Here is a 69,644-nt window from a genome sequence, read left to right as displayed (position 1 = left end):
TCTTAATTGAATAAGTTGGGGATTTGATTAAGAAACACAGGATGTATTATGTGATTGCTTTACAGTACTCGAAAGGAGTTGCAAAAGCTACTCCCTCTGTCGAGGGAGTTGGGACCTGTGGCAGGTATAGTCGAGGTGCGCGCAAGCTGGCCCGGACACCATGCTTATCAAAAAAAAAAAAAAAAAAAGATGGAAAGCTACTTCCTCTGCCCCAAAATAATTGTTACATTTAGCTTCTTGAGAGTCAATTTGACTAATCTTCGAAGCTAAATTAGATTAGATTAACTCAATATTTTAAAATTTAGATATTTGAAAACTGCGAAAATATTATAAGTTACAATTCTTTTAATATAAGTATGGTGGAAAAATAGTTATTAAAATGTTGGTCAAAGTTTCATATAGTTTGACTCTCGAGAACAAAACATGACAAGTATTTTGGGACGGGGGAGTAGTGAATTTGCCATAATCTCGTCAAAGACATGGCTTTTTTCTTTTCATCGATCCCAAATTTCTCTTGCATTCTACCTTCGGAGGGCATGAGAGCTCTCTTTAGTGCTGTTCATTTTTACATCTGGTAGTGGTTCAATGACCCAAAGTAAAACCATTTTAAACATTTTTGTTATTCTGATAGGCTTCAGTTTCACGCATCCAAGGGGATAGACGTTTGATTCATCTTTCTTCATAAGTTCAAGTAGAAATAGAAGATGCTAGTAAATGTTATAAAATTATGGATGTGAGATCATACAATATTATAGATGGTCACAAGTTTTCAAAAAAAAGATTATAGATGGTCACATCCTGCAGAATATGCAATTAAGGCTCATTGAGGACAAAAAGGAAGAAGATTTGAAATGTTCCTGTTGAAAACATAATTAAGTGAACAACGATGTTTCTTCTCTATCAATTTAAACTTTTAAATCAAGGAAAAGTTCTTGAGTTTGAGTCTTTCTTTTTTCCTTGATACCCGTGGTGTCCGAGCCAGCTTATGCGCACCTCGATTAATTCCACGTGGCACCTACTACCTCCCACCAGCACAAGTACCCGGTAACTCTGTCCGCCGAGGCTTGGATAGATGGGAAGACATCACCTAGTGTTCTTCCCACCAATAATAAAAAAGATTTTTCACGCCCTTACTTCATGAAAAAGTCAAGCTGAATGTAAGTGCCATGTTGAAAACATAATTTAGAAAATGAAAGTGTCATGTCTAACAAATTAAGTTTTTGGATAAAGCGGCCACATGCTTTAAGTGGGTATAAATAGAAGAAGAGTTTAGATTTAAATCGAGAGACTTAAATGAGTATGGAAGTCATGTCATATCTAAGCTCTATTTAACATTAACGACTGCGAGACAAATTACGGTAAGACTAAGGAATCAGGATTAGACCAGATTTGGGAAGTGCGCTTCTGCCTAGATTTGTGAGAAAATGAAAGAAAGAGGAGATGTCAATATATAAAACCCAACAGAAGAGAGAAGGCAATGATCGACCAACTTGAAGATTCGTAGCAAAGATTTGACCATAACAGCAAAATTTAGAATTCGAGTCATGGCCTAAGACAAGTACTTTATAATTGAGAGATTCTAGTACATGCATGTTCTCACTTTAAGTTCACAATGCAGGTTCAGCCTATGTACAATGGAGTGTCAACCAATACTGTTGATGTAGATTCTTCAGTTAAAGAAGAAATCCCAAGGTATGCTCTTTAGTTTAAGAATTAAAGTTTTTTTCCAGTATAACTTCTTTTTGTACATTACTTTTGCACCTTTGAATTTTCTCTGTTGTGCTTCCTCACGTCTATTACTTTTGTGTGCTTCCATATGGTTTTCTCTCTCCAGCATTCATCCTCCTCCAACATTTGGTTCAGCACCAAATCTTCAAGCCCTTGAAATTCAGGACAATAAACCTGTAAATGATGGAGAAAGTGATATCAATTCAACTTCGCGTACAACCAGGTCAAATTGCCTTAATTCTTGAGTTGGTGATGATAAGATTCATCATGCTCTTCATAGCTTTCATATAGAGTTTATTTCGTCTTCATAAAGGATTTCTAATTGACTTTTCTTTTCTAGCAGTATTCTTATGAGCAAATTGATTTTGTGCAGGCCAATGCACGAGATTACTTTTTCAACAATTGACAAGCCAAAAACGCTCACTCAGGTGCCTCATTCTTTTTGGAATCCTCCTCCCTTTTTGTTCATAAATACATCTCTTATCACCTCTTACATTCTCATAATCAAACACAAACACAAACTGTAGTTTCATGAATTTAATGTGTGCGGGGCTAGTGCGAATTTAACAGGAAATAAGGTTAAACCCCTTGAATTCCTGTTGTGGATTACAGGGGAGGGGTTAGCCAGTTAATACACCTACAGAATCGAATAGTCTCTGAAAAATATTGAGACAGTTTACCTGTACTGGAATCTGTATCTTTTATTTGCTTTCTGTCTAATGCATTTTAAGGTTATATCACTGCTTAAATTTTTCAGATCTGTGCTGTCTTGAAAAATATATAATTTCATTATTCTGCAGATGCTGCCATATTTTCAGAGTTCTGTTAAACATATTTATCTTATCATATTAACTTTGTTCTTATCTTGTTTGGTTACATTGACGTTCATCCTGGATTCCCAGTTGACCAATATAATTTCTGAGATTGGTCTGAACATTGAAGAGGCCCATGTTTTTTCAACTACTGATGGTTTCTCCTTGGACGTCTTTGTGGTTGATGGATGGCCATATGAGGTACATTACTAATGTTTCTCTCAAGATATAACGAAATGCTTGCTAGCAGTTTAGAAATCCTTTCTTATTTCTACAATTTTAATCTACTTATATGACTAACATACGTATTATTGATTCTGGCATTAGTTAAAAGATGAAAGTTTTGTGTTTGCAGGACTAAAGTAAGCTTTAATTCCCCTTTTCTTGTTAACATACGAAAGTTCTAAATTTTGCTCCTCATTGATCTACTAGATTGTTTGTTAGTTCTATGCTTGTTTCGTCGTCCTGTCCCAGTTTTTATGGCTTCCCTTCAATTTTGGACAACCTGAAATATTTGACACCATTCATTCCTGTACATCTTTCAAGAATTCAAACTCATTAAACTTCTCAAACTCTGAACTGTGATGTGATTTCTTTTTCTATCAAACATTTAAACCAACTTTGCAGTCATTACCTTAGTATATTCTTCTACCATTAGTAATACAATTTATGTCGAATAATATCTAAGATATGTCTGCAGTAGAATGTCGTTATAATAATGGGATGGTGAGAATGCATTTTAATGCTGATAACTTTCTCATTCTTGTCATATTTTTCTACTAGATATATTTTCACATACTAGGACGCTCAACTGTTAGTTGGTGAATTGAGGATGTAGTATCATATAAATATGAAAGTTTGGAAAATTAACCCCTCTGTCTTCCTATATTCACTAGATCCATGAAGTATATTTCTGCTTTTCTCTTTTGTGGCAATTTGCTTTTATACTTATTCATCTGGCTTGAAATTCTAGGAGACGGAGTTGCTTAAGAGTGAGGTGCAAAAGGAAACTATAAGGAGCAAGGTAGATATTCTTCTGACTGCTTAATGTGGACAAGAATGGGACTCAAAATTATCTTCTGTTAATACTAAATATAATTTACGTGGCTATGTTCTTTTGCAAAAAGTAACATGCTGATCTAGCTGTTTTTTCTTCACTATGTTGCTATGCAACTATAGAGAAATTGCTGAAATAGTTGGTTTCCATTGTGTCTCCTGCTGAATGGACAACCACATGATTACATTGAGTTGAATCTGTTGTACTCACCAAAAATTGTCCACTTAATTAGTGGGATCAGAAAATAAAAGAACTACTCAAAGTGAGATAACAAGAGATATTCAATGACTTCCTCAAACATGAGGGCTCGCCTTTGCTTGTCTGATGCATTCTGTGAGTAAGAAAACATACTTAACAACTGTGTTATATTCTAGACAAATTTGTAGAAGAGAGTTGTTTTTTCTACTGTAGTAATACTGTAAATGCTCTGTTGCTAACTCTCCCTGAATTAATTTCAGTTTTTCCAGCCACAGCTATAGCACAAGTAAGATTTAACGTCAACTGAAATTATGGTTCATATATGTATTGCATAACAGATTGTTAGAAGTCATGCAGATATCCTCTAACACCCTACTTCACATCGCATAAAAAGAAGTATGAATCGTCACTGTAAATTTTAAAGCTTGAAACTTAATTATTACTTGACAATTTGGGCTTGGACGCCTGACATAATTGTAGGTTGGTAGGATACTGATGTTAACACCAAATGACCAATAATAATATGAGGCTAACATGACTCCATCCAAATTACCCACTGGGTAAACTTTCTTTTATTTAAAACTTCTGTTCAGTTATATTAAATGGGCTTGTAAGAAAATAAATTCACCAAGAAGTACAGTAGTTAGTTTCTGTGACCAGCTCGACTTTTTCAGTAACTGGTACACGGTTGTCTCTTCAACTTTCTCCTGGTTGTTATGTGTAATATGCATGAGATTTTGGTTATAAAACGATAAAAGGAATCAAAACAACAAGCCTCAATCCAATCAAGTTAGGATCAGTTATATGAATAGCTAATCATACTTGATCGGAAAAAATTAATGAATAGCTAACCATGTTCCTATATTTAAGCTCATCTCAAACCAATATTGTTAAAAATAAAAATAAAAAGTACTAAAAGTTCACTTAGCATGTAAGTCTTTGACATGACTTAAAGACTCCCAAAGCATAGGACCTAAAGTAAATGTTAGTAACTGAGTAAAACATATTTCTAACTAAACCTACTAATTGTAGGTTCTAATTTGAACAAGTTTTCTTTTTATTTATTCTTCTAGATTTTGATTATCATCCTGGACAGATGGTCTCAATGCTTTGTCTTCTGGTAATGTTTTTCAGGAGCAACCACAGTTCCAGGCTGCAATGAATGAGCCAGGTCAAACATCTGAATCAGGTTCCGATAGTGTAAAAATACCTACTGATGGATCTGATGACTGGGAAATTGATATCCGTCTGCTGAAATTTGAAAACAAAGTTGCATCTGGGTCATTTGGAGATTTGTATGATCCGACGATCCACATCTTGATTTCTAGTTGAGTTTGTTGAGTCAGTGGATTTATACTGTCTTTTTCAGGTATAAAGGCACATACTGTAGCCAGGAAGTGGCTATAAAAGTTCTCAAGCCTGAACATTTGAATATGGATATGGTAAAAGAGTTCACCCAGGAGGTCTTTATAATGAGGTGTGTCGGTTGTACTATCATGGTTGAGAATCCCTTTCAGCATAACCTCACTGTTGTTCGAGTATATTGTATAGAATCTTTTCCATACTTAAAAGGCTATTTGAAGGATTGTTTTTTGCTCCTAACATAGTCGTACTCTGTTGAAAACATTTCTGCTGTGCCACTAGAGAATTTCTTACAATGTTTTTACTCCCTCTGCGTAATTTGAATGTCCTGTTTCCTTTCTACTTTATTGAGTTACTAGGTATTTCTTCTACAAGTGGATTTAAGCTATTTTATTTTCTTTCTTAGTGGCATTAGGCTATTCAGATGAGAAAAATGGGTCCTACATAATTCAAGGGACTGGGTTCTCCCAAACACACTCAAGAATAACAAATTTAAAATATTATGGATATATGTGCATGTGGATTTGAATTTATTATCAAGTTTGTGTTGTAATTCCATCAATTGTTTGAGATCGTCTTGCTCTGTTTTAGGAAAATTCGGCACAAAAATGTTGTTCAATTTATAGGGGCATGCACACGACCTCCGAACCTGTGCATCGTGACAGGTACATTTCAAGATTTTATATATCTAATTGAACTTCTATGTCTGTTAATAATTAGAACTGTTTGTTCTCTGTTGATTACTGTTACATAGTGTTCACCAGCAGATACATTGTTTGATTGTTTCATAAGCAGAGATGTGCTTTTATTCATTTTCCAAAATTTGAATTTTCTGCTCACGCTACTGCACTTGAATGGCAGTTTATTTTTATAAATTTTTGGTGTACGCCTATCCTTCTTCATCACGTTAATGACAAAGTGCATCTGATTATTTTATTGATCAGAGTTCATGTCCAGAGGAAGCATCTATACATTTTTGCACAAGCAAAGAGGTGCTTTTAAGCTTCCTACTCTCCTGAAGGTTGCAATTGATGTTTCTAAGGGAATGAGTTATCTGCACCAGAATAAAATAATTCATCGGGATCTGAAGACTGCCAATCTTCTGATGGATGAACATGGAGTAAGTCAGAGCTGTATTGCAACTGTTTCAAAAAGCTTATCCAGTAGTCGGAATGTTTTTTTTCTGGAGTCTAGGGAATTATTCGTCTGTTACTAAGCTGTCTTTAAGCTATCTTTAAACCGTAATCCATTCTCATGCAAAAATTTGGGTGCAATCAAACATGAAGGCAATTCAAGGTTAATATGCAATTAGCCTCGGAAAATACAGGGGAAAGTTGTGTCTTGCATTAGGCTAGGGGAGGTTAACTTAAGAATATATAATAACAATCAAGGAGATCTGTATGGCTTAGAAGTCCAAGTTTTTCACTGCTCAGAACCCTTTGCTATTTCTGTTCTGAAATGTCTGATTATGTGGATGATATATTCTGAAAACTATTTAAGTGAAAGAACCATATTTGTGATCAGACTGTAAAGCCAATTAAAAATGTCAAATAAAGATGATGGAAAATTTAATTTGCAGGGTCCACCTATTCATTGAATCCTATAAAAAGAAAATCAATGAGGAATAGTACCAGCATTAAAGCTTGATCAGTGGCAATTTAAGTTGGTTCATATTTCGAAAAATGTGAATGTGCAAAATAGCACACTGATTCTTGTTAATTTCTACATCACCAGTTTTTGCATTCCAAGGAAATCTATTGATGAACTATGCTTAAATCACCCAGCAACACCTACACTGCTGCTGGTCAGAGTTACCCCCCACGTTAATTGCTTTGTTTACAGAATGTTCACTCTGACTTTAAGATCCATCCTCTCCTTGACAGGTTGTTAAGGTTGGTGACTTTGGGGTCGCGAGAGTGCAGGTTCAAACTGGGGTGATGACTGCAGAAACTGGAACATATAGATGGATGGCTCCTGAGGTGCAGAAGATCTGAACTTAATTTTATACAGAACTTACTGCAACATCCTCAATCCAGTTGAAACTCATGATTCCAAATTCTTTGCTTTTCTTGCTGAAAAATATGCATGATTGCTCCACTAATTTTTTATTTATCCTCGTGCTTAGATTTTGTTGCCACAATAAAACAACTGCAATAGTTCCCTTCGAGTTGATTTGGGGCTAGTGCTTTGAGATACACCTCCGTCATCTTATGTGCTTTAAGCACGAGGAGATTTTAATATGTGTGATGCTCTCTTGACTTTTTGCCTTCATCCTTGTAATTGAATTTTGTTTCCACACTCAGTAAAGTGTGGTTGTCACCTTCATGCAGTGCTTGTGACTTGTGTTTTTTTGGTTCACCTTCCTGCATCTTGGACACTTTAAGCACAAGGAGCTTTCGATGACCTTCTACGGGGGTTACTTTGCTTAGGTTGTCATTGGTAATATGCATTGCAGGACTCGTTTACAGTTTATCATGCAGATACATTTGGATTCTGCAATATTAAGTATTAAAACTTCAACTTCTTGGTTTATTGGTTTTGACTTCTTTTACCTTTAATACTACAACATTCTCTTACGCTATCCCAGTCCAACATTCTAGCCCAGTTTTGCGCTTAACCGTCCTGCAGCATGCAAGTCTCACGCTTAAAATGGTTTTTATATGTTGAAGGTGATTGAACACAAACCGTATGACCACAAGGCCGATGTTTTCAGCTTTGGTATAGTGGTGTGGGAACTTCTGACTGGAGAAGTAAGTCTTTGCGTAGCAGCTATTTATGTTCATGTATTAGTTGCTTAACACCTCAACTAACTTTCATGTCTTGTGATGGGACAGATTCCATATGCGTACTTAACACCATTACAAGCAGCAATAGGTGTGGTGCAGCAGGTAGCATAACACTGTCATCTGTAGTACTAATGATATCTTCCCCAGATAAACTAACACCTCACATTTGGTCTGAGATGGTTATCAGGGTCTTCGGCCAACAATTCCTAAAAGCACTCATCCAAAGCTTGTTGAACTTCTTGAGAAATGCTGGCAGCAAGACCCAACTGAGAGACCTGATTTCTCGGAGATTTTGGATATTCTGCAGAAACTAACTAGGGAGGTTAGGCATCTGCATTATATAAACTTGATTTTATTAAAGTTTGTTCATTCCTTTGAACCTAGTTTTGTATGCTTAAAAAACAGGTTGGAGATGATGGGGAGGACAGACACAAGGACAAATCCATCAGTAGCTTTTTCTCGGGTCTTAGAAAGGGCAATCACTGAGATTTTACTAAAAGAGAGGAGGGTATTCGGCCTTCAGCTTTTGTCTCGGTGTACAGATTCTCAGATGACCAGACTCGATCCGATTAGTTTTTGTATCATGGTTTTATCCAATGTTGCTTGGTATTCTTTTACTATTCCTAATTTAGTCAGGGGTGCAAGCTGGTGAGGAAAGCTTTGGCAACTCTGTACAGAATACCTGTGAATTTCCGCAAGTTCTAATTGCTAGTCCTTTTTCTACTCTTTTTAATTAAGAACCTATATCTTTTTTAACTGGTTCTAGACCACTAGATCATTGCTTGCCGGAATTGATGTTTTTGAAGCTAACCGAGATGTCTATCAATGCCAGCTCAGATTACCGGGAATGTCCCAAAAGTATTGATTTTCATCCAAGACGTGTTTACACGTTCTAGTTCACAGTGTTTCTTAATGAGCTTTGTATTCGATTGACTCTAGGTATACAATCTGAAAAGAAATAATGATCAAAACAATAATTTTTTTGTACGAAGAGATGTAAAAGATTCAACTGTTAGCAAGACAAAAAGAGACAAGAATGGAAGAAAATTAGATCATCTTACAACCCCATGCGTACGTAGTATGTATGCTGTAGAAAAACATTTCATATCTTTCTGATAATCAACATATTCTTCAGAAGCTTCCCAAGCTCACTACTGTAAGACCTATATAAATTTAAAAACTCTATATGCAAGTGCAACACAGGAAACAGCAGAACTACACAGTTTTGTTCGTTGCAATTATCAAGTTCTAAGGATCACAAGATGTACAAGACTACAAGTCATGTTCAGGCACACATGAGTACGTACTCCCTCAATCCTATGATCTGATTGCCCTATTTACTTTCCGATGGTTAACATCTGACCAATTTTCAGATGCAACTCATCGAAAATTTGCACAGGACTTTTAACTTCCATATGCTGACAGTGTGAAATAATTTTTAGACTATCAGGTCACCTAAAAGGTCCTTTATCAACAGTCATTGCATTTGCTGAGGAGTTGCCTAGCTCGGACAGTTACTTGCAACCGCGCTAGGGCGTGCATGCAATGCAGAGCTATTCTTGCTTGTCTTCTCACACATGCCCCACGTACCACTGCTTGAAGCCTCACAAGGCTTTTCAGTGCCTTAAACGCCCGTCTTGCCTGGAAAAAAAAAATCATTTCCACGGTTAATCACAACGTTTATCTAATTAGCAAATATTGATGTCAAAATGAAAACTAAAGAAGATGGTTAATTAATAGTACAACTTACAAGATGACCCCTAAAGTGAGATTGGATAGTTAGAGCAGCCATATCCTCTTTAGAAATAAAATAGGTGCGGCCATTGTTGTTTATAGACTGTCTGGCACTGCTGGTCCTTGTGGTAATTGTGTTGTTATGAAGAACAGTGATAGTAGGAGATGACCTGAATAGTTTCTTTCGGACACTGCCAAACCAATTCTTCTTGGACATCCTCATGTTTGATAATGTTAGCTTCTAAATTTTGCTAGCCTTTGATTTTGCAAGAGCATATGAATGGACAGATTTTATGCGTGTTATACATTCTGGAAATAAGGAAGCGTGGCCAACATGTTTGTTAGGAAATAAGAGAATGGGACAATAGGCCTAAGAGAACGTGGCAAGATGAAATTGATTTTGTGTTAAACTTTAAAGTATTTCAAAGGACCATTCCAGCACCAGGGACCACTGATGCTGGGACATGGCTTGGAGTACTGGAATATCAATCAAAGTCAAAAGAAATAAAACATACAATTAAAAGGATTTAGGTTAGGTTACATACGTTGATGACATATAGAATTTTTTACACTATTAGTATAGATTAACATATGATACCAAATTAATCAGTATTTACAATGAGTTACCAGTTACGTGTATAATACACATTCAGCTGTAATTACATTATAAGCGATTTAATTTTATAAATATGCAATTTAATTTTATAAATATGCTTAACACCTTAAATATAATTTTGAAAGATTAAATTAGTACAGTAAGGTCCAGCTTATTCTGCATTTGCAAGCCTAACCATCCTTTATATTCAAACCAACGCTATTCGCTACTAGAAGTTAGGTGGTCACTTTTTATATCGACCTGCATTTGCTCTCTTCATTTTTTTTTAATTAAAATTAATCATTTCCGTCAGTATGTTATTCGTTAGGATTCCTTAATTTAAGAATTAGATTATTCAGTTTTCCTTGCGTGTTTTATTAGATCACCTAAGACATTTTGTACCTACCGTATTTAATCTATCGTTGTTTTCAAGCCAAAGCAAAGAAGTAAAATAAAGCTATACAAATAGTACAAGTGCATATATCAGTCTGTTCCAATTCTTTTTTTTTTTTTCCTTGAGAGTATTAATTTGACTAACTCTCGATGTTAAATCAGACACATACTAATTCTCTTTTCCAATTAGATATTCATCAATAAATACAAGAAAGAGTAGTGCAAGTTGCAAATTTTACATATCAAAATAAGGAAAAATGTATTAAGAGATCTAGTTACCGTTACCATTCTGAAAACAAACATGACAACAATTTTGAGAGAGCGCAAGTCAGCAGATGAGAACCCTTTCAGGCAATATTATTTATTCCAGCAGAATTAGGAGAACATTTACACATATTGCTTGCAATTTTTTTCAGCACTTCACATTTTTCCACATCGGATATCGCCTATAAATTACTGTACAAAAACTATTAGCAAGTTGCTTCTTAACTTCAGCCGCACTTGTCCACATTTTGATGTGATGAAAGGGCATTGACTTCATCAAGTGGACTACTGGTTACAGTTGTTAAGATGGTGTTACTGTGCTTATTATTAATTAATATACCCTTTTATGTGAGTGAACAAACGGCTATTAATGATTTACATTCAAGACTCAGTCGGAAGTCCATTCTCTGTCCAAGCAGCATATCCTCCAGCAATGTCAGTCACCCCAGTAAATCCCTGCAAAATATACTAAAAAGAATTAGTGGCGAACACAGAATTTTATGTCAGCAGTGTCGACTTATTGTCGCAATTAATTTGTATGTAAAGTTTGAGTCGGCATAAATTTATGCCGGCAGTGGCAACCTATTACCGCAACTCAATTTGTATGTAAGTTTAAGTCTAGGGCCACTATTTGTAAATAAGTTTGAGTCTGGGGAGCTCAATTTGTATATATGTTTGAGTTTGGGCGGTAGAGGTTCTAAAATTTTACTTCTTGTCCCAAAATACTTTGGATTAGTTTCAACTTCCAAGAGAGATCGATCTATTGCATACATACATATTGATTAGTAAAGAAAATACAAATTTTTAATATATATTAGTGAATTATCTCGGTAATGTCGATGCCATTGCATATACAAACTGATTTAATATTTCTCATTTCCTCTATATGTGTTCATGCAAATTAATTACTTTCAAGAACATGTAAAAGGGACTTACAGCAGCTAGAAGATCACTCGCAGCCATAAATGATCTCTTCCCCAGCTGGCAGCCCTGTATAATGAAAGTCAACCAAAGATATATATTAATAAGCAAAATCAAACTGACAAATCATTAACTCGTGAAATTGAAGCTTATTTAAATCATAGTATAGCTTTGTGGACTTACAACTATAATTTCATCATCCTTTCCAAAATGTTCTAACACTTCCTCCAAGAAGCTAGGGTTCTTTGTCATACCTGCACCAAACATGCAGAAGCTAAAGAATAGTAGCAGAGTGCTAAAAACTAATGATCGTGCTGAAGTTTGACCTTTTCGATTATTTCTACTTTCTGAGGAATTTTGAGGCAGTTCAGTCGACAAATTAGTTACTGTACTATATAACTTTCTGATAGAATGAATAAAGTTCAATGACGATAGTGAAATTCACGCATTGAAATAGTTGGTATGTTTGCAATCTTGAACATCAACTCTATGTACAGAAGCAAACTGATCGGACATATTCTTGATATAATGAAATATTTCCACGAGATCAGTGCAATTTTTTCTCATTTCTGGTGTTGGGAGTAGTATTTCTGAAAATAAGGGGAAGAAATTCCCAAATCCCCTAAAATAACCCGATTACATTTTTAAACCCGCACCATTTAAATTCGACCCAACTGCATAAAAAACCCATATGCGATCAACTTGTTCCAAGTCTTACATCTGGACTCACTAGGCACAGGAGCGGGTAACCCATATGGGTATTTTATTTAGTTACGTCGGATTTAAATAAAGCAGGTTTAAAAATAAAATCGGCTTACTTTGGGGATTTTCGTTAAAACAAAAGGTATATTTGAAAACTTTAATGACGGAAAGGGTATTTTTTATCCAAATTTGTAATGAAAGATATTTTTAGCTCTTTTCTCAAAACAGAGGGGTATTTTTGACCCTTTTCCAGAGAATAAAATACTTGCTACAATATTATTTTTATGAGTTGGTACAATTTTGGCAGTACGAAATGTTTGACCATGGAACGATGGAAGATTAAACATAGGCACCTCATCACTATTTTTGTAGCTATCATTAGCATGTGTCATCATTACGTAATACTTATGTAATAATTATCTACACTTGCCAAGCAGGATACATTTTACATGTAAACTTGAAGACACTCGGCAAGGAAAAACCAGGCGTAGACCATTTGAAATTTTGACATCTCATGACAATTATAAAAAATTCATGCATGGTTGCCACTTAGAAATAAAGAGGACACTTGTAAAAAATTATTTTGTAATACTATGGTATTGTCAACATCTGGTACTCAGAAAAAAGGGAGTATTAAATTACTAATAATCGAACCTGATCCAATTTTAAACATGTAAGGAACGTTTATGGCCCCGGCAGCATGCCCATCACTGAACTCTTCAGGGGTTCTGCACGAATTTAAGGTTAAAAAAGATTGAAACTTTGATAGTATAAATTAGTACTAATAGTTACTATCTAGAATAAAACCCAATTTGTTTTATCAAATACTTAGAAGTAAACTGCAAAAATTGGCAGTACCTGACATCTAGATAACGATGGCCAGCTTGAAGTAATTCAAGTGCAACTCGAACAGGAACTGAAGTAGGAACAGTGGAGGACTGCACTTTCTCTCCAACTGTTGCCATCCAGCTGAACAAATTGTTTGAAACCCCACTACTCCATCAGTCATTTTGAGGCCAAAATATAATAATAATAATAATAATAATAATAATAATAATAATAATAATAATAATAATAATAATAATAATAAAGTGTAATCAAGAACCCACCTAAAGCTTGGATTTCTATTGCTAGTTCCAAGGTTACGTCTTCTTTGTGGCTGAAATTGAGACCTAGCCACTGGTACCATTGATACTGATCCAGTGATCCTGCTGCTAGTAGGCATTCAAGTCATAAAAACAGTGTCAGATACGAGAAACAGGAAAACACCCATTGGAAAAAAAAAAATGAAAACTTGTAATGATTGAGGAATTAAATTATTAATACATATAAATACCTATTTGTCGAATTCTTGGGACCATGGCACTCAAGAAGTAAAAATGAGGTGGAGGGAAGGGAAAGAGTTGTCATGATTGCTTCTAATTTGCTGGCTCTGCAAGTTTTTCAATACAAGCTATGAACTTTGAGTTAGTACGTAGTATAGAAGTGAACAAAGTTGTGGTGGAAATTCAATAGAATGTGAATCAGCTCTTTCTTGGATTGTTATGTTGATGGTGAGAAATGAAAAGGAGGGGGATATTTAAGGGTGAAGACAAGGCATGGAGTAGACTAGTGGAAGCAACATGGGTCTTAAGTGTTTGGATAGATAAACACGTAAACGAAGAATATTATGGACTTTTCTGGATCATAATTTGCAGAACTGGGTTGAGATAATTCCGAAATGATGTGAGGATGACTTGGATATCCTGTGGTTTGGATAAGTCCCAAATGGACCCATTTTTTTCCAGTCCAATGCCACACTCTCCTTTTATCCACACGCACACTTTTCAATGCCCTTATTATTGCCCTTTCACCTTGTTACATTTTGTTATATTCATAGTGGAGGTTATATCTTTCTTTCTTTTTAATCCGTCGATATTAAAAGTTCACATATTCGATTAATTTAAAATTCGATCGTGCACTATCTAATCGGGGATGGCAGTATTTTTACTAGAAGTTTTTGCTTTATCAAACACGAGATATCTCTTATTAGAGGTGAACAAATTTCTTCCATCTCGCCACTCTTTAATAGTATGACTGTGGAATTAAAAAGATGAATAAAAGTTCATACCAAATTAATATGTGTGGTTTTATGAGAATTGCAGTTGTAAGTTTTTAGATGAAACTTATCGGATGGGGCTCCTCTCCATTTCCACTCTCTCCATTTTATAGGGTTATCTCTTGGATGAAAGGCAACGTGTCGTAGTAAATAATTAATGGTTGAGATCTAATTGCCCAAATCAAGGTCCTAACCATAGTTAGAATAACAAATATTTTCTTTATTTATTCTAAAAAAAATTGACAATCCCAAAATTCTAACTAAAACATTATCTCACCTATAAATTAATCCTAATTTTTTTTTCTTTTCCTATTTATTATGTGCTCTTACCTTTTTTTTTTTTTTTTTTTTTTTCTTTTGAACAATTTTTTTTTGTACATTTGTTTTTAATTCCCCCCCCCCCCCCCCACGTCCATCTAGATATATTCCCATATTTTTTTTTGTAAACTTCGTGCTTTAATTTTAATTCAAGAATTATAAGTCATTTATATGACACGTAATAAATAGGAAAGAAAGAAAATTTTAGAATTAATTTATAGGCGAGATACTTTAATTTTAATTCAAGAAAAGAAAATTTATAAGTCATTTATATGACACGTAATAAATAGGAAAGAAAGAAAATTTTAGGATTAATTTATAGGCGAGATAATGTTTTAGTTAGAATTTTGGGATTGTCAAATCTTTTTAGAGTAAATAAAGAAAATATTTGTTATTTTAACAATGGTTAGGACATTGATTTGGGAAATTAGATCTCAACCATTAATTATTTACTGTGACATGTGTCTTTCATCCAAATAGGAACTTGGGGAAAATGAAGAGAGTGGAAATGGAGAGGAGCCCCATCCAAACTTATCAATGAGCTTCAAAGGCGTACAAAATTGAGTGGTTTTGGTAACTTTTGTTGTGTTATATATATGTCGTCATATCTAATGAAATTTTATTGAAATAAAAAAGGTTGTCATGAGATTACGTATTCTATTTGTCTTTATTGGGACCTTGTTGGAGAGATGGAGCTTTTTCCCGGTAAATTTCATGAATGGTCACCAAAATTATTATCACACCTATTGGAAAATTTAACTTCCAATGAGTAATATTTTTATATTCTTTTTTTATTTTTAATCTAATAGATACAAACTTAATTAAAAAATCGACCCGAACCAAAACTTAATATGTAGATATTAAAATACCAAAGGGTGAATAAATTTGATTTTTTTTATTTTATCACAAGGTTACTTTTTCCGATGCAAATAATAATAACTATTACTCCGTATACTTCAATTTCCTACTATCCAACAACATGTATAATATATATTGGAAAAAAGGGCCAATAAAATTCACACATTTTTCACTTGAGAGCCCCTAGAGAGAAGGATCATATACTTGGTGAAGGATTAGTTTTGTTTCTTTAATATTTTAACATTTGCATGATTTTTGGATCGTGTCGATTCTTTTTAATTGAGTTTGTATCTATTTGATTAAAAATAAAAATATTATCCAACGGAAGTTGAATTTTTGAGCTCTTTCAATTAGTATAAAAGTCTTGCACTTTTGTAAAAATATATTTAAGTGACTTTGGTGAAAAAAAGTTATAGTTATGTGACTTTTGTGTTATAAAACACAATTAAGTGACTTTAGTGGAAAAAAGTGATAGTTATATCACTTTTGTGTTAGAAAATATAATTCAGTGACTTTAGTGAAAAAAAGTGATAGTTATATGACTTTTGTGTTAGAAAACATATTTAAGTAACTTTGGTGAAAAAAAGTGATAGTTAAGTGACCATTCATGAAATTTACCAAGCTTTTTCCTTTTCTACGAAAAAGAACAAAAACTAATGGTCGGGTAAATGAAATATTGTGATAGGAGTGTCCCGTATGAGAATCTAAATCAATCTCATGAATTCATAGTCTCGTTAAAGTTTCTTCTAACAATTTATATGTATGTTGTATGTAATTTGTCCTATTTTGTGCTAGTCTTTAAATTTTGCCCTTCAAACCGATGTCTGACTCAAAATTTTTTAACGATGTTTTCTCCTATTGGATATTAATATTCGATCTTGAAGGCCAAAAAGTAAAGACCAGCACAAAATAGGGCCAAAAGTGCAATTGCTTGGCCCCAGGATATAAGCATTGGGCTTGAATAGTGATGCAACCACTCCACATGTCCTGAAGTTGAGTATCTGAGCTCTCTCAATGATTTTGCACATATGTAACAGGGAGGAATCCTCCAAAAAAAAAAAAAAATTAGAAGCTTAATTGTGTTTACCTTGTTGTATTTACACTAGGATCAAAAACTTGTCTAGATGTAGATGTCTACAACACTTCTGACGTTGTCTAGAATCAAACCGTATAAAGGTTTTTGTTGGGCAAATAAATTGTGTAAAGTTAGGGAAAATTTACTTGATGTTAATGGAGAAGTCAGGCAATATGTCCCACTACTCAATCACTCCATGTTTTCTCCTATTGGATATTAATATACGGATTGGGGTCAGCCTAAACCTCCCATTATGGTAAAATTACAACAAAGAAAATTCCTGGAGTTGACTCTCGTGGTATTTACTACCTCAATCACTAATGCTAGCTAGATGGAACGTAACTTATTCAACACTTCATTTAGGTTCTTAACTCTCTACTTCACGTCAAATACAATACAATTAATTTCATCACTACATTATCGAAATCTCTTCACGTAATGAAGTGGACCTAACACAACTACCCCATATAATTTTCAGAAAGTTGTAACTATGCCCAACAGAACTCTGGATTGGAGCCCAACATAGCTTTGGACTAGAGTTGGTGGGTTGCGCCTTTGCAGGCCCAGTCAGCAGTGCAACGCATGGGCAACACGCAAGAGCCCAGGCAGCAAGCTACCTTAAGGACTCTTCCCTTTAAAAAATTAAGTTAATATCCCCACATATCAGATTAAACTGATAAGAACAGATACTACACTTGATCTTAGCCAGAAGGCCGAGAAAGGTATGCTTCATCCAGTGGAAGCAGCTGGCTTTTATCACAAGCACTTGCCTTCAAAGTACTGCTTCAGCCAACGATGTGGGCAACCAATTTAGAGATTTATCTTCAAGCAGAATGAAATTTATTAGGCTTCTGTTATTGTACCATGACCATTGTCAAAATATGAGATGCACCTGATGAAAACATTGTGTAAAATAGAACTTTCGAAAACTTAAAACTTTACGGTCTTTAATAAGATTTGGAGGGTCGACGTGATAGATTTGATTATCTGCTCATACTAAATGCATATTATGGACTAACTCTTCTTTTACTAGCAGTCATATATATATATATTGAGAGACAAAAGTACTGATAATGTGGAGACTCCAAAATATGAAGTACTACTTAATATTGACCAAGTTGAGGAGGAAGTGAGAAGCTTTAGTAGGCGTTTGAGCATATTTGGTTTAAGTTATAAAAAAAATATTTGAAGTTAAGAGAAGGTATTTGTAAGTTAATTTATGTCCTAATTTGTCTTTTTGCTGCGATTTTTGAGATCACTGAGATATATTCATTTATTTATATTAAAATTACAACTGAAAAATTGCATCTGAAAGTTGACTGATTGAATTCAAAAATCTATTTGGCGCGACACATAAATAATTACCTCTATTATGCTTTGGACAATTAAACCACGCAATGAACCAAACGTCTAAGAATTAAATGGTGATGATTTATACTAAACAGTTAATACTCAAGACTCTAAATGAATCCAAGTGGAGGTTCGGTAATGGTTGTATGAAAATTGGATGCCCCATCGTACTATTGTAAGTTAATTTTGAGCATCCAACTTTTGTTTTTCTGATTCCCAAAATATGCTTAAAAGACCAAACTGCATTACTATAATTTATTTTATCAAAGAATACACAGAGCATCAAGAACTCTAAAAACTTGGACTACAACAGTTGAACTGGACTTGGTGGGGTGCGCCAGGCCCGTGCAATAGTGCAACGCATGGGCGACACGCGAGAGCCCAAGTAGCAAGCTACCTTGATGGACTCTCCCCTTAAAAAATTGAGTTAATATCGTGTGAACCGATGGTCCACATATCAGATATTAAACTGATAAGAACAGATACTACACTTGATCTTAGCCAAAAGGCCGAGAAAGGTATGCATTGTCAATTGTAAGTGACGGGGTTTTATTACAAGCACTTGCATTCAAGTCCTGCTTGGGTTCCGATGTGGGAACAAACATACAGAGATTCAACTCCAATGCCTGTATGTTTGAGGGGCACTTACATCAAAACATTCAGGTAAACCAGTACTGTTCAATTCTATATGGAGGTGAAGGTGATAGATCGGCTATTTGCTCACATTTACGCAAATTCTGATCTCCTTAATAAAATGCCTATCTGTTTCTTAACATTCGTTTTTGCGGGTGTGTTTCCTCTTTTTTCTTTTTCTTTTCCTTTCCATAGTTATCAAAAGAGCTTGATAATGAAGTGACTTGGTTAAAAACTTAAAATTAACATCACTTGGCAAGTCGGCAGCTTAAACTGTATAATTTGTTGATTGAACATTCAAAAGCCCCAACTTCTTTTCACAAGAAAAATCAAGATTAGTTGCAACACTTATAATATGTGGATGAACAGTACTGTTTGAGCATGGACTGTTTTTTTTTTTTTTTTTGGTTGAACGGATATTTTATTAATAGTTAAACTGGTACATACGACATACTAGGTACATTAGCATTCCCTAAACTAGCTAAACTACTACACATAGTTGATGATATTAACTTAGTAGACATCAGTCCTTGCTTGTCTGCTTCCAAAACATTTAGGACGACTGATGGCGGCGTTAGCAAAATAGACGACTGAGAGTTGGAGCTAGGTTTCATCCCCTGCTTGGACAAAAGGTCAGCTACTTTGTTGCCTTGTCTAAAATTATGACGTACCACTGGACTCCCCAACCTCCTCAATAGCAACCTGCATGAATATATTATATCAGTAAATATCGGCTGCGGTTTATCAAGTAGATGTATTATCTCTACTGAGTCCGTCTCCACTTCCAAGGGAATATAATTCTTAATTAAGGCAAGTTGTAACCCATGAAGCAAAGCTTGCAGCTCAGCCATAGTATGGTTTAAACAATGTATGGCCTGAGAAAATCCTAATATCCAATTCCCATTTGAATCACGAAAAACTCCACCAATGGCTCCTTTATTCGTTTTGGAAGAGAATGCACCATCGATATTCAACTTAATGCAACAATTATTAGGGGGTGCCATTTAATATTTATCAGATGTCTAGTGTCATGGTGATGATCAATAGAGGTGGAGTATTTATATTCTGTCGCTCTCATAATAATGTCTTGAACATTCAGGCTGATAGCTTGGCGATTATAGGTATTATTATTCCTATTTATCCAAATGTTCTAAAGGATAAAGGGATAGAATTCGGACCAGAGAAGGTGATTATATTGAGGAGGGAAGATTGTGGAGATTGTTCAACCAGTGAGTAGAGGTATTGAGAATGTTATTGAGGTTGAGGCCAAGATCTAGCCAAATTTTCCTAGCAACCCTACAGTCTATCAAGATATGAGTGATAGTCTCCTTTACAGAAGGACAAAATGGGCATGAGGAATCAATTATGATGCCTATAAGATGGAGATACGATTTGGTAGGAAGGCTATTATGGGAGATCAGCCAAAGAAAGGATTTTATTTTTGGTAGTGTGGGAAGAGACCATATCCAAGTAAAACTATAAGTTAGAGTAGCATCATTAGTGAGAAGTTTAAGGGCAGATTTCATGGAGAACATACCATTTGCTTCTTTAGCCCAATAAGGGGCGTAATTCTCTCCTAAGTGTAAAGTAACAGTTGAGGCCAAGGCTTTAAGATGAGGAGGAATGACCACAAAAAGATTATCCCATTGCCATTGAACGTCATTCCAGAGGTTAGCAAGAGTGTAACTATTCTCTTGAGCATTTAGCGGCCCATGAATAAGGCTTCTAAGAGGGGGGGGGGGGGGGGGAGCCTGGGATCCAACTGTGATTCCACAAATTAATAGTATTGCCATTGCCCGGAGTCCATGCTACTGCTAAAGAACAGATTTGACCTCCTTTAATGATATTACGCCAAATAAAGGACAAGGAGTATCGAGAGGTTTTCAAGCCATATTTTGTAATGAGAGCAAGGGCCCACAAAGTATTCTTAGTAGTATAAAGCCTCCAAGCTAAGCTGGCTATGAGAGAATGGTTTTTATGGTGGGCTTTACAGAGGCCAAGACCACCTTTCATTTTTGGAAGAGTGACAGTGTCCCATTTAACATAGTGGATTTTTTTTCTTTTTCTGAGCACTAGAGCCCCAAAGGAAGTCGCGTTGAATTTTATCAATGGTTTTACAGTGTTATATCCCATTTAAACGGGTTAAATTAGAGTACGAGACAACATATTGGAGATTATATTTTTCTTTATTTTAAGGAGTCGCCACCTAATTGATTTTAAGGTGAATTAGGGCACCTAATTTATTAACTAAGGTAAAACCTAACTATACTTCCGTTAATGATCTGCTTAAATTTTAATTCTAGGTAAGGGTTCTAATTATCCTAAAGGGAAGGGGTTAGGCATCCTCTAGGATCCGTTAACTACGGTTTACCGGCCAAACTTAGGTTAACTAATTAAGATTAAATATAGTGCTTAAATTATAAGAAAATAGCTTGTACAGTTTATTAAGATTTTAAAGGAAATATAATAACGCCGTCTAATTTTATAAATGTTGTTAAAACCTTGGATGAAAATAGCAATGTTATCTTCAAATAAGGATAATTTGCGTAAAAAATGCTTTACATGATATTCTAAAATAAGACCTCAAATATTGCTAAGCCTTTAAAATATAATAACGCTATCTAAAGTGAAGATTTATAGAAAATATGATAATTTGCATAAAAGAAGATTTTAAAATACTATTTGAAGTAGAACTCATGAATGTTGCTAAGATTTTGAAGAAAGAATATGATAATGCCATTTAAGAAATGCTTGCAAATATTGTTAATGCTCAAATAGAAATACAATAATGTTATTTGAAATAAGATTTGTAGTAGATATAGCAATTTGCGTAAAAAGCACACTTTAAATACCATTGAAAAAAAACGTAATGATTTGCATATAGGTAATAGGTTTTAGCAAATTCGAACTTTGACTAAAATGGTATTAATAAGATAGATGCAAACTAAATCTAACTTTGTTTTTTTATAAGGACGTGAATTTCTTTCTCTTTATTTAACTGTGTTTGGCTAAAAATATGCATAATTTGAATAAACCTTAAGAATGTTTGCAAAATATTCTTTAGTTTCCTATTTGCGTGTTAGTGGCGTTTTAAAATTTTCAAGATAATAAGAATAAAGTATGACTCCTTTAACTCTAAAATATGAATTTATGCTATTGAAAATCAATTATTCTAAAAGTAAATATTATAGATACTATAAATAACTTTAAGAAGAAGGAGATGAAACCTACGGAACTAATTATTAATTTTTCTTAAATAACTCCCATTATCAAAACTAAAGCCCCTCTAAATTCTCCTATGATTCATCTAAGCTAAAAGACAAAATAGAATAAAAGTGTTAGTCAAAACAACACAAATTAAATGCAACAAAGTAAAATAGAGGCACAAGAAATGTAATAGATGGGCTCAGCCCATTTTCAGGGACTGCACGATCAGATTGTTGTTGGGCTTAGCCCAGAAATCCGAAATCAAGTGAGTTGGCCCATTTAGGCCAATTGCTGCGGATCTGCTGCTGCTGTTGGGCTTCGGCCCAACTAATTTTCAATTTTGTTTTGCTACGGACTGGGCCTGATGGGGAGATGACTCGAGAATGATTATGTTGGGCTTTCAGCCCAACATCGAGGGCGGAATGCGAACGAGTCCCTCGGACTCGTATGCGGTAGTCATGCAAAAAAAAAAAAAAAAGGAAAGGGATTAGTATCCAATCAATGAAAAGTTAAATATATGAAATGCAAGCTTAAGGCAAATTCCATAGATTATGTATATATATTGTATATTCGAAGTATACCTCGTGTACACATTCATAGGGACATATAGAAGGTCGATATTGAAAGCTTTCGCTTCGTCTTCCCGATGTTGCACAAGTTCCAAGGATTTCATGAATCCCGAGTGCATGGCTAACAAGGGAGGGTTCAAGCTTAATCCATAATGACCAATCTAACCTCCCACTAACGTGCTTCAGTAAAAGCATACTATTGATATACATAAATATATACTTAATCAAACAGGACACGCTTGCAATATAAGAATTACAAAGATCTGGCAAACAGAAAACACAAATAGATTCTACAAATCTGACCCTACATTCTTAAATCCTTCACGAGACAATTTAGGGACAGGAAGACAACAGACCAATATTTCATAAAATATTTACTAAGCATAGCAACTTGATAACTTTTGATTAACACAAAGGATCGCCTTTTATTTAATATATTAACAGCTTCCAAACAAACACAAACGAACTGATAGGTGTAAACTAGACAAGATTAATTAACATTCTTGACATGCAACTAGTATTCCCGCATTAATCAGTCGATAACGCACCTTAAGACACATAGAGTTCATTTGAGATATGCTTCATGTAGACAGGACGCGGGGCTTTCATATACAGTCCCCTTAAACTTATTAAAACAAGTATTTATCACTTATTTCAAACTGAACGACCATTTGACTTTATGCAGCCATTCAACCACCACATGACACCTCTAATAGGCCAAACAGAATTTTAATGATATCATGATATGCTAAGAATGATCAAACTAGTAGTTCATACAGGAATATATGATTTTGATGCAAGTAGAATGGACATAAGCTATATGCATATGCTACGCTCATGAAACATACTCAATATGACTTAGCTACGATTAACAAAAGAACAGGTAACTAAGGTAGAACACTCTGAAATCTTAGAAGAGAGGAATTAACAGAGGTACTTAAAGAAGATCATCTTTCGTTAGGGAATGTCTTTCACTCATGCTCTGATAGGCTATATCAGATAAACTTCAATAAGTACATGGTTTTAGACACTGTCCGTACTCAAACAAACTATAGGCATGCTAAGGATCAAACAGAATGCCACTATACGATTCACTAACATGCCGAGCTTCCAAAAAAAAAGTGTGCCATTAAACGAGTCGACTCTAACCAGAACAAGTATATGCTACATCACACTTGGCAGGATCTAATGGACATATTTGGTCAACTGACACAATTACAACCCTTGTATTTATCTTATAACAAATGATACTGAATAGAAAATCAACTGAACCAAGTCATACCAACTGAAATCAACATATACATCAACATAAACTCCTGTTATGAACTCAACTGACCAAATAACCAATACACAAGTTAAGTCAACCATCCACCCTATGTATATTAGTTGATATGAAGACCAAACACGCCATATCAGCTCGATACTAGACATTCCGAACCATTCTAAGTTGTTATATTACTGACAGCCAACTCCTCCATCAACTAAACAGGTAAACACACTATTTTGTCTTAATGAGTGAACAGCAAAACACATTTACATGGATGGAAGATTGGACCGAATAGGCAAATCAATATAAAGATGCTATGTCCATTTATCAATTAATAGAATTGAGCCCAATCTTGAAATTAACAGGCAGGGATTTGTTTTTTTTTAATTAACTGAGCAGGAATGAACAACACATTAGGCTTAAAAGATTAACATAATTGACTAACTGATTATATTAATTAATTAAAGCCTATATAAACCATAGCTAAACAGGTATTTGGCCAGTCAAACACAAATATAAAACATTATCAAAGCTACATAGTACTTAGGCGAAAATTTGGACCTAAAGAACATGATGTCCTAAACGGTTGAATGCGAGAAACATGCTAACGTCCCTAATTTCACACTAAACATACATACGGGCTTAATACCAAACTAAACTATATATTAACATCTAAAATAAATTAAACCAACGACATACTTAACCATAAACTAAGCGACTATATTAATGTCTAAGACTAACACATAAACATAAACTACTAAATAAAAATAAAAGGAAGAACCATTACCTTTTTCGAGTGCAGCGAACAGGGTTTTTTGGATATCCGATCGACACTCGAAACACTTCGAAATTCGAACTTGTGTATGCTCGGACTCAAACGAACACCCAAAATTTAATTTTCTAGCGGGATTTCTGCGGCTACAAGGACCTAATATTCGAGGATTCAAGGCGGCTCAAAAACAGATCCCCCTTTCAACTGACTCAAAACGACTATTTATAGGAGGAACATCTAGGGTTTTGCTAGGTTTTCAAAAATTGAAAATTGGGCGGGATCTATGGCTCAGTTAACAACGTTCGATTAGAGACCTGAAGAAGAAGACAACACTCATAAAAGCTTTTGTACCCGAAAATAAAAAAAAGAACTGATAAAGCGAGATTTGCTTCACAAACGGACGAAGTCCATTAAAAATCTTCAGATTTGAACGTAGATAGCCAGAGAAAAGAACAAGCGTCCAAAACTAACCTCTGAATCGAGGGGTGCAAAACATTAATTGCCATCACCAAATCGACCACGCACTTCCGTGGGGAAGGCGAAAATCGATCGTCAAATTGCCGTTTGGGGTCGAGGATCGCGGGAGAGAGAGAGAACGAGCGTGGAAGAGAGAAGAGGGAGAAAGAGGAGAGAGAGAAGGCGGGAGCGGCGGATTCGAGTAAGAAAGAACCCCGTGTTCTTTTTTACCGACCCGGCCGGTCATCGTACGGACCGGCCGGTCGGTCAAATAAAAGTCAGGTTGGGTTGAATGAAATGTAGGTCGAGTATTAAAATGGGGTCGATGAATAAATGTAGGTCGGGTAGTGAATTAAAATATACGGGCTAGTTTATGTTGGGTCATCAATTAGGTAGGTATTATTTTAGGGGACAATGGGCTTCTAATTCTAAATGGAGGCCTATTTCAATTAATTATATGATACCGCGTGTTAAAATATTATTTGATATAAAAGTGCGTATTTATTGGTAATTAGATAAAGATAAAATTATACGACGTCATAATAACCGTGCGATATTCTGAAAGTCGATAGTAAATAAAATGTTGTTATTTAGTTGTATGAAAATACCTGCGATGCGTAATCACGCGTGTGAAAATGCTGAAATGGTTATAATGCAAATTATGATAATGTCGGTAATAAAATAATAATAATAATAATAATGATAATAATAATTGTGGTGACAAAAATAATAACAACTAGTGACGACAACAAAATAATAAAACGCCGGCATTAATAGAAGCTAATAATTATAGTAAAATATAAATAATTATTTCTTAAATTGCTGAAAATACTAGAGTGTGAACAAAGATTTTTAAGACTTTACAAAATCGGTCAACATACAGATCATTCTGGGAGAAGGAAGTATTGCATCTTATAGGCCGGCACTGCACTAAGCGCAGATTTGATAAGAGTTAAACGACCAGCTAGGCTCATAAAATGCATTTTCCAATTGGAAAGCTTACTCCGCATATTGTCCAAAATGAATTGGAAGTCAGAGGGTTTCGACATTTTTTGAAGAATTGGAAAACCCAAATAACGATCGAAATTATCAGTGCAAGTTATATTAAATAAACGGAGAACAAGGTTTCTTACGGCATCATTACAAGTCGGAGAAAATAAAGCCTTGGACTTTGTAGGATTGATTTTTTGACCAGAGAGCAAGCAAAACACGCTTAATACACGATGAATCGTATGAATAGATTTAGAGTTTGCTTTGGCTACCAACGTAAGATCGTCAGCAAAGAATAAATGTGAAAAACGAGGCCCATTGCAACTTAGGGTAATAGGGTCCCAATTAAGAATATCGACTTGTTAAGAAATATAAGTGGCGAGGAGTTCCGTGCAGAGTATAAAAAAGTACGGGGACATAGGGTCTCCTTGACGGATACCTCTAGAGGGAGAGAAGTAATTTGTTCGGGTACCATTAATAAGAATTGCAATGTTACTAGTGCTAATACAATTCATAATGAGGCGGGTGATTTTATCAGGAAATTTGAAGAATTTTAAAGTACGATAAACAAAGGACCACTCGATACGGTCAAAAGCTTCTTCGAGATCTATTTTTAATAACAAATTGCCCTTGTTGCTCTTTGTTTTGATGGTATGGGTTAAGAGTTCTTGTACAAGAATAGCATTGTCACTAGCACGTCGACCTTAAGGAAACTAGCTTGGTGAGGGCCAATTAAAGCATCCAGAAATGGCTTAATGCGGTTGGCTATGACTTTCGTAACAACTTTGTAAAGCGTATTACATAACCCTAGAGGTCGATAGTTCTTCAGATGATTTGCATTTTTGAACTTTGGAATAAGACAAAGTAAAGTATCATTTAGAGGAGGGGGAATCACTTGAGTATCAAAAATATCATGACAGAACTTTAATACCGATTGTCCCACTGTGTTCTAATGTTTTTGATAGAAATATGGATGAAGACCATCAGGACCAGGTGCCTTAAAAGGCTGAAAGGAGAAAATAGCTTTCACAACCTCATGATCATGTAAGGGTCTATCTAGAGAGGATAAGTCAAGCTGGTGAAAACTAGTGGGAGAATTCATTATATCCTTCAAAAAGGAAATCTGATGTTCAGTAGTAAAAATATTGGAGGAAAAGGAAAAGGTATGATCTTTTATTTTTTCCGGGTCAGTAATCCACTCATCCAAATCATTCTTAAAATAGCAAACTCTATTTCTCCTCCTCCTATTGATGACAGAAAGATGAAAAAACCTCATATTTGTGTCACCATCATTTAGCCAATTAATACGAGATCGAATTTTCCAGAAGTCCTCTTCAATTTTTAAAATATTATTGTACTCTAAAACAAGTTCTTTTTCAAGGTTTTAGAGGAAGTTACTATAGAGATAAGCAGGTGATTGTTGAATACCACCAATCCTGGCTATTAGTCGACGTTTGTGATGAAAAATATTTCCAAAAGTAGCCTGGTTCCAAGCAGTGGCTTTCTCAGTGAAGAGATTTGTTGCAGTAATAAGGTCGTGGTTAGCCCAGCTATCTTGAACTATTTTAGTAAATTCCGGATAGGTAAACCAAAAACGCTCAGTTTTAAAAGGTTTGGGACCTAAGGGGCGAGCGTGGTGGGGCAGAGTTTGGATGAGAAGAGGATTATGGTCGGAGTGGGTCTTGGGCAGGTGTGTTACTGATACATTTGGGTATAGATCGAGCCACTCATTGTTAGCAAAGCAACGATCTAGTCTCTCTAAAATTAATCCTCGATTTTTTTTCCTATGGTTAGACCAGGTGAATCTATTACCTTTAAACCCCAAATCTAAGAGATTACACCGGTTGACACAAGACAAAAAATGAGAAGTCCTACCACCGTTTATATTTCTACCACCCCACTTATCCCTTTGGGTAAGAACCTCGTTAAAATCTCCTGCAACAAGCTAAGGGTTAGTTAAAGAGTGTGACAAAGAATCAAGGCTGTTCCAAAGCTAGTTTCTAATAGACATTTTGTGCTAGCATAAATGACACTTAAACACCAGGGTTGGTTATGAGGAGATACTTGAACCATAGCATGGATTTCTTGAGCTGATTTCCTAAGCTCGGTTACTGTAACCACACTTGTATTCCACAGAAGAACTATTCCACCCGCTTGGCCCTGGGCTGGCACTTCCAGAAAATCATCGAAACCATAATCATTCCTAAAGCTTCTGTGATTAGTCATCCGAGTCTCTAATAAAGCCACTAGACAAGGGTTGTGATACTGGATAAGTTCCCTAAAATTCCTTTTAACGACTGGGTTGTTACCACCCCTAATGTTCCAAACAATTATACTCGATGGATTAGACATGGACTGCTATTTTATTCCTGCATTCTGTGGATATTGAACTTAAGTACTTGTAAATATAAATTTTATGTAAAAAATTAAATATTGGCAATTTGAAGGTGTGTCTCAAATAAAATGTTGGTTTACAATTACAAATTTTTATTTTTCAAGCTCTTTTTATCAAGTAAAGTTCATTTTCAAACACAAATTTGATTTAACAAACTCGTTTTTCCAACCCAACCTCAATTCCAAATTACTGATCTTGTTTTTAACTTCAACTCAAATATTTTCTAGACGTTTACTAGTAAGTACACGACATTGAGTAAAGTATAGCCAAAATCAACGTTGGTCCAACAATTGAAGTGACTCAAAATCAACGACAAGCATTATTTCGGTTACTAGTTTGTCCATAAATATTCATAAACAATAGTAGGCGTTTGGCCATAGAAACCAAAACAAATTTCACTTTATTTGGAATTTTTGTAGTTGGAGTTGGAGTTGTATTTTGTTATAGTTTTTGCAAATAATATTTGGTCGATTGAATGTGCTTTTTTCTAAAAAGTTATACCCTAATTTCTAAAAACTAGCAAAACCGTCCAAAACAATTCAAAAGGATAACCAGTTGGTAGAATCAGAACAAGCCATTACACAATTACATCAAAACAACTAATACATTAGTGAAAACAACTTTCAGTAGAATGGAACTTCAAATTCACATACAACAATCCCTCCCCTGACCATCAATCCCTAGCCCTAAAGGAATCAAAGCTCCTTTGAAGCGGAGGGAATGGTAAAAACTTATTGCACCGAGTGTTTACACCCATCTCAGTTAAGTTAATCATAAATGATAAACTAAGGTCTAGAATTATTTTTGTAACAAAGAAAAAATTTAAAAAGAAAGCAAAGTTAATAACGGAACATACAACGATTTTTGTTATACAAATTTCTGGTTACAAAATCTTATTTGCTATTGCAAATTTCTGGTTATTACAAATATCTAGACCAACGTCCTGTTTTTCACTACTTAAACCCAACAAGAACTAAAAATAGTTGTAAACACTACCAATACTAGAATAGACAGGGTTAAATTTATAGAAACAAAAAAATTAGGGTAAAATTTGAAAAGGAAAAAACAAAAGCAATGGTCAAAAACAAAAATAGAGAAAATAGTGAAGACAAAGTTTCGGTTGTTTTTCAAATTCCAAATAGTATTTGGAATTTTCATTGGCCAAACACTAGTTTTCGGAAAAAGTGAGAAAAAAAAAATCGGAAAAATTTGAATAATTCTCGTGGCCAAATGGGCCCTTAACTTTAGTATTTGAACTTGAAGTTAAGTGTAGTCCCTCCGTCCCAACTCAAATGTCTTAATTTGACCGGACACGAAGTTTAAAATAAGGCGAGACCTTCACTTAAATATTGTTCACTTAACTTGTTTTTCAACTTCCTTTCCCTTTGAACTCCAGCCCAAATGTGAGTTCCAAGCAAATATTGAGTAAAATAAAGGTTGTGTAAAGCCCAAGAGTTGGTCCAAATCCAAATTCAGTAAAGGAGTAACATTTTCCGCAGATCAATTAATAACGACCAAGAACCAGCGTTGAACTAGAGTCAAACCACCATTACTGACGGCGGGTGCCACCCAATGATGGCCAGTCTCATCGGTGTAGCAGCGTCTTCTCCTTTTCCCACCCAAACCTCTCATCTCTTCCCATCTCGCTCTAATTCCATACCTTCTTCTCTCATTCAACTCAAGGTGGTACACTTTACTCTTCAACATTCACTTTTTGTCTCTCAAATACTGACTGACATTTTTATTTTTCTTAAAGAGAGATTCGGGTTCGGGTCGGCGATTGTTGTTTCTCCGACTGAACTGCTCATCAAGACAGGTCGAAGATGCTGAGACAGAATCAGAATCTAAGGCGGTATTGCCAAATACTACTTTTGGTGATTCAAGCATTTCAGCATACAATTGGTGTGCAGCACTTGGAGGGGTTGGGTTTCTTGAAACTTCTTACTTGACTTATCTCAAGCTCACTAACTCCGAAGCATTTTGTCCTGTTGGTGATGGGGGCAGTTGCGGTGACATCCTTAATAGCAGCTACTCAACTGTGTTTGGTAATATCCCTTGCTATTTTTAGCAACTCCGGACTTAAAAGATCTTTCTGCTTTTAACTTTTGTAAAAGAAACAAACTTTTAAAGTAATCTATAAATGTCTAAAGTTTTGTTATAAGAAACAAATTTTAATCTGAGAATATTAACACAGCTGGACAAGTATTGGTGGGAACCTGAAGAAGTGGTTGGATACAATTATTTTAAAGAGTTTGGCAAGTCTTCGCCAGAATTTAAAATATTTCATGCTTCTCTTTGATGATTAGATCTTGTTTGATTCTCTTAATGAATTGTTACTTGCCAGAAATAAGAATTTTTACTCCCTATTTCCCCTATTGAATGTCTTATTTTGACTAAAGAGTAGAAGGAGCTCTTTTTTAAGTATTTATTGAAGAACATGAAATGCAATAGGATTCCTTTTTCTGTTTTTATAAAAAAATTGTCTGGAAGAATAAAGAGAGGAGTACAACTATTTATGTAGTATAATATCTCTGAAAACATATCCTTAGTAATAAAATAGACAGACTAAGAAGACAATGGTGAAACTTCCATTTACAGATGGAGATAGTAAATTTTGTGTATTGCTAGCATTCGTCATAATTTGATTTGTTTTATACGGGTTGTCAAGCCGCCGCAACCTTCCTCCTCTACCCGGGCTTGGGATTAGCTATATGAGCAAGCTCACACAAGCGGAGTTTTCCAGGGGATCAACCATCCAGATACTACTCCAGCCAAAGCATGCTTAACTTTGGAGTTCATATAGCCGACCCAACTAATTAGAAATTGGGGCTTAGGTGTTGTTATTTTTGTAGATGGAGATAGTGAATTTTGCTTGTTAAAATTACTCCCTCCGTCCCATAATAAGTGTCACCTTAGCCAAAAACACGCATATTAAGAAATCAATGATGAAGTGTAAAGTTTACCAAATTACCCTTATGCAACAAAAAAAAAAAGAAAAAAGGAATTTCCTCTTGATGATTAGAGCATGCACAAGTAGTTCATCTTTTGATATTGGGATTCCAACCATCATCATTTAGAGTACTACTACTTCTTTTGCCTCTTACTAATCCTATCTTCCATAGGCCAAAACTTTCATTTTCACGTGAAATCCAAAATTTGAAATTGTGAATCCAACTTTTGACCTTGAATAAAGAAACTTGCCATTTTTTGACCAGGGGCAAAGATGGAAAAAACTATTCAATATATGCATTGGTATCCTAAGGTGACACTTATTATGGGACAAAAAAATTTGGCTAAGGTGACACTTATTATGGGACGGAGAGAGTATTAATTTGGGACATGAAACAAAGTGGGTTCCAAGAAGCCTTACTAAATACAAGAGGTTATTAACCAAAGGAATCTCTTGATAATAGACCAGCATATATTGATATTAGCATTTTTTTTCAGTTACATAATCTTCTATCGTCTTCAAAAGAGACGCTGTAAGGTAGATAGTTTGTGTTATCAATGAATGGGATGCTTAGGAATGCAATCGGGCACAGAAACTGATGCGCTACCCAGTTTGAATCCATAAGATCACCCTTATTTCCACCTATACTTCATTCTCAGTATCCATTGATGAATCAAAGGACCTTTACCCTATCTCAGTGTTACAATAAGCCGGCACAGATTGATTGCACGAGGTTACAAAAACTCCAACGTGGAGCTAGAATTAGCAAAACCAATATCAATTGGTCCAACATACTTGACAAGAAGATGTTGACTGTAAACATTGCTATAAGTTGCAGCTCTTTCTATCACATAATGGTGAAGCCCCAACATAAACCAATTCCTGGAAGTAACAACTCCTAATTCTTTTTTTTTGATAAAGATAACTGCTCCTAATTCTCGTACTGGTGTAACTCCAATTGCTTGTAAATCTCTCATATACTTTATGTGCATAGTGTGCATAACACAGCGGTGAATCATTCTACCTTTACCTTATCCAAAAAAAAAAAAAAACACTGAGGTGAATTGTTCAGGGCATACTTGGGCCAGTGATGGGCTGGGATAGGCTGCCCATCCCATTGGACCTGTTACATCTGTTTGATCCCTAGTCCTTGGGAATTTGTTGAAAACCTACACTATGAGAAATTCCTTCTTCTAACAGAATGTTTAACTCCTCTTGATGGCTAAATCATCTCAAATAGGAATAATAGAGTTTCTTTTGTCTTCGGAGTTGATAATTAATGGAGTGCTAATTTTGTTGAAGTATCAGTTGTATTTATTTGATCTGAAAGATAGAGATTGGAAAATCATCAAATTGAAGGCAATATGTCACTTAAATTGCAGGTAATATGTTTGGAAAGAGATTCAGTTTTCATCCTTTTGCATTTGCCAGGTGTTCCTCTTCCATTGATTGGTATGCTTGCTTATGGAGTAGTTGCGGTACTTGGGATACAATTGGGCCAGAAAAGCATGCCTCTTGGAATTGGTGAAGCTAATGGGCGTTTGGTTTTACTTGGAACAAGTACTTCCATGGCAGCTGCTAGTGCATACTTCTTGTACATCCTAAGCACAAAATTCACTGGGGAATTTTGTCCGTACTGTTTAGCTTCTGTCCTGTTGTCGTTTGGTTTGTTCATCAGCAGTATAAAGGTTATCTCCACCATAGAAAACATTGTTTGTTCAGCTTCTATGGCTATATGCAATGCTAATGACAAAGATATGGCTTTCGTTTACAGGGTTTGGGGTCTCAAGAGGTGCAAAAAGATGTGGGTATACAGTTGCTTATAGTTCTCTTGGTGGTTTCCACCCTAAACAACTCATTCAGTGGCTCTCAGCCTACAGATACCAGGTAACAATCCGTACGCATTTACACATTGTAGGATGATGTTAGGCAAATTGTCCGGATTGAAAGGACAATAGGCAAGAGTTCCCTTTTCTTGTGTTATATAAGGGAAGGTTCAAGGAAAAGAAAACCGGAGCTTTTTTCTTTTCTATTTCCTTGTCTATTCTTCCCCAGAGTAGGAGTTGGGTTGCTTGGAGCTAAAAATTTAGATCTTACCTCTTCATAACACGTTAGATACTCCTTGAAAGAATATGTATAAATAAGAGAATCCGAGCTGTCCATTACTTTTTAACTTCAATTAAGTTAAGAGTCTGAAGATATCTGGACAAAGCTTGTTAGGCCTGTGCAATGCTGTCATGTAATGAAATATGGAGATTATTCTTTTCCTAATGAAGCAAATAAGCAAATAATTATGAGGTTGACATTTGTGATTCTTGTAATCTTGATACAGTTTATTTAAGAAAAGTTGCCAACAGTCTATCACACATGTGCGGGACCATTAGCATAGCATTTTCAAAAGCATAAAGTAGAAGTAGAAAGGGAGCCTTGGAATAACTGGTAAAGTTGATGCCATGTGACCAGGAGGTCACGGGTTCAAGCCGTGGAAACAGCCTCTTGCAGAAATGGGTAAGGCTACATACAATAGACCCTTGTGGTCCGGCCCTTCCCCGGACCCCGCGCACAGCGGGAGATTTAGTGCACCGGCCTGCCCTTTATTAAAGTAAAAGCATTGTGTGTGTTTGGCTGCTGTGCTCTCAGGTTGTTTTTCGGAGTAATGATAGCCGTAGATTAACTTTGATTTGGGCTGGTTGAAGAGGATGATAAGACTTAATTGGACCATCCCCCTCTCAATAAAGGACCTGGAATCCAAAGCCATCAAGAAGATCTGGAACATGGTATCAGCTTGTATATTTTGGTGTATCTGGTTAGAAAGGAATAGGAGATGTTTTCAGGGGGTGTCAACACCTTTAGGTCTTTTGAAAAGCAAGGTGTATTGCCAATTTGGATCTATGGAAAGGTTGACAGAGGATCAAGAAGATCTGGAACATGGTACCAGCTTGTATATTTTGGTGTATCTGGTTAGAAAGGAATAGAAGATGTTTTCAGGGGGTGTCTCTTTTGAAAGCAAGGTATGAGAGAGCTGGAATCTATGGAAAGTTGACAAAGCCATCAAGAAGATCTGGAACATGGTACCAGCTTGTATATTTTGGTGTATCTGGTTAGAAAGGAATAGGAGATGTTTTCAGGGGGTGTCAACACCTTTAGGTCTTTTGAAAGCAAGGTGTATTGCCAATTTGTTTAGTTGGACCAAATTGGTCCCTGTAGGTAATGCAGAGCAACTTTTGGATTTTACTAGCTCATTAGTTCTGGCTTAGATATTTGTTGTACAGCCAGCCAGTCTTTTTTTGTTAGCTCAAATGCTATATCTTGTAATTCTTGCATCTTCTTGATGCCTTTGATTCATACCACTTACTTCATCCAAAAAAAAAAAGGATGATAAGACTTGATAATTCAGGCTTAGGAAAGAGACAATTAAGGTTTGAATAACTAAGTTTGTAGAGAAGTTGAAGGGAGGAAATAAAGGCAAGACACCTAGTGAGCAGAGATCAGTCAAATACATATTTACTTTATTCAACCATACGATGCCAGACATATTTGTCCTTATTCGCGATCTCTCAATTGCTTCCTCATGTAAATAAGTTACTATTTAGAAAACAATTATTCCACCCTTGCTTCATGGTGCAAGAGATTTTATAGAAGAATTAGCTTTGTTTCTGAGCTGAGCTTTGGGTTGAAGTGCTTAGAATTAAGCGGTCAATGTTTTTTTGGCATAGAACTCACAAGATAACCACATAACTTACATAATCACTTTCATGAATTATCTAAGCTACATCTTTAAGCAAGTAGGAGAAGCTTGTTTCAGTTTCTAGATTTAGCAGTAACAAGATATCTTGGTCATATTAAGAGAGAAAAGTCTTGATGTATAGTCATACTTAAAACTCTATATCATCTGAAATCCATGAGCTGGTGAAAAGATCTTGCACTTCATTCAAGAGAACAATTAGTCAAATTCCTTTTCCCATCTTTTGCAGTTCTGCTATGGCTGAGCTGGAATATTTTACAACGGAGATCAAATCGGAATCGACACCTTTTGCTATTTCCCTAGCAAAGCACCTGCGTTCAGTTGGAGCAAAGATGTATGGGGCTTTCTGGTGTTCTCACTGCCAGGATCAAAAGCAGGTTCTCTTTCTTTTTGCAATTGTGCTTTCTTAAAACTGCATTTTGGTGGATTTCTCCCCCAAAAATAAAAATAAAAAATAAAAAAATAAAACTGCATATGAAAATGATTGTTTTTTCTAATTGATGAATTATTTCCAAATGGCATAGTGACATCAATTCATTAGGCGAAAAATAAAAGGTGAGCTACAGAGAAAGAAATATGCTTCCTTACACAGAAAACGGGAAAAGGAAAGATCTTTCCTCATTATCAAGTCTGACATGATGGAGGTAGGGTGAAGCATGGATCTTGATTGGACTCCAGCCACATTGTCTAATTGCTAAATTCGTAAATTAACATTCGATAAGGGAAAAGATAAAACATAGATAGGCTTCTGATTCCTTCTCAAAAAAAGAAAAAGAAAAAAAGATAGGCTTCTGATTGAGAGTCAAAAGAATACATGAATGGGTAGGGACGAATATGGATGTGCAGCAACTACTATTGGGTTGAATGTTAACGTCTTCCACAAATAAGTAAGAGCATGATTCAATGGGAAAAGAGCGAGCCTTACATTTATTTCATATCTTTTATCTCTGTTTGCTGGTGGTGGAATTCAGTTAAGAGCTTCAGTTAATTTATCTTTAGAGTTCAGAAGCAGATTGAAGGGGAGCCTTGGCATAACTGGTAAAGTTGCTGCCATGTGACGAGGAGGTCACGGGTTCGAGCCGTGGAAACAGCCTCTTGCAGAAATGCAATGCAAGGTAAGGCTGCGTACAATAGACCCTTGTGGTCCGGCCCTTCCCCGGACCCCGCACATAGCGGGAGCTTAGTGCACCGGGCTTCCCTTTAGTTCAGAAGCAGATTCCCGGAGTTCGACCACAACTCAATATTGCAACTAATCTTTAAGAATATAAACAAGGGCCATAAAGATCCCACTAAAATATGGAAACAAAGTATTGTTGGCAAAGCAAATGGTTATCTTTGCTTCTTTACACTTTACATCAAAATCTTCCCTCTCTACCTTGCAGTTACACTAGAAATTCTTATTTGCATCATGCACTTAACTGCATGCGTAAGAGATGCTTGTACTCTGTGCTAAATTAGTTTATATCTTGTGTCACTGCAACAAGATGTTTGGACGAGAAGCAGCAAAGCTACTAGACTATGTGGAATGCTATCCTGATGGATTCAAGAGAGGAATTTATATGGCCAATGCATGTCAAGAAGCCAAACTCGAAGCGTTCCCTACATGGGTTATCAATGGGGAGGTGAGCAAGAATCTTCTTACTGCTAGAAAATCTTTTATAACCTGTATAAAGGCATCGGTCATTTGCATGCTTGATAAGAAAATGAACATCTTGCTGTCTTGAACCTCTAGCTTTTCTTTCCATTGAGGGACCTTAACACTACAATATTGCTGCAGGTTCTGAGCGGAGAGAAGAAGCTTTCGGAGCTGGCTGAACTGTCTGGTTTCGAAATGAAAGAACTCACCGAGGCTAAATGAGCTTCCTTCAACAATACAGTAGCATATTCTTATAATTATAATATCAACCTTTTATGTAGTCACCTTATTATTGCCCTCTGGTATTTATTTTGTTTCATAATGTAATTATCTTTCTATGTTAGAAAACTGAATAGATAGTACGATAAAGCGAAGGATCCCGAGTGGATAGTTTTCTGAGTATATATATCAAGCAAATCCTATTAACCGCAAGTATTTGAATATTGTGGTACTGTTTTCTTCCTATGTTGTACTTGTCCAACTTCCCCCTGAACTTTGCCATAATGTCATAACATTATTCAAATGTTTGACAAAAAAATTTATCAGTTGTAAGTGAAAAATAAACAACATGCAATGTGAAATAACAAGTCAATAGTACTAAAGTAAGTAAACTAAAATCGAAAATATCTAAATTCAAAATCCAAAAGAAAAAGTTTAAGATAATACTCTTATGTTAAATTTTAACATTACATAAATAAGTTCCAACGTGACTTAATTAAGTAAAATAATTCAAAAGAAAGAAAAAATAAAGTCTATAATCTCATTCATAACGAAATTCTATTTTAATAACATCACTCATTATATGTCAAGTTTGTTAATGACTCATTCTTTCTAATATTAAGAGGTGTAGTTTTAAAAATTAGAATAATAGTACGGTTATACTAAATTAATAAAACAAAAAAAAAAACGAGCAATTATATGGAACCACAAGAAGTAAAGATTGGATTGAGAAGATAAATAATATAAAAGTAAAACTATATATTTAAAAAAATAAAAATAATTAAAAAGTAAAATAAAAAACAAATTAAAATAATAGAAATAAAAAATAAAAGAAATTAAAATAAAACAAAAAAGAAAGAAACTAAAAAGTAACCCTGGAATTACATCTGAGCGCCCCCCACCCCCGTGAGAATTGAAGAGTGTAATTACACTTAATTCCCATCTAATCGAATTACTCGATCAAATAAATAGATCAAACTCCAGAATTACACTCAATTTCACCCAATTCCAATTACTTGGGTGGCTTTTCAAACAGGCCCTTAGAATCTAGTTACAAAGCCTAATAAAAATTATTCTCGAAAATGGAAACCCAAATTCTAAAATAGCTATTTCGTGTAAATATCCCTTAGGGGTCGTTTGGTGCATGATATAGGGCAAATATCCCAAAGACTAATTTTTATCGTGTTTGTATATGAGATAAATAATCCTGATAATTTTGGCTACCTTTGTATTTAACTTGCTACTTTATTTTTTATTTTTAAAAAGAAGACTGGCTCTACTTCCAGTTTAATGTTTGACTCTATTCAAATCCAAAGTGTAAATTTTGAATACATAAATGCGTTTCAATCCTTGATAATTATAACAAATAATACAAATATATTGAGGCCAAATATGGTGCAAAGTCATATCTTTTTTTTTTTTTTTTTTTTTTTAAAAAAAATAAATAATAACTGGAGTATCCCTTATATAACTACTCTCTCTTTGTTTAGCATCCGTTAGTACATCGGAGGACCCATTTTGGTGGTGATCACTTCCTTGAAGCTGTAAGAAGAATGGTGACTGTGAATCTTAAATCCTTGCTAATATCCTCAGCATTTCTTAGGGTGTTTTTGATAATTTACGGAGAATGGCAAGACAGCCATATGGAGGTTAGATACACAGATGTGGACTATCTTGTTTTCTCAGATGCAGCTGCTTTAGTTGCTAATGGAAAATCCCCTTATCAAAGATCTACATATCGTTATTCACCCTTAATTGCCTTTCTTCTTGTACCCAATTCTTTCATTCATCCTTCTTTTGGAAAGTTCATCTTCTCCGCTTCAGGTATTTCCTTTTAAATACTGAAGAAGTCGGAGCTTTACAATTTTCATATGATTTTTGTTTATTATTTGTTGGAACGGTCAGATACCTGAAAGCTATAAGCTTTTGATGATTTGAGATTGTTGGTTTATTCTTTTAGTCAATTCTTGGATTAAGCTTTTATTGAATTTTCTATAAGGAAGGTTCTAATTTCAAGACAATGCAAAGGTTCCATTTTTATTTACTCATTTGCTATTCTTGTTTTTCCTCATACAAATGCTTCTTGCATGTGGTTTCCAAGAGATTTTAGTCTCTCTTTGCTTAGGTGTTATTGGTAATATTTGGGGTTGTAGTGGCTGTATAACTAAGAATGGCATCTCACAAAACTAGGGTTTCTTTCACTCAGCCACCACCCCATCTTATGTTATCCTTATCTCTTTATTCATTTTTTTTTCTTATTATCTGAAGCTTGCTTTCTTCATTTTCCCATAATTTTTCATTGTTATCCTTGTTCATTTTGTTTAATGGAGCTATATTTGTTATGTTTATTTAGATTTAAGCAAATATCTGAACCATGCTTTCTTTATCTTTTCATTATTTTTCATTGTTGTTGGTTGCTGGAGAAAGTGATCTTTCATTTTGTTTAATGGAGCTATATTTGCTATATGCTTATTTAGATTTAAGCAAAAAAAAAAAAAAAACTCTAAGAATGGATGAATTGTTAATCGTGATTAGCACTTGTGGGTGATCATCTAAGAGTAGCCAAATAGCTCTTGCACTTGCACCTTTGTATATGGGTTTAATATCTCTTCTTATGGCAAACAATGCATAATTGGGATTCTTAGAAACATTACATCTTAATTATGTTTTCAAAAGAGATATGCTTAGTGAAACTTACATTGAGTTCGTGCGGCAGATCTTCTCGTGGGATTTCTTATCGACGCCATTTTAAAGCTAAGAGGGGTGCCTGAGAAATTGTGCACTTATTCGGTCATGGTATGGCTTTTGAATCCATTTACCTTCACCATTGGAACTCGTGGGAATTGTGAGCCCATCATCTGCGCCATAATCCTTTGGATTATTATATGTCTAATGAAGGGTAAAACTTCCAGTACCTTTTGCTTTCCTCTAATATGGTTATGTTCAGAATTTACTCCCAAATTTTTCTTTCTCATTGTTAGTTTACTCCCCTACTGTTACTCTCTGTGTTATTATCTCTTTAAAAATGGTCCCTCTTAACCTACCTTAATTATCATTGGGGCAATGTAAATGACAGTAAAGAGGGGAGAATGGAAGTGGAAGTATTTAGACTATCAAAATCATGATTTAGGTGATGAAACTGATAGGAAAGAGGGTATTTTCATCAAACACCTGTCAAGACTGAGTCTTTCTCCCACTCCACCCCAGTGTTAGGTATAGTGCCTCAAAACCCAATATTATCATCCAGTGAATGAGGTTTTAGCAAGCAACCAATGTAAGCTGAATATTGTTCTTATACTTTTAGGACTTGCTTTCTCCAGTAAACAGATGAAACAAGACTTGTCCTGAATCTGCCACTGTTTGTTTTCATAGCTCTTATACAATTTGAATTATAGTGAGCCTCCAGTTAAAGGAAAGGTAGAAACCAAGAATGTTAACTCTGGAAATTTATAGGGTTAAACTGCAAACTCTTTTAATTGAGAGCGTTCTCAAGAATCCTCCGATACTTTGGGTCAGATAACTGTAATCTCACTTTAGAGGGGACTGTGGCTTCATAATTTTCCTTGTAAGTTCAAATCATCACGCTCTATTGATTTTGGTGGTGTTTCCCTGATCAGGTCGTTTAGTACAAGCTGCATTTTGGTATGGGCTTGTTGTCCACATGAGGATCTATCCAATAATTTATGCTCTTCCGATCATTTTAGTTCTTGATCCTCTGTTCTTCCAGTATGGTACAAAACCTGCTCTTGTAAATTGGAGTTCTAGAAAAAGCAAGTCACAGCAGACTTCCAGCTGTAAAAAGCTTATGGATCCTTGTTGCATGTGCAACTTTTTAACAAGCCTTTTTACCTGGAGGAGGATAATGTTTGGGCTTATTTCTGGAGCTATGTTCTTTCTCCTTACTGGTGTTTTCTTCTTCTTATATGGATGGGACTTCTTGCATGAAGCACTGCTGTATCATCTCACACGTACTGACCCAAGGCACAATTTTTCAATTTATTTCTACCATATATATCTTCACTATGAACGTGAGTTATCAAACTTGGAAAAGCTCGTCTCATTTCTGCCTCAGATTATGGTGCAGCTAGTTCTTGTTTTCCGCTTTGCGCAGGATTTTCCATTTTGTTTCTTTGTGCAGACTGTGGCATTTGTTGCATTTAACAAGGTTCGTCAGCAATGGTTGAATCTTTTTTTGTTGAGTATCAGTGAACATTAGCTTGATTTTCCTTAAGCGGGATAATGTTCTTTTCCTCTGACAGGTTATGACTGCTCAATACTTTGTTTGGTTCTTTTGTCTCTTGCCGCTAATCCTGCCATGGACCAACATGAAGCTCAGAGGCAAAGGATTGGTCTGCATCTTGTTGTGGATGGCAGCTCAGGGTCACTGGTTATTGTGGGGTTATTTGCTTGAATTTAAAGGAAAAAATGTTTTTCTTCAACTCTGGGTGGCAGGTTTGCTATTCTTGGCTGCAAATACTTTCGTTCTCATCAATATTATCCAGCAGCACACATACAGTCCAGTCTTCCAACACTCATCTCATGCCGCTTCAAAGAAACATGTCAAACAGGGATGAGGAATCAGATCATAGACCTCCTAATTCAATGGCGGAAAAGTTCAGAGCAAGTGGAGTATTTAGTCATGTTGGGGACTTGTAGAGCGTTTCCTCATCAAGCAAAGCACTTGACTTTTTCATAGCTCCCAACAGAGTGCTGCTTAAACTGCCTGCACTGAAGAGGTAGCAAGATATTGAAATGACTTTATTGTTGACCTCGTGGTCATTTTTCTTTAGTGCATACTTCGCTACGAAAGAAATTTACAATTGTCTATTGCAATTTTTTTTGCATTCAGGGTAGTGGAAAGTTCTATTATTTATAGTTTGGTTCTCATTTTAGTTGGATTTTCATTTCCCACTCTTGTTAGGGTTAGTTAACCAGCTAGAGGAGTGATATCACATCCTTTTCATGTATTGCTTGCTTATATATCTCTGTAAAACCAATATGATTGGTATGAATAATGAAATCCCTTTTTCTGTTCCTTCCATTTTCCATTTACTTTGTTTCCTTTCAATTTTCCAGTTTCTCTTCTCCTTTGTTTAGTCTTTCATTGTTCTTTCATCTCCTGTTGGCGTGTTTTCTAGTGTGATTCCTTGGAGCTCAATTTCTACAAATTGTATTCAGAGCATATATATACACACACACACACCCTGTAGCTCATTATCCAATTACAGGTCCAGGAAAAAAAAATCACAGGTCCAGATTCCAGCTTTGTGCCTATCTGGATGCCAATTTTCTAGAAGATTCTGGGGAGAATTTGGATGTATAAATAAGAAAGCAAGGGCAAGGGCCTGCTGTTGTTTGAGGAGAATGAATGTTCAGTTGGAAGGTTTCACAGTTGGTTTTCATCCACAGTCATGGGAAATTGTAAGAGAACGTTCTTCTTTCATCCAGTACCTTCAACCTGTCTCACATGACTTATGGCGTGGAGGCCCTTGCTTGTGAATGCACAGGTTTACAATGGCAGGACTCAAATGGGCTATGAAGCAGCTCACAAGGAATTCAGGTGAAGGGGTCATCTCATTACTTACAAGTATTATCTTTCCTTTGCTTATTATAGTTACTCCCTTTATTTGACATGTCTGTCTTACTTTCCTCTTTGGACTATGACAAAAATATATCTACTTTCTTTAAGTAGAAGCCTCCATCGTTTATTCATTATTTGTTGAATTGTATACTGCTCGAGTCAGATTGAACCCATTTTTATTCTTATAGTAATCCAAATTCATAAAGTTAGGTTATCTTTCGGTTTGGGCCCACTTTTCTTTGAACACTGTAATTTTTAAACTGCACTTAAACTCCATGTATATTCAAGCTAAGAGATCAAAAGGAGATTGTGATATAGTTACTATTGTTGTCACTGCTTTTCTTTAGATTTTTCTTTGTACTTATCTTGATCTTGTGCTGCTCATCTCTTCAAACAAATCAATTGTAGCTTTATTTTTCTAATCTGGCATCACCTCCACCTAGGTATCTGGCAGTTTTCCAAAATTGTGGAGTTATTATGGCTCATCATATTGATTCTGCCAAAGTTCTAATCAATACTGCATTTGAGTTTATGAGAGAGAAGAGGTTTCAAAATGAGTCTTGACTGTTGAAAAGCAAAATTATTATGCCCTGAAATAGAACATGTATTGGTTATGTGGTTTTCTGTATGGTTACTTCTGCGTTTTATCTGGCAATGTAATTGTATTTTATAATTGAGGTCTATTCTGTAACAGGATAGATCCTGCCAGACATAAGATGTTGAATTGGATAGAAACGCTAGCTTAAATTTAAGGCATACAATATGCTGATATAGTATGGTGGGATATCTTTAGATGGTTTGGTGTTTCTTGGACTATGCCAAGATCCGTGAATGAGTTGATGTTCACTTGGAAGAGTGGAGCTCGGAGAAGAAGGCACAAGGCGTGGAATGTTACTCCTCTTGCTTTAATGTGGGTCATTTGGAAAGAGTGAAATAGGACAGCTTTTGAAGGGGTGGAGATGAGCTTTGCTCAACTAAGGAGTAGTCTCCGATCCCTTATTTTCTTTTGGTTCACCCATGTATTTCCTGTTTGTATAGAGGATTGGGTGGCGTTTGGAGAGAACCATATTTTGTAGGTTTCTCTTTTTTTGGTATACCCCTTGTATACGGCCAAGTAGGCCTTGTTCTTATCAATGAAATATTTTACTTGACCCAAAAAAACCGTCATCCCCTTAAAAAGGGAAAAATTGGAATATAGATATCTGGTTTGAGGTGGCCATATTTAGTCACGTGTCTAAATCTGCTTTTCCTTCAATATGAAGTTTGGCCACTCTTTTCAGTAAAATATCATTTGTCTATTCATGATTCCACACATGCTTTGCATTTATTCAGGAGTGTGCTTTGGTTCAGGTAACCAAGCAATTCCATGGAGAGGACTGGTTGTCATTCTTGTCTTTGTGTTGGTCAACTTAGTTTACACTGCCTATTTTAGTATGCTTGTGAATATATTCTGACTTCTATATTCTGCAAGGTTCCAATACACATTTTGCGTAGCCTAACTTGTCCTGTTCTTGTGGGATCTAGACTTCCATGCTTCATCATAAGCTGCAAGGTTACAGACTTACAGTAGTTGTTATCATATCAGTCTTAAATGCATAAAATTATTTCAATTGATTCTTCATTGTTATTTTGTGGCCTCAACACCGCACAAACTCATGTAGCGCTTTATATGACTGCGATTGCTTCGGTTTCGGGTTCTGTGCAGAAACCATTAGTAAAGGTACCTAAGCTTTTTATTATGCATTTATTCTTGTGCTTGTATGTTATTCACTTGGAAGTTCACTATTTCCCCCCTCTTTCCATGCCCCTCTCCATATTGCATATCAGGTTTCTCCGGAGCAAGGGTTGAAGGTCAGATTATCCGGTTCAGCAGCAATTGGTGGATCACCAACAACTTTGTCACCAACAGTATTACTGATCGACTGGATATGTATAATGATTTGACTTGCTCCACTTATAAGACTGTTTAGGGAGATATTTCTTGTTTCGCTATTATATTATCTTTTGGCTCAACCGTTTGTTCCTCTAAATTGCTGATTGTATTTTCAAGTGATATTGCTCATGATAACTCCAATGAAGTTGAGGTCACCGTTCCTATAAAAGACTATGACCCCATTTAGTTCACCCTCACAAAGATGTGTGGTAACTGAGCGGAGAACCCAGAATGGGCTCTTCAAAGCCGATAATAAACGGAGTGATTCTGTTTGGTTGGAGGAGTATGAACAGGGCCCTACTGAACAGCGATTGAAAGTACTATCTGCGAGCAAGAGTCCGAAATGCTTAAAGATCTTTTCCTCTGGAAAAAATATGCAGGACCTGGAACCTCCGATGAACATATCTATAATCTATAGTAAAGAAAGATAAGCAGTGTGTTCCACCGAATCACTGTTCTGCTCATACAGAACAGGTGGAACTAAAAGGAAGCTTGTTGCTTAAAAGGATATTCAATGCTCCGCCATCAAATCGCAACTGAATCATTGAATATAGTGTTAAGCAACAAGCTTCCTATTATTTCCATCTGCTCCTAGTTATTGGCCTACATGGTCATCATGATGGCGGAGCAGATTAATTTCATGGTATGACTATTCCTGCTGATGAGCGATCATATCAAACTTTTCATTAACCAACTGGGGTTGTTGCTGGTCAGCTCTTAAATTGTGGAGTCCAGACTTCCTTGCAAATATTGAATTAGCTAATATATGCATACACATAGTTTTGCTACTCTCTCTCTATTCCTTCCATTTTTCATTAGTAATCCTTAAGCGGTAGACTAAGTACCGTTGCTCTAAGAAAATAATATTAGACTGACATTTGGAGGGCTTTACCCAGAAGGGAAGCCCTTTCAAAAATTCTCAATGGCCAAGGCAGAACCCAGGCCAAAGAGGGGGTTTGGAAATAGTTTTCAACCAGCAATTGACGCGCCTCGGTTAGTACCTCACTAGCTGCGTCATTGCCCCAAGCGCAAAGATGAGTTTCCTTTATTCTGCCATCTCTTTTTATATACCTCTTTCCTCGAATGTTGTCTTAACGCTACCGATGTGGGAGAAACAGAATAACCGACTCGTCAGTGCCATAAGCCAATTACGCACTAATAGAAAAGCTTTAGTAACCGATCACTATTGCAGTAAATGATCATTTTTTAAATGTATCACCCAAACTAAACGCGCAGTAGTTTAACCTTGATGGTAAACTGGAGTTCAAAAGAAAATGATAAGAACAAAACTTGGACCCATGAGTCATGACATGAAATTTTCAAAAAGACTTTAGATATGTCACAGTTATGTTTTTATATTTTGTTTTAATAGGGATTTTATTTATTTATTACTAAGCAACAAACATATTTTATGTGGACATTATATTTGAGGAAGTATATATAAATATAATATGACAAAACTTGTTAAATTTATCTAGTGCTAAGAGGAAAAAAAAAAACAAATAAATCATCAATTATGATAGAGATCAAGTGTGACAATATGTGTTGGAAAAAGAGTGTCGTATGTTAAGATTAAAATAACTGATCATAAGCATACTCGAAAAGACTTGTATACATACTGGGAGACGTGAAAAGATTATCAGCCTAGCTAGTTTAATAGTCGGGATTTTATTCCACTTATTTACAGAAAAAAAAAAACTTACCAGACTTAAACTTGAAATTATTAAGAGAAATTCACTTCAGGATATTTTCTCCTCTCCTTTGGTTTCTCTGTCGTTTTTCTTTTTATACTGACTTGTTTTTATACTGACTTTTTCTTTCTTTTTTGGGTAGAAACTGAACTTCCTTTTCTCTTTTTCTTTCTTTAGCTTAGCTTTCTTACGAAAAGTTCTGAAATTTTGTAAATATACCCCCTTAAAACGCGTCTACCAAGAGTTGCACAGTTTGCTTAGCAATTAGCAAAATTAAAGCTGGGTTCCACATGGACACTGTTTATCCTTTTTCATTTTCGAATTAAACTTCTATACACTTATAAATTGCTCTATAGTAATGGTATATAAAACTTTCATTACGTTATTTCGGACATTAATTGAATCATTTTCATGGAAGCATCTATGTGACATATTTGGGCAAGCTAAGATGATTAGATGAATATCTCAATGAAAGTAAATAATTTAAAAAACAAAGTTAGGAAATAAAAGCTGTCAATCTTGGACAAAGAAAAGGGAGGAGGAAGTAGGATCTCTTAGCCTCTTACAGTTTGAATAGAAAAAAATGTCTTTTTCAGATTTCTTATGTGTTTTTTTCAAATCTCTTATATGTAAAAAATAAAGATCTCTTGTAAAAAGGTCATAAAACTAAAAAGAATTTGTAAAGGGTCAAAAATTAATTTCTCCCGGTTAAGGTTTTAAATAATATATAAACAAAACGACTAGTTATTCTAACTTTTCATTTGATGAAACAAAGATAGAACAAGAGGGCTTTAAATTAACTCGTGCTAAAGTAGTATTTGTCAATATAATTTTGGTTAATTCCAGATAGCGAAAATATTCCAATAAATAATTGGCAAAACATCATTTCCCTTTTCTTGTGTTGTTAAATTTTTAACTTTTTATTTCCTTATTCTAGAGGCTTCTAGGCTTTGTTTAACTAATCCATTAGAATAAAGTAATTTAGAAAATATAGGTTGGGGTCCAGGGACAAGTCTAATGAGGCACAATTCTTATCCTCAATTAGTGCTACTTTTATTTATTTCTTTCTTTTTTTGTATACGCTTTAACTTTTCTGTCTTTCTTTTTCTTCTAATTGACCAAACGACAGGAAGGGGAATTAGACATGTTGAACAAAGGCTGCTAAAGGTTAGGAGGGCATAATCATGCAATTTGCGTTACTCTTTTTTATTCTTCTAATAAATAAATGATTAATGAGAATATGTATAAGTTGAAATTTTCACATTCGGGGATGGTGCAATTTGACTCTTCATATGGTTTTGCTCAATTCCCACCTTGTGAACTAGATCTTGAAGTTAAGTTATTAGATCCAATATTTAGGAGCCATTTGTATATGATTTCATCTCATGAAATGAAATCATGTTTGGATATGCAATTTGAATTTCTTAAGTTCTGATTTTTTATAAACATAAAAACCCCAAAAGTTGTGAAAACCATCAAAATTTTACCAATTAACTTGAATAATCTTCTTAAATGAGTAAATCATAGTTCATATTAAAATTAATACGCTACTAGAAGGTCTTTCTAAAAAATACAACTGTTGACACCCAATTTTGCCTCTCCTCTATTCTAATTAATAAATCAATATCTTATTTTTACCTTTATTTTATTATAATTTACGCTACGTAGTTTTAAGTATTAACACGTGGACAACGCTACTTACTTATTATATATTGATCATAAGATATAACTTAGGTAATGTTCTACTCTATTATTACTTTGGTTACATACTAATGATAAGGTCATCATATTAAATCTAAGTGTGAAATTTATTATTATTTTTATTAGTATTGTTATTATTATTACAACATAATATATCTGATCTAATTTAGAAACTCAAAATATTAATTCGGTCCATCTAATTAACTTTGTTTAGTCACGATTAAGAGTCTAAATTAACTAGTCTTTTCTTAAACTTTGGTTACTAATTAAAAACAAATGTCAAGTCCTCGTGTATATGTGCCTATATACACCAATATACACGCATACACCTGTATATCAAGTATATATACTTGTATAAAGGCCCCATTTCTGTTTTCATTTAATATGGACCGAGCCCAATCCATTTAAAGATTTGACCCGGCCCAATACAATACCTTTACCCCTAAAAAAAAAACCCTTCAACCGCTTCTTCCTCTCTCTCCTCTCCTCTTCAGCCGCCGTCTCCCTTTCCCCTTCTTTCATTTCTCTCTTCTCTCTCTCTTCACGCCGCCCCTTTCATCTTCCCCTTTCTACACAAAAATAAACCCTAATCCCTTCAAATCTAGAATGCCGCCAGCTCACCTAAATCGATTTTTGGCAAAGATTCGTCTGCATTTCATGTTACTAGTGCTGTTTGCCCATTTCGGGTAACACATTTAATGTTGTCGTCTTCTTCCTCTCCATTCGACGATTCCAACGCAGAAAAGTCTTGCGCCTTCTTTCACCTTAACAGGACTTTGCTCCACCATTTTGGTGAAAAGTTCAGATACTAACAAAAGCTATTTTGTTCTCTTCTACAAATCTTTGGTTCCAAGTCAAAGTCAGGACGAGAGATTCAAGAGAAGTCACGGGTTTTTATTGTCTCTATTGATCGATGTCAGTCTTTTCTCTTCTCTCTTCCGTCATGATTTGGACGTCTCACAACGACTACATTTGAGAGTTGAAAATTCCCGCCCAGCGAAAACCCTAGCCAGTTTTCTACCCATATAAAAGCTTGTTTCGAGTCTAGGTTGGGGCAGTTGAGGATCATCCACAAGAACTCTTCAAAAATACTTACCCCTTTTTAGTCACTATATCTGGAAAGAACAGCGATAGCCTCACACTAAAAAAAAAAAAAAAAAAAAAAGGAACAGCCACATATCATTCTATTTTTTTTTTAAACTTTAGTTACTTTAATCGGGTTCGGGTTCTTCGTGTTCGAGCATAAATCCGAGACCTCCGCCCCTGTTCGCTGCACCAACAGAAGGTAAACAATCCTTCTTTAACTATTTTTTAGTAATTTAGTAAGCGTTTGTGAGTTCACACATGTATATTGTTTCAATCGGGTGAATCTTAATTTAGTGACTGGCAGTATTACGCGCGCTCAGGGTTAGTTAGTTTGAGCCTTGGTTTTAATGATGTTTGTGTGTTCATAGCTTAATCTGGCTCGGTTGTTGCAGTTTAACGGTGGATAGCATCTATACGTTATCGTCTTGTTTTAATTTAGTTTAATCTCAGTTTTGTTAGTATTTAGAGGTTCGTATGAGTTCATGTTCGGATGATTAAGTCGAACGTGTTTTTGTTTCTAATTTGGCATGTTCGCGTTGATGAGGCTTGTTGGATTAGTTTAGCCATTTGCTAGTTCTCAGCCGAGATGATTTGATGTTCAAAATCAGTTGATGTCTCTCGAATGCTTGTTCTTTCTATGAGCCTGCAAGTTTAAAATCTGTTTAGTGATTCTTTTGCAAACAAAATAAAATATGTTGCTTTAGGTCTATCAAATATAAATTGAACATTAATTAAATCCTTGATTAGCCAAGTTCTTTCGTTTGTTATTTAGAATCCCGAACCTTCATTTCTTTACTGTTTTCTGTCGCTGTTGGTTTGTAATGAAATGTTTCTGTTTAGATAAGATCATGTTGATGCTCATATGAATATGTTTTACCTCTGATGTGTTGATGAATCATGAAAACAGACACTAAACACTCCTTTTGTCGATTCTCGTCGTTTGGGATTTAACCCACTGTTCTCTGGTACAATTTATTCCTTTCGTCATTCCAACTAGAATGTCATGTGTTGCGTGGTCTGTTTAAATTCGATATGAGTTTAAGGCTTGGCAGATTCTGTTTAAATTGGGTTTAAGTTCCTGCAGTTATGGTTTGCTTTCTTTGTGTCTAGAAAATATGATGGATGTCTCTGCCCCCTGTAGTCTCTAGGTTGTACTGCATCTCTCCCGCTTTGAGCTGTTAGTGGCCAGGTTGCTCGTACGAAAGTATGAAGCTTATAGACTTTCACATGTTAGGAACCTTGTATTATGAACCATGCTGAAACTGCTCCAACTTATTTGTGGCCTACCTTATTTGTTTCTTTTATTGCTTGAACACGTTATTAAGCCTGCATTTTTTTTTATCTGACTGTTTTATGCCCTGGCCTATTTCCCTTCCGTTGTGGACATCTAATTCGAACAGGGGCCTGCCACACTCGCTTAACTTCATTTCTTATTGTTTGTTTAGAAGTCATTAATGTATTAACCATAGGCAGTCCCCTGAATAGTTGAAAGCTATTGGCCTTGTTGTGATTTTGCATTATATACGTTTAGCTTTATTTATGGGTCACATACTAATCCTTTTCTTTTCGTTTTTTTTTTCTTTGCATGACATCTTGCATACGAGTCCGAGGGACTCGTCACCTTCCGCATTCGATGTTGGGCCAAAGCCCAACAATATCTTTCCCCTCTGTCCGATCAGCCCGCAGCAACAAAATGAAAAGGGATTTTCTGGGCCAAAGCCCAATAACAAAATAGGCTGTAGCAGCGGTCCTAAAAAATGGACTGATCTATTTTTGCTCTCCTTCCCTTCTATCTTAGCTTTTGTTGTGTATTTTTGGTTTACCTTGTGTGACTAACATTTTATTTTTTTCTCTTAGTTTACACGAATTATAGAAAATTAGTATGGGTAGTTGTAGAAACAATAAATAATCTTCTTAAAGGAAAACTATTAGTAATTTCACCAGATTTTTTTTATTTATTTACTTATTTTGTCTATTTCTAAAAATTGTTTATAGTACTTATAGTATTCACTTATATCACACAATTGATATTCAAAGATGCGAAATCGTGAACATCTATTTTGAATTAAGAGTACGTCCTATTCTTATTATCTTATAAAATTTGAAATATCATTAAAATGTAAGTACGAACCCACGTATACTTTATCAACAACTCTTCAAGTTTGAATCTATCACGTACACTTTTAGTTAGGCCTAGTTAATAAACATAATAAAAAGGAGAAGGAGAATCTCATCTTATCTGTGCTTTTAAAATGAAATTAGTTAACGTCTCCTCTTTGAGTTATTTTTCGAACGCGTTTAAAACGTTACATGTCCCGCGCTGTTTCAGTTCATAACTAAATTCTTTTATGTATATTAAGATTTCCTACAAGTTTTCATTTTAAATAGCATTCTCATATATCTATTTATAACTTTAGCAATACTTACAAACTATTTTTTTAAACGTTTATAATATTATACTTGTATTTTTAGCCTAATTAATCCCCCCTAAGTCCGGTCGGTTAACCATTATTAATGGAATTTAGAGGATGCCTAATACCTTCCCTCTAAGTTATTTGAACCCGTACCTAGAATTATTCGGTTTTGTAGACTTTAAAAAAACAAATTAACTTTAGATAATTACTTTAATTAATCTTAGGTGCCCTAATTCACCGTAAATAATTAGGTGGCGACTCCTTAACTTTAAATAACCCCGGAATTACCGGGATGTTGTAAACTATTTTGACCCCGGTTAAAATAGGGCATGACAACAACGTCAATTGATCAAACTTTAGTTCAACAAAAAGGAAAATCTAACATGAATAGTAATGTAACTACTCTTTAATATAAGGGAAAAGGGTCAAATATACCCCTCTACTTTAGTTTATTGGCTAACTTTGCCCTCCGTTAGCCAAGGTAGTCAAATATCACACCCTCCATATAAGTTGGGTAAATATACCTACCGTTAGCAAAGTTTCACAAATACCCCTCATTTCTAACATATTTTCACATAAACAAGTCTAGTCATTGGAATTAGGTGACATGGACGCCACATGGCATTTAACTTATTCTATGTGGTACATACGTGGCAATTTTTTAAAAAACAATCTTGAAAATTGATTTTTCTAAAAACAAATCTATTAAAAATGGCTTTTATTAAAAATCTGAATGTTTATTTATTTTATAAAACCCTCTTCTTAAAAAAAAAAAAAAATTCTGGAAAATTGGATTTTTTAAATTAAAAAATCTGAAAAATTAACCCAGATTTAAAAAAAAAAAATTAGGACACCTTTTTAAAAAAAATACTTTACAGTTTTCCAGATTTAAAAAAAAAATCATTTAAAAGATTTTTTAACTAAAATATCCAATTTTTGAGAATATATTTTAAAAAAACGGGTTTTATTAAAACAAAAAAAATTCAGATTTTTAATAAAAGCCATTTTTTTCAGATTTGTTTTTTAAAAAATCAATTTTCTAGACTGTTTTTAAAAAAATTGCCACGTAGGCACCACATACGTACGACAACGACATACCATTGAGTCCCACAGATGTGCAAATTAGGGAGGGTCCTACTCCTACCTTAGGTTGTTCAGGAAGACCACCAGGCTCAGGAAAAGCATAGGAAAGGTTAGATACGGGTAAATAATTCAAAGCAATTATGAAATGAAAACAACGAAAGTGTATAAGCCACATAGGCACCACATAGAATAAGTTAAATGTCATGTGGCGTTCATGTCACCCAATTCCAATGACTAGACTTGCTTATGTGAGAATATGTTAGAAATGAGGGGTATTTTTGAAACTTTGCTAACGGTAGGGGTATATTTGGCCTCGACTTGTAACGGGAGGGGTATATTTGACTACTTTGACTAACGGAGGGCAAAGTTAACCAATAAACTAAAGTAGAGGGGTATATTGACCCTTTTCCCTTAATATAATCCCCCATATGGTAAACATGATTGATAAATATATTTTACCAACTTGCAGATTAATATTTAATACAAATGGTTGGTAAACATGATTGGTAAATATATCTACCAACTTATGGGTCTTTTTTTATAAAATATAAACATATGGGTCAAATTTTACATTTATATTTTTTGAAATCATGATTTCAAATCCCAAATCATGCCTTTTTGGATGATTTGGGATTTGATCTCATGAGATGAAATCAGAGATGAAATCGCATGTCCAAACGCTGATTTCATCTCGCATGTCCAAACGCCTACTTATTTTCTTACTATGGTACGTCCTTATTCTTGGTTTACCAGATATTAGGCTCCCATATCGTGTTATCTACGCTCCAATTGGCAGGCTTGATCATGCCGCGAGACATGTTACAAGTCGCATATCAGTGTGAAATGATGCATCTCATAAGGTCTTGGACAATCCTTACGGCCTCATGAAACTAGGTTTGGAGTTGAGTAAGGATCTATCCATTTTATTATCAGTACCTTGTTCGGTTGTGTATAAGTTTTCTTTGGAATTTTCGAAGTTACGCTTATCATTCTCTTGAATTATATTCAAACAAAATACCTTACCAACTGAGATATAACTCGCTACTTCAATGTGCTCTGAATAAATCAATTTGCTTGGCAGCTTCAACGGCTGACGTGGATAATTTCTTTAATGCAATTAGCAACATCGTTTTCTAAAGAGGATCTTATATTGTTTTGACCTTTTATTATACAGTAATGGTGCATATTTTTCGTGGATTATGTTTTATGAATATATAAACTTTAAAGGTAATATGCGTGCTATAACAGCGTACGTAAAGTATTTTTATAGAATCAATTACTTCTGAGGTTGTTTACCGGCACAAACTAGTTGTCGGATGGATTAAGGTCAATGTAGATGGGTGTAGCAAAGGAAATCCGGGCTTTTCAAGAGGAGGTGGTGTTATTAGGGATTACAATGATATAGTTATTTGTGCTTTTGCTGAGTTCTACGGTGAATGCACTAATAATTTAGCAGAGGCCAAAGCAATGCTCAGAGAAATCATTATGTGTCTCAACAAAAATCTTGTTAATGTGATTGTGGAATCTGATTCTATGATTATACTAAACCTGATTAAGAGAGTTAAAAACCTCCATGGCAACTCAGTCAGGTTATAGAGCAGATTGTATGGATATAGTAGCTCAGTTGGTTGGCTATCTGAACTTTCACCTTGTTGGTGAAGATTCGAATCCCCACATTGTAATCCCCTCTCCATTTCCCCTTCCCCTACCCCCTATGTAATAAAAACAATTAAAAAAAAAGTGTTATAGAGCAGATTAGGTTCTTGAAGAATGGTAACTTCAACTTTTGTCATACCTTAAGAGAAGGTAATCATACAGCTGATATTTTAGCAAACTATGGAGAGGAATCCAAAAATACATCTATCTTCAATAATGCTTTTTCCATCCCTTCTACGGTTAGAGCCTCATTGAAGTTAGAAGCTGATGGACTTCCAAATTTCAGATTCAGGAAAAAGAAGAACAAGGATGCCATCAATGACAATGGATAACCTTTTATTATTTGTTTCCACTCTATACACAGCACATAATAGTGGTGCTGCAAAGTTCTCAAATTCTTCCTTCCACACCTCTGATCAACATGAATATTTTTGTGTTAATTTCTATTATAGGTTCACTGTAATCAATTATCACTTTGTTCTAGAGGCCAAGGCTTATGTCCTCCCCTTGTAATTATGATTTTTGGTAAATATCTAGGTTGGAGTCATGCCTAAACTCCTCCATCATATAGATGGAACCTTAAAAATAAAAAAAATAAAAATACTTCAACTTAAAAATCAATTATTGATTATTATATATCTATACTATATCCTCACCCCTAAAAGAGAAATAATAATTATCTGTATTAAGCATGAGACAATACCTTAAAAGTAACCTGTTAATGTAAAATCCCTAGCTTTCTGAGTAAATGACAATCTCAGACCCTTCCAAGCTTTCAGCTCTTCTGCCTCATTTTCTTTTTAATTAGTGCTGTAATATTGTAGATCTGTATTTCTTTTTCTACTTACTTTGGTTGCGTTGCCTGAGTGTGAAAATGACCTTCTTAGCATGAACTTATCAGCTAGGCTGTCGCTTAATTGTAATTAAAATAGGTATGTTAGATGTTACAGTATTAGTTTTGGCATTTCTGTGATTAATTAGATCTTGGTTCTTGGGCCTTGACTGCTGAAAATACTCTTTTGAGTATTTGGATCAGCTTTCATATTGTTGGTCACTTTAACGAGTATTATACTGTGCATTCACATTTCTATACTAAAAAATACTAAGACTAAACTTCTCTAAACTTAATCATCCCTTTAAGTTACAGAATGTCGGTTGATTCTTCCCTTTTTTTTAAAAAAAAACAATTTTTTTTTATTGGATTTAATCTTTGGTCAAAAACCAGATGTTGATTAAGCCCATGGATTGTGATTTGGCTGACACGGTAGCTTATAATTAGATTACCACTATGATTCTTCATGAAAAAAGGGAAAGGACAAAAAAAAAAAAAAAAAAAGGAAAGTGTGGTGGGAGATTTCCAGTCATTTTCTTTTATTCGTTTCTTTGTTTTCCCACTCGAAAGATAGGACAGAATTCATGTTTTTTTAATTCGTGCATTGGAGCAAAAGAAATACTATGGGCAAATTACATACCACTTGCGTTTCCATGTGCAACATCTACCTATACCTTAGTCACTTATACCTACTCCCAAATATTGCAAGAAAAATTATTATTTTTGTTCTTTTTGACAGATAATAGTAAATGGAAAATTTTGATGAAGTGACAAACTTATCTTTGCCACGTACAATAGGTTGCAAAGAATTGAAGAGATTGTCCAGTTGGGTAATTAAAAAAATAAATTAGCACATACGCTTTGATTGGAAGTACGCTTCATTATACCACGAGATGGTGGCCAATCAAATTTGTTGTAATTTTATTGGTGAAAATTACATAACACCTCCCGCTTTTGTTTCATTTAAGAAATAAAATTCTCCCTCGAACATTAAACAATAGCCATTTTTCCTTTTTCTAAGCAATGTATATTTTATATGTGATCTAACAATATATGCGTGTGCCTTGTTGTTTCAGTCTTAAATTCAATATACGATAATATGAGAATTGCTGTAGCTATAATTAGGATTATATTATTAATACTAGAATAAAAAATAGTAATCATATGCTGTATGATTAATATAGAATTAGCAATAATATTTTTCTCCTATTTAATACTACATCGATGATCTAAATATAACCAAACAAAACTAGGTAAAACATTTTGCTGACTTATCTAATGATACGTTCACTGATCACCTTTACGGTCTTATCCTTTGAACAAAGAATATTACTATGAAATTTCAAATTTCACATATGAAACTTCACTATAATATTGTGAAGTTTCACCTGTAAAATTAATTATTTTTCACTTGCATGATTGATAAGTGCTATTTGTTAAATTTTATCCTATAACCTCTATAAATTGAGAGTAATAATCACAGTGAGAAAGGAAAAAAGAAAAAAGATAGAAAATTAAGTAACGTAACAAACATTTTAGACTATACATAGCCATATATAGTTTCAAAAAATTACATAACGTAGCTACACTTTGACTTTTGTCGCAAATACACAATACACACGCGTAACAGTATGTGCTCGTACAGTATACGCTACAACAACAAAAACACTCAGTGTAATCCCACAAGTGGGGTATGGGGAGGGTAGTGTGTACACGGACTTTAACTCTACCTTGCGAAAGTAGAGAGGTTGTTTCCGATAGAGCCTCGACTCAAAGAACAATGCAAAAGAGTCAGTATCAATAAGCAGAAACAATGACAAGACAATGAGATGACCAAGGCTAAAGGAACCACGGGCAATAATAGTAAGTTACCAATAAGAAAATACAAGAATAAAAATTAGTAGTCTAAGAATGAGAAAGAACTACGCTTGACTACGTACTAATCTTCTACCCTAATCCTTGACCTTCACATTCTCCTATCAAGGGTCATGTCCTGCCTAATCATCTCCCCTAATTCTTCTTCGGCCTATCTCTACCCCCTCAAGCCCACTATGACCAACCTCTCACACCTCCTTAATAGGGCCTCTCTTGACATCTCCTCTTCACATGTCCGAATCATCTTAGTTTTGCTTCCCGCATCTTGTCCTCCATGGTTGCCACTCTCACCTTGTCCCGAATATCCTCATTTCTACCTTGTCCCGAATATCCTCATTTCTACTCTTATCTCTTGGTATGCCCACATTCATCTCAACATCCTCATCTCTGCCTGTCTCATCTTCTGGACACGAGAGTTCTTGACTGGCAAACACTACGCCCCATATAATATACTCGGTCTAACCACCACTCTGTAGAATGCTAATACAACTATTACTCGCCGCCTGATACAACTGTTAAGACCTTATAATGCAATCACATTCTTTGGTTGCTGTTTTTGTTTTTGTATTTCTGATTTATTCACTAAGCCAGTTTGGTTGGTTCTTTGCACCTAGTTTTAGTGTATCAGCTATATTCGATTAATCCATATTACTCTTTCAGTCGATATATCAACTATAGCTACATTTCGTAAATACACAACCTACAACTACATTTAATTACGCGCTAAACTATATCTACTTATGAAATTTTCTCAAAAACAAGATAATAGACCGGGCCCAGATCTGGAGTAAAGAGAAGATAAAAAGGCCCAAATAATTGATGGAGAATCCGAAAGAAAGGGTCCCACGAGTAATCCAGTAGATCACGGGGGAGTGTCTCAATGATAAACACAAGATAACAAGTTACGGTCCCACCTACAAAACATAAGATCCTTAAGAATATTCCCCTAATATTCCTCTCCTCCTTCCAAAATGGATAACATTTCTCTTTACCTTCTCTTTCTTGCCACCGCCCGTTTTCATTGTCACTATATAAATGCTTCTCTTTTTTCCTTCAGATGCCTCATCTTAAACTTAGCGTTTTGCAACAACAACCCATTCGAAATTATTCTAAAAACATGTTTTCAGAAGTTGAACAAGAACAACTTATTGAGAAACTCGAAATCTTCAAGATCCAAGGCAGAGATAAACGTGGCCGCAAAATCTTGCGCATCATCGGCAAATTCTTCCCTGGTACACTATTTCTTTTTCTAATTCTTATACTCCCTCCGTTCCCTCGCCTTTTAGATTTCGAAATTCAAATAAGTATTTCTTTAATCACGACTTTTCATATGTCTTTTAAATATTTTAAATTGTCAATTATCATGACTTCGGTACTTTTTGTGTAATTTTTAAATTTCATGTCGAAAAACTTAATTTTTTTTGTCCGAATACACATTCAAAATTAACAGGTTTGACTCTTGAAATTCAACTGTACCGCATACTGTATTTATTCCACTTTCCTGATTCTTCCGGTTGAGGTTTTGGCCTGAATTTTCGATTTTGCTTTTGTTTTGTGGGTGATCAGCTAGGAATCTAAGTGTTGAAGTAGTGAATAAGTATTTAGCGGAGAAGATCTTTCCAGAACTTGAGAAACGGTCGTTTGCCGTGGTGTATGTTCACACCGATGTGGAGAAAAGTGAGAACTTTCCTGGAGTATCAGCTTTACGATCATTCTACGATGCAATTCCGGTGAAGGTTCGAGAGAATCTGGAGGCTGTTTACTTTCTTCACCCAGGACTTCAAGCTAGACTCTTCCTTGCCACATTTGGTCGCTTCATCTTTAGTGGAGGGTAAGATTGTCAATTCCAATGAATCAGTGCATTTTATCATTCTGATTTTAGAAATAAATCCAAATTTTGAAGTGTTACAAGAATGAAAAAAGTCCCACATGGTTAATGAGATGTGTGGTCTCTTTATGCATTATATGGATTTGCGCAATCTTCCCTTCATGAGTTAGTTTTTGAGGGTCGAGTTAGGCCAAGAACCATTTATTTACGTGAAGCAATCAAATCGTGGAAAACTTGTTCTTATAATCTATAAATTGACAAGGCGTGTATATCAATTAGAATTATAGAGGACTCAAAAGGAGATCAAACAAACGTAGGAACTTGAGTGTTAGGAACTTCAATCCCATGCGGTTTCACAAATTTATGTTGATTGAAATTTGAATGTTTGATTTGTTTTTTCATATGTAATCAGCATTAGCATATTTAATGAATTGTTGGATTTTATGTGTGTTATGCTATTATTTGGAAAGCACAAGAAGGCTTGCCAACAGTAAATAATAAGATTTCTCCACTCTAACACATAATTTCATTTTAACGAAGTGCATTTTCATATAAATCATAAGTTTTTCCTATGACTTTCTGTCTTTACCTATAGATGTATAAGACTTTTTAAATTGATTCAATTTTAGATTATAATGGCAGCGCATCGCGTAGGTATTTATGCTAGTAATCTATAAATTGACAAGGCGTATATTCTACTTGTGTGTGCAGGTTATATGGGAAATTGAGGTATGTAAACAGGGTGGATTATATGTGGGAACATGTGAGGAGGAATGAGATTGAGATGCCAGAATTTGTGTATGATCATGATGAAGATCTTGAGTACCGTCCGATGATGGACTATGGTTTGGAGAGTGATCATGCCAGGGTCTATGGTGGTGCCCCTACAGTAGACTCTCCTGTTACAATGTACTCCATGAGATGCATCTCATAAGCAACCTAATTGGACGGCTTTTACACTTTTTGTTTCATAGTTACATGTGTAGGTTTTGTTCTTTTTCTTCTTTCCTCCCATCTGTTGGAGCTTTTCTTTTTTTGTCTGTATATACTATTAGGTAGAGGTTAGTAACTAGCAAGCACTTCGTTTCTTTTTGATTTTCTTCTTCTTGTTATATAGTAGTACCACTAAAGAAGGATGACAAAGGTTATCAACTTTGAAAGCATTGATGATTTCCAATATGAAAAATCATGTTGCATATTTTGTGATTTGGATCCGGAATGTTGTTTTTTCCTTCTCTAAGATGAATATGCTTCATCAGGAATGAGAAAGTTGATCAAATTTTATGGTTTTGCGGATTATAAGAAAATGAAATACAATGTAAAGTAAGGCAGAAGGATATCTAGGGCTTCAACTCTTCCAATGAATTCATGATTAGCAGATGAAATTTCATATTTTGGCTAGGTGGGTGAAGATAGACTCGTGCAATATAAACATGCCAATCTGTTAAAATTGATCATTATCTGATAATTTGGAAGTCAAGAATGGATGTTGAGCCATAGTTTCAAATTTTATAGTAAAAGAGAAGATAGTATTTCAGAAGTAAATTATTATACGGATTCTAATATATTGTCAAAAAGAATTTGATTACAAAAATACCAGGTCTTCCTGATCTTGTGCAAGATGGTAATGGATTCTTTGTATTGATTGCTATTTGCTCAAAGTGTGTAGTTGGAAAATTTGATATAGTTGTGAACCCACTCTTCCGGGATGGAGCTGGGGATCTCCGAGCGTACAAAAAGCATTGGAGTACCAACTTGTGAGTTTAAATGCATCTTAATTCTTCTTAACAATCTAGCTTAGTATTTTAGTATGTTTCCTTGAGGTATTAGTATGATAATTAGAATTCCAATACTTCAGTTTGTGTTTTGGTTTCATTTGAAGTTCGCCATTTAAATTCTTTGTTCTCCTTTCTTTATCTTTTAGTTTGCTGCATCATTGTGTCTTTATTAAATAAGTATTTTAATAGTATTTTGTTGGGATTTCTAACGGCTCTCTGCAGAATCCACCTCATTTATTGTTGAATGCAGAAAAGATGATTCAACTACTCGAGACCATGATTTATTCTTCTTCGTAATCAATGAAGTTATAGGTGATAATCAAGAAGAAGATAAGAATCTAGAGGCAATAGAGAATAATGCGTTGAACTGCAGCATTAGATAGTCCAAATGTTAATTTCTCCTGAGAATTTGTTCTGAAACCTTTCACGGGGTAAGAGGGAAACATGTGAACACTAATGAGTTTGGTGAGAAGTAAAAGAATAAATGGAGCTGGATTAGGTATAGCTCATGCTTTTTTGATGCACAAAACCTTGTGTAAAAAAGGAACAGAGACAACCTTTCGAGTGTGCAGCTCAACCCTAGTGTTTCTGTGGAAGTCCATTCATACTCTGCATTCTTGTGTCATCCCATCTGATTTTTTTGCAGAGGGAAGGTACCACTAAAATTTCGAGAAAACATAACCGGAAAGCATAGCCAAATTCTGGGATAGCAATATCAAGCAGTAATTGGATTCTGTATTTGATTTTTGCAAATGTTTAGTTGATTTTTTAATACAAAGAATATAACATTCGGACCAAAACTATTGAGTTCGGCCGTACCCTTCTAGTTTCGCCCCTGCCCAAATGCAAGTTAATTACTTCGCACATGCAGCCCCAAATGCAAGTTAATTACTTACTTCATTTTGTGTGTGACAGGTCTGGTCCTTTAGATAGGAGAGCAAATGCGGAGGAGCTAAAAAAACAAACCTTGTTTTATAGCTCAGCTAGGCCCTAACCTTTTTCCCTTGATTATCTTTCTTTTGGGCATGGTAAGCCAAGGGTCAAAATGGCAAAAGGGAAGATAAGACATGTTGAGAAATTCACACTTCTAGTGGAGCAACTAGTATCAAGTAACAACTCAATGCTCCAAGCTAACTTAAATTGGTTCAAGATTAAACACAGATTCAACAGTGCATATACCTTGCCCCACTAGACCTCAGAGCTAATTTTGAAACTATTGAAAAGTGCAGTAAATATTCAATTCAACTAGAATGACTTTTGTCTAGAAATTACTAAAGAAGCAGTGCTCTGTACATACAAAATATTTTTCACTTATCAAGATTCAATCTAACACATAAAATGGATCACGGAGTAGAATTTAACCATGTCACTGGGGAGATTATCTCAGTTAAGCCAGGTAGGGGGTGGCCAGAAAAAGTCGGTGTAACCTGGGAAACATGCCATTGGCCCAAGAAATGCATTCTCCATGTGAAATCCTCCAAGTGAGTAATCTTTTTCATGTTTTAGCGCGTCCCAAAAATCATGAAGATCCCCATCCTCAGCTTTCCTGAATTGATCTGTGAAGAAAATCAAATTTCCTCTGCACCCTGGAAAATCTTTAGCAGACACACTGTAGGACCAAAAAGATGCATCATCCCCTACAAATATGACTTGGTCATTCAAGCTTGTAACTTCCTTCCAACAATGCTTCTCTTCCTCAAGTTTATATACTCTAAATCTAACTGCCATGTCGTAAACTGGTGCCTTTGTATCGTCACCAGAGGTCGCAGCATGTTGCACGTCGTAATTTGTTTGCTCCGATGATTTATCCAGGTATCGGTCTACTAGAAATAGATCTGCATTCCCTGATGATTTTACTAAGTATGACTTGTGGTTACAAAAGAAACCACTCCTGTTTGGGAGAAACAGAGGATTTGTAACTAGACTCACGTTCAAAGAAGAATCCACCATAACCCCTCGGCCGTATTGATCAATAGCGAACCATTTCTCCTTGTACTTGACCACATCATGATAAACAGGCTTGGTCAGGTTTTGGTCTCTAAGAAGACGATCCATTAAATCATTTAAGACAACTTCCTTTCCTGTATTGCCTATAAGTAAAAGACAATTTTCCACTCTTCCAAAGAGCTGCAATAGCAGCAATTGCTTTTTCCCTAGAGGATCGGCGGCGAGTATAAAGACGAACAGCTTTAAAAGTACTATAATGAGTTGTATCTGCAAGCAAAATCAAGGAACATTTATGCAGTATAGAGACGCGAAATTTGTTCAAACTAATCTCTCTAGGAAACAAGTTTGATGGTGTTGAAGAAATAGGAATAGGACTTCCAGTGATTGGGTTCAAGAGGCGGAGTTGGGTTTCACCATCTCCACTATATTGTTCCTCCACAGATATTAAATAGCTGGTGGGTGATGATGATAAAGGTGGAAGTCCTTGAAGATCAAGCCGGAAAACCAATTTTCCGATGAATTTAATAGTCGTATGAGGCTTCTTACTGGAGTTGCATTTAGGCATGTGAAGTGTTTTATGAGGGGGACGTGGAACTGCGGATCTCCAAGAGGTACAAACAGCACGAAAATGACCAACTTGAAATGAGTATTTGAGGCACTTGCAGATCTTAAGAAGTAGTTCATCAGGAAGATCAGCCCATATGGGCCAAGAATACAGTTTCTTGGTTTTTTTCTCATTCATCTTCAGGAAAAGTAGAGGTGTTTGCAAGGTAAATGAGCTCCAAGAGTTGTTTTGATATCAGAAAACTAGGTGATGGTATATGCTTTTAATCTTACAGTCCAGTCCATGGCAGTACGAAGGCAGCTAGCTATTAGTTGAGATAAAATTGGAATAGAGACATGAAACTTTTGGAGCAGACAGCTCAACTATACTACTTCTATGAAAGTCCCTTCACACTTTTTGAAATGTAAGCTAACTAGTTTCTTTATAGAGGGAACTTAGGGGTTGTTGGTTGGTGGGATAAGGGATAATAATTCCGGATAAAATGCGGGATTATTTTATCCCGCGTTTGGTTGAGTATTTATTAGGCTCGAAAATCATTTTGTACTAAAATGATGGAATTAGCTATCCCATATTGAAGGTGGAATAGCTAATCCAATGGATATCCTTATCTATCCCATCCTGGTAATCTAACGACCCCTAATACCTACCCTTATATCAAAGAGAGGAACATTTTTTTTACTTCTATGTTTTAGTAAGGGTCCCACATTTGATAAATGAAGAGCGCCAACCGGCTAAGTTCTAAGCATATGTGTAATTAGGCTTGCATCAGGGCACATGAGGTTGGTGAATCGAATAAAAAAAGCACATTTCTGGGTAGATCTGCGGGGTTATACAAAATGAAGATAGACTCGTGCAATATATACGTATGAAATCTGTTCACATTGATCATTTTGTGAGAATTTGGAAGTCAGGACTCCAACTATATAATTGTGACATGTGAACCTACTCTTCTGGGATGGAGCCTGCGAATCTCCAAGACGTACAAATAGCATTAGAGTGACTAATTTGTGAGTTTAATTGTATCTTATTTCTTCTTAGCAATGTAGCTTAGTATTTTAATAATATATTATTGGGATTTCTAACGGCATACCCATTTTTTTTTTCCTCTCTGCAGAATTCACCTCATTTTTGTTTGAAGGCAAAAAAGGACTCAACTACTTGATAGTTGAGACCATGATTTTTCTATTCTTCATAATTAATAAAACTATAGGTGATGATCAAGAAGAAGAAGACAAGAATCTAGAGGCAGTAGAGAAAAATATGCGTTTTAATTGTAGCATTAGATAATCTACGTAGGCGTTTGGCCATAGAAACCAAAAAATATTTTACTTTAATTGGATTTTTTGAAGTTGGAGTTGGAGTTGTGTTTGGTTATAGTTTTTGCAAATAATATTTGGTTATTTGAATGTACTTTTTCTAAAAAGACATGAAATATAATTTATATCCCCAATTTCTAAAAACTAGCAAAATCATCCAAAATAATTCACATACCACTTTCAGCAGAATCAAACTTCAAATTCACATACCACAAATCCCTCCCCTCTGAGGAAAAAGGAATGGTAAAAACTCATACGCACCGGGTGTTTACACCCATAGCAGTTAAGTTCTTTTTTGAATAAAGAAAAAATTAAAAAAGAAAGCAATGTTAATAACGGAACATCACAGCGTTGTTTGTTATTACCAATTTCTGGTTACCAAAATCTTATTTGCTATTGCAAATTTCTGGTTATTGCAAATATCTGGATCAACGTCCTGTTTTTCATTATCAAAATCCAACAAGAACTAAAACAAATAGTTGCAAACACCCAATACTAAAATAAACAGGGTTAAATTTACAAGAATAAAAAATTTAGGGTAAAATTTGAAAAAGGAAAAACTAAAGCAAGGGTCAAAAACAGAAAATGAAAATAGTAAAAACAAGGTTTTAATTGTATTTGGAATTTACCATACACTAGTTTTCAAAAAAAGTGAAATTTTTTTTTTAAAAAAAGTGAATAATTCTCATAGCCTAACAGGTCCGAAACAAATGTTAATTATGCAGAGAATTTGTTCTGAAATCTTTCACAGGTAAGAGAGAAACATGTGAGAAGTAAAAGAAATAGTGGAGTTGGATTAGGTATATGGCAAATTTTGATCCAACAAGAACTAAAACAAATAGTTGTAAATACATTTACAAGTCCTTTAACTAAAAAAATTAGTTAAAAACTTATCAATTTTTTTTATACTAAAACAGCAAACTCATAAATCTTAGAATAAAAATCATTTAGCTTCTTTTTTCCTCAAGTTCCTCTTGTTTAAAAAAAAAAAAAAAAAAAAAAAGAGCATTTGAAAAATTCGAAAAGACAAAACAAAATTTCGTAAATTCTTCTTAAACACTACTAAAAACCAAGGGTCAAAAACCGACGATAGATGTGAATAATTTTTTTAAATCTTTTTTTTTTTTTAAGAAAACCCGACGGCTTGTATTTTTTTAAAAAATGCGCGAAAAAATATAATTATTTTTATATTATTTTCTAAAATAAACCAATGGAGTCCGTCGGTCTTTCATTTTTATTTTTTATTTTTATTTTTTTTATAAAAAACCGACGGAGATGGACTCTGTCAGTTTTTAGAGCGAAAAAACGAGATAAATTAAATCAATGTAATTATATGAACAAAAAATATCAGTGGTCTAGTGATAAAGCCCTTTAATGCCAAGGAACATACCCGTGTTCGATTCCAAGTTCCTACATTTCATTCTTTAATTTTTTTTTTTTTTTTTTAACAAAACCAACGATTTTGGTCGTTTTTAGTCGGTTTTAACGGTTACGAAACGCGAGAGAAACTGAGGAAAAAAGTTGAGGTTAAAGAATTAATTATGAGAGAGAGAATATATGTTCTGAGGAATGGTTTAACGATTAATCTCACGAAAATTTATGAGAGAAACCAAATTTGATAAGTTTTTGGATAGAAGGACTAAAAGAAATAATGGAGTTGGATTAGGTATATGGCACGCTTTTCTCCTATTTTGATGCGCATTTGTTCTGGGGCATTAACGCACAAGCCCTTGGATAAAAAAGGAAAAGAGACATGAAAAACACTAGTGTTTCTGTGAAAGTCCATTCATACTCTGCATTTTTGTCCCATCCCATCTGATTTTCTTTCTCGGGGAAGGGTATCAATTCAGTTTCAAGAAAACTTAACCAGAATGTAAGTGGTTTGGTCAAACACAAATGCCTTTGAAATGCAAGTTAATTACACACTTCGCAGTTTGTGCATGCTCCATTGTGGAATTCACTGTTTTCATTTTTGTTTGTGACAGGTCTGGTTCCTTTAGATATGAGAGCAGATGCAGAGGAGCTAATAGGTCAGCTAGGTCCTAGCCTTTTTCCCTTGTTTAACTTTCTTTTGGGCATGGGAACGAAGCCAGAATTTCAATTTTATGGTTTCTAATTTTAAAACGACGACTTCAATTTCTAATGACTGAGCTCCAAATTTAATATACGTACATATTTAATGAACTTATTAACACAGATTTACTAGTTAAGTAAGTGTTATTGGGTTCGAACCTGTATTTGGACTTCTACCTAGGCCCCTTCGTAAGGCCACTGGTCAAAATGGCAAACGGGAAGAGGAGACTTGCTGAGAAGATCGCACTTCTATAATGTAGCAACTATCAACTAACAACTCAATGCTCCAGGCTATAACTTAAATTGGTTCAAAACTAATTTCAAATTCAATAGTACATATACTTTGCCCTATTAGACCTCAGAGCTAATTATGAAACTATTGAAAATGTAGTGAATATTCAATTCAACTAGAATAACTTTTGTCTAGAATTCACTGAAGAACCAGTGCTCAGCACACACAAAATATTTCTCACTTTTAAGATTCAATTAATCACATCTAATGGATCAATGAGTAGAATCTAATCATGGCATTGGAGAGAAGATCTCAGCTGAGCCAGCTAGGGGGTGGCCAGAAAAAATCAGTGTAACCTGGGAAACATGCCATTGGCCCAAGAAATGCATTCTCCATGCGAAATCCGCCAAGTGAGTAATCTTTTTCATGTTTTAGCGCATCCCAAAAATCATGAAGATCTCCATCCTCAGCTTTCCTGAATGGATCTGTGAAGAAAATCAAATTTCCTCTACTCCCTGGAAAATCTTTAGCAGAGACACAGTAGGACCAAAAATATTCATCATCTCCTACAAATATGACTTGGTCGTTCAGGCTTGTAACCTCCTTCCAACATTGCTTCTCTTCCTCAAGTTTATACACTCTGAATCTAACTGCCATGTCATAAACTGGTTCCTTTATATCATCATCAGAGGCTGCAGCATGTTGTTCGTCATAATTTGTTTGCTCCCATGATTTATCCAAGTATCGGTCTACTAGAAATAGATCTGCATTCCGTGATGATTTTACCAAGTATGACTTGTGGTTACAAGAGAAATCATTACTGTTTTGGAGAAACAGAGGATTTGTAACTAGACTCACGTTCAAACAAGAATCCACCATAACCCCTCGCCCGTATTGATCAATAGCGAACCATTTCCCCTTGTAGTTCACCACATCATGATAAACAGGCTTGTTCAGGTTTTGGTCTCTAAGAAGACGATCCGTTAAATCATTTAAGACAACTTCCCTTCCTGTATTACTTGTAAATAAAGACAATGCTCCACTCTTCCTAAGAAAAGCAGTTGGTCTCCTGCTAGAGGATCGCTGGAGAGTATAAAGATAAACAACTTTACAAGTACGATGAGGAGTTGTATCTGCACGCAAAATCAAGGAAGAATTATGCAGTACAGAGACGCGAAGTTTGTTCAAATTAATCTCTCTCGGAAATGAGGATATAGGAATAGGACTTCCAGTGATTGGGTTCAAGAGGCGGAGTTGGCTTTGGCCGTCTCCACAATATTCTTCCGCCATGGCTATCAAATAACTGGTGGGTGATGATGAGGAAGGTGGAAGTTCTTGAAGATCAAGCCGGCAAACGAATCTTCTCATGTATTTACTAGCGAGAATACGAGGCTTCTTATGGTAGTATTTAGGGACAACGAATAGTCTTTTATGAGGGGAACGTGGAACTGCGGATCTCCAAGAGGTACAAACAGCACGAAAATGACCAACTTGAAATGAGTAGTTTAGGCACTTGCAGATCTTAACAAGTAGTTCTTCAGGAAGATCAGCCCATATGGGCCAAGAATACAACTTCTTGGTCTTTTTCTCATTCATCTTCAGGAAAAGTATAGGTGATTGCAAGTTAAATGAGCTTGAAGAGTTGTTTATAATGGAGATGCATATATATCATAAAACTAGGTGATGGCTTATGGTTTTAAACTTGGTTTTAAACTCGCAGTTCAGTCCATGAATTACTAAAGCACCAAGCTGTAGCCAGCTGTTAATAGAGATTAAAATGGAATAGAAACATGAGACTTTCGGAGCACACAGCTCAACTATACTTCTTCTGTGAAAGTCCCTTCCCACTTCTTAAATGTAAGATACCTAATTTCCTTATAGAGGGAACCTAATACCAAACACATTATATCTCAAGAACTACAGTATGAAGGAGGAACATTTCTTTTACGCCTATTTTTCAGCTTTGGTCCCACATTTGGAAAATGAAGAGGGCTAATGGGTACTCGGTAAATACTTACTCGCCTAAAATTAATGCAGTATACTAGTGACTTAATTAAGTGAAAAATATATAGTATTAGTTAACCATAATTAAGTGATAGTCATATATATCCAAGAGTGCTGTTATTTGTGAGTTTAACAATCTAGCTTAGTATTTCAGTCTGGGTATTATAATAGTTAGAAATCCTATTCTCTAATTTGTGCTTTGGTTTAATTTGAAGTATAATTCTCCATTAAAATTGGTTCTTCTTCTTTGGTTTCTCCTTTCTTTATCTTTTATTTCCTGCATCATTGTGGGTTTATCTTTTAATTTCCTGCATCATTGTGTATTAAAATAGTATGTTATTGGATTTCTAACGGCATGCCCATCTTCTTTCCTCTGAGGAATACACCTCATTTATTGATTGAAGGCAGAAAAAGGACTCAACTACTTGAGACCGTGATCTTATTCTTCTTCATAATCAATAATAAAACTATAGGTGATGATCAAGAACAAGAAGACAAGAATCTAGAGGCAGTAAAGAACAATGCTTATACGTTTTAACCATACCATTAGATAGTCTCCAAATGTTAATTTCTGCAGAGAATTTGTTCTGAAATCTTTCACAAGGTAAGAGGGAAACATGTGAATGTGTTACACTGTAGCATTAGATAGTCTCCAAATGTTAAACATGCATGTAAACGCTAGTATTAAGTTTGGTGCGAAGTAAAAGAATTAATGGAGTTGGATTAGGTATATGGCATGCTTTTTTTGATGAACATTTGTTCTGGGGCATTAAAGCACAAACCCTTGTGTAAAAAAGGAATAGAGACATAAAACTTTCAGAGCGTGCAGCTCAACACTAGTGTTTCTGTGAAAGTCCATTCAAACTCTGCATTTTTGTCCCATCCCATCTGATCTTCTTTCTGAGGGAAGGGTATCAATTCAGTTTCAAGAAAACTTAACCAGAAAGTATGTGGTTTCG

General features: G+C 35.2%; 8 protein-coding genes, 1 long non-coding RNA gene, 2 other non-coding genes and 1 pseudogene across 12 annotated transcripts in view; 5 read left to right on the top strand and 7 right to left on the bottom strand.

The window, feature by feature from the left end:
- Positions 1–8,699, top strand: part of LOC132046383 (serine/threonine-protein kinase STY17-like) — a 9,614-nt gene extending 915 nt beyond the window's left edge. Inside the window, exons 3-16 of the mRNA XM_059437002.1 lie at positions 1,619–1,692; positions 1,835–1,951; positions 2,102–2,156; positions 2,631–2,741; positions 3,514–3,564; positions 4,930–5,090; positions 5,165–5,272; positions 5,749–5,822; positions 6,102–6,277; positions 7,041–7,136; positions 7,827–7,907; positions 7,992–8,045; positions 8,131–8,265; positions 8,349–8,699. Of these exons, the coding sequence (XP_059292985.1) occupies positions 1,619–1,692; positions 1,835–1,951; positions 2,102–2,156; positions 2,631–2,741; positions 3,514–3,564; positions 4,930–5,090; positions 5,165–5,272; positions 5,749–5,822; positions 6,102–6,277; positions 7,041–7,136; positions 7,827–7,907; positions 7,992–8,045; positions 8,131–8,265; positions 8,349–8,429 (1,374 nt within the window). The 3' untranslated portion in view covers positions 8,430–8,699. The remainder of the gene's footprint in view (positions 1–1,618; positions 1,693–1,834; positions 1,952–2,101; positions 2,157–2,630; positions 2,742–3,513; positions 3,565–4,929; positions 5,091–5,164; positions 5,273–5,748; positions 5,823–6,101; positions 6,278–7,040; positions 7,137–7,826; positions 7,908–7,991; positions 8,046–8,130; positions 8,266–8,348) is intronic.
- A 283-nt stretch (positions 8,700–8,982) lies between these two features.
- LOC132046385 (protein IQ-DOMAIN 20-like) lies at positions 8,983–10,859 on the bottom strand. Its single transcript, XM_059437006.1, has 2 exons — positions 9,694–10,859; positions 8,983–9,584 (listed from the first exon to the last, which is right to left on the bottom strand). Exons 1-2 carry the CDS (start codon positions 9,898–9,900, stop codon positions 9,414–9,416), a joined length of 378 nt encoding a protein of 125 aa, XP_059292989.1. The 5' UTR covers positions 9,901–10,859; the 3' UTR covers positions 8,983–9,413.
- Positions 10,860–10,999: 140 nt separating this feature from the next.
- On the bottom strand, positions 11,000–14,173 carry LOC132046384 (thiosulfate sulfurtransferase 16, chloroplastic-like). Of its 2 annotated transcripts, none has more exons than XM_059437003.1 (7): positions 13,889–14,173; positions 13,662–13,766; positions 13,411–13,521; positions 13,207–13,280; positions 12,034–12,104; positions 11,866–11,919; positions 11,000–11,385 (listed from the first exon to the last, which is right to left on the bottom strand). In XM_059437003.1, the coding sequence occupies exons 1-7, from the start codon at positions 13,960–13,962 to the stop codon at positions 11,311–11,313; spliced, it is 564 nt and encodes a 187-aa protein (XP_059292986.1). In that variant the 5' UTR covers positions 13,963–14,173; the 3' UTR covers positions 11,000–11,310. The 2 variants fall into 2 exon arrangements, with proteins under 2 accessions (XP_059292986.1, XP_059292987.1); XM_059437004.1 differs by having other exon boundaries at positions 13,662–13,763; positions 13,889–14,169.
- A 3,276-nt stretch (positions 14,174–17,449) lies between these two features.
- Positions 17,450–17,627, bottom strand: LOC132048428 (U2 spliceosomal RNA; annotated as a pseudogene).
- A 951-nt stretch (positions 17,628–18,578) lies between these two features.
- LOC132048424 (U2 spliceosomal RNA) lies at positions 18,579–18,773 on the bottom strand. The gene has a single exon (XR_009412970.1). It is a non-coding gene; the product is annotated as a U2 spliceosomal RNA (small nuclear RNA).
- Positions 18,774–29,984: 11,211 nt separating this feature from the next.
- Positions 29,985–37,303, top strand: LOC132046381 (thiol-disulfide oxidoreductase LTO1). The gene is made up of 7 exons (XM_059437001.1): positions 29,985–30,223; positions 30,297–30,585; positions 32,922–33,178; positions 33,265–33,377; positions 35,465–35,612; positions 36,720–36,857; positions 37,013–37,303. Exons 1-7 carry the CDS (start codon positions 30,113–30,115, stop codon positions 37,091–37,093), a joined length of 1,137 nt encoding a protein of 378 aa, XP_059292984.1. The 5' UTR covers positions 29,985–30,112; the 3' UTR covers positions 37,094–37,303.
- On the top strand, positions 34,300–34,833 carry LOC132046382 (uncharacterized). Its single transcript, XR_009412694.1, has 2 exons — positions 34,300–34,441; positions 34,550–34,833. It is a non-coding gene; the product is annotated as an uncharacterized LOC132046382 (long non-coding RNA).
- Positions 37,304–38,530: 1,227 nt separating the features above from the next.
- LOC132046380 (GPI mannosyltransferase 1) lies at positions 38,531–42,125 on the top strand. Its single transcript, XM_059437000.1, has 4 exons — positions 38,531–38,914; positions 39,807–39,989; positions 40,708–41,255; positions 41,350–42,125. Exons 1-4 carry the CDS (start codon positions 38,644–38,646, stop codon positions 41,662–41,664), a joined length of 1,317 nt encoding a protein of 438 aa, XP_059292983.1. The 5' UTR covers positions 38,531–38,643; the 3' UTR covers positions 41,665–42,125.
- Positions 42,126–45,488: 3,363 nt separating this feature from the next.
- On the bottom strand, positions 45,489–45,640 carry LOC132048432 (U4 spliceosomal RNA). Its single transcript, XR_009412975.1, has one exon. It is a non-coding gene; the product is annotated as a U4 spliceosomal RNA (small nuclear RNA).
- A 12,308-nt stretch (positions 45,641–57,948) lies between these two features.
- LOC132046379 (uncharacterized) lies at positions 57,949–59,968 on the top strand. The gene is made up of 3 exons (XM_059436999.1): positions 57,949–58,174; positions 58,509–58,773; positions 59,482–59,968. Exons 1-3 carry the CDS (start codon positions 58,000–58,002, stop codon positions 59,702–59,704), a joined length of 663 nt encoding a protein of 220 aa, XP_059292982.1. The 5' UTR covers positions 57,949–57,999; the 3' UTR covers positions 59,705–59,968.
- Positions 59,969–61,931: 1,963 nt separating this feature from the next.
- On the bottom strand, positions 61,932–62,603 carry LOC132047817 (F-box protein SKIP23-like). Its single transcript, XM_059438801.1, has one exon. It carries the CDS (start codon positions 62,601–62,603, stop codon positions 61,932–61,934), a length of 672 nt encoding a protein of 223 aa, XP_059294784.1.
- Positions 62,482–68,277, bottom strand: LOC132046377 (F-box protein SKIP23-like). The gene is made up of 2 exons (XM_059436996.1): positions 67,038–68,277; positions 62,482–62,762 (listed from the first exon to the last, which is right to left on the bottom strand). Exons 1-2 carry the CDS (start codon positions 68,275–68,277, stop codon positions 62,608–62,610), a joined length of 1,395 nt encoding a protein of 464 aa, XP_059292979.1. The 3' UTR covers positions 62,482–62,607.
- Positions 68,278–69,644: the final 1,367 nt, after the last annotated feature.

The sequence above is a fragment of the Lycium ferocissimum genome, chromosome 2 (genome assembly GCF_029784015.1).
Source record: "Lycium ferocissimum isolate CSIRO_LF1 chromosome 2, AGI_CSIRO_Lferr_CH_V1, whole genome shotgun sequence".
Taxonomy (NCBI): Eukaryota; Viridiplantae; Streptophyta; class Magnoliopsida; order Solanales; family Solanaceae; genus Lycium; species Lycium ferocissimum.
This window is presented reverse-complemented; position numbering and strand designations above follow the sequence as displayed.

Coding starts and splice junctions, on each gene's coding strand:
- LOC132046384 (XM_059437003.1), bottom strand. CDS start 13,962: ATGACAACTCTTTCCCTTCCCTCCACCTCATTTTTACTTCTTGAGTGC. Junction 13,281..13,410: donor CATCGTTATCTAGATGTCAG/GTACTGCCAATT, acceptor AAATTCGTGCAG/AACCCCTGAAGAGTTCAGTG. Junction 11,386..11,865: donor CGAGTGATCTTCTAGCTGCT/GTAAGTCCCTTT, acceptor TATATTTTGCAG/GGATTTACTGGGGTGACTGA.
- LOC132047817 (XM_059438801.1), bottom strand. CDS start 62,603: ATGGATCGTCTTCTTAGAGACCAAAACCTGACCAAGCCTGTTTATCAT.
- LOC132046381 (XM_059437001.1), top strand. CDS start 30,113: ATGATGGCCAGTCTCATCGGTGTAGCAGCGTCTTCTCCTTTTCCCACC. Junction 30,586..32,921: donor CAGCTACTCAACTGTGTTTG/GTAATATCCCTT, acceptor TGCATTTGCCAG/GTGTTCCTCTTCCATTGATT. Junction 35,613..36,719: donor ACTGCCAGGATCAAAAGCAG/GTTCTCTTTCTT, acceptor CACTGCAACAAG/ATGTTTGGACGAGAAGCAGC.
- LOC132046380 (XM_059437000.1), top strand. CDS start 38,644: ATGGTGACTGTGAATCTTAAATCCTTGCTAATATCCTCAGCATTTCTT. Junction 39,990..40,707: donor TATTATATGTCTAATGAAGG/GTAAAACTTCCA, acceptor TTCCCTGATCAG/GTCGTTTAGTACAAGCTGCA. Junction 41,256..41,349: donor CATTTGTTGCATTTAACAAG/GTTCGTCAGCAA, acceptor TTCCTCTGACAG/GTTATGACTGCTCAATACTT.
- LOC132046377 (XM_059436996.1), bottom strand. CDS start 68,277: ATGAATGAGAAAAAGACCAAGAAGTTGTATTCTTGGCCCATATGGGCT. Junction 62,763..67,037: donor GCCAATGGCATGTTTCCCAG/GTTACACTGATT, acceptor TTTTGCTTGCAG/ATACAACTCATTATAGTACT.
- LOC132046379 (XM_059436999.1), top strand. CDS start 58,000: ATGCCTCATCTTAAACTTAGCGTTTTGCAACAACAACCCATTCGAAAT. Junction 58,175..58,508: donor CATCGGCAAATTCTTCCCTG/GTACACTATTTC, acceptor GTGGGTGATCAG/CTAGGAATCTAAGTGTTGAA. Junction 58,774..59,481: donor CGCTTCATCTTTAGTGGAGG/GTAAGATTGTCA, acceptor TTGTGTGTGCAG/GTTATATGGGAAATTGAGGT.
- LOC132046385 (XM_059437006.1), bottom strand. CDS start 9,900: ATGAGGATGTCCAAGAAGAATTGGTTTGGCAGTGTCCGAAAGAAACTA. Junction 9,585..9,693: donor CTCACTTTAGGGGTCATCTT/GTAAGTTGTACT, acceptor TTTTTTTTCCAG/GCAAGACGGGCGTTTAAGGC.